The sequence below is a fragment of the Thermobia domestica genome, chromosome 5 (genome assembly GCF_964235325.1).
Source record: "Thermobia domestica chromosome 5, izTheDome1.hap1.1, whole genome shotgun sequence".
Lineage (NCBI taxonomy): Eukaryota > Metazoa > Arthropoda > Insecta > Zygentoma > Lepismatidae > Thermobia > Thermobia domestica.
In genome coordinates, this window is record NC_137458.1 from 298,053,711 (window position 1) to 298,125,799 (window position 72,089).

The 72,089-nt window shown below is 36.5% G+C and overlaps 2 protein-coding genes across 2 annotated transcripts; both read left to right on the forward strand.

Annotated features, from left to right (window-relative positions):
• Positions 1-16,430: 16,430 nt before the first annotated feature.
• Positions 16,431-34,152, forward strand: LOC145684926 (uncharacterized). Its single transcript, XM_081757281.1, has 5 exons — positions 16,431-17,291; positions 19,508-19,636; positions 22,111-22,325; positions 29,213-29,362; positions 33,540-34,152. Exons 1-5 carry the CDS (start codon positions 16,510-16,512, stop codon positions 33,980-33,982), a joined length of 1,719 nt encoding a protein of 572 aa, XP_081613407.1. The 5' UTR covers positions 16,431-16,509; the 3' UTR covers positions 33,983-34,152.
• Positions 34,153-34,485: 333 nt separating this feature from the next.
• LOC145684927 (uncharacterized) lies at positions 34,486-43,396 on the forward strand. Its single transcript, XM_081757282.1, has 4 exons — positions 34,486-34,997; positions 38,164-38,323; positions 39,715-39,833; positions 43,250-43,396. Exons 1-4 carry the CDS (start codon positions 34,995-34,997, stop codon positions 43,280-43,282), a joined length of 315 nt encoding a protein of 104 aa, XP_081613408.1. The 5' UTR covers positions 34,486-34,994; the 3' UTR covers positions 43,283-43,396.
• Positions 43,397-72,089: the final 28,693 nt, after the last annotated feature.

The window sequence follows — 72,089 nt, forward strand, 5'->3', positions numbered from 1 at the left end:
CACGTCCCTCATGAGACAGTTCCTTCTTAGCCAATGTCCTAACCAGTTTCTCTTCCTCTTCCTAATAATGTTTCAAATTGTTCTCTTTTCCCCACCGTTTCTAACACCCGGTTGTTCGTTTTCCGCTCGATCCAGCTACCTCTCTTCATTCTTCTCCACACCCATATTTCGAAACCTTCCAGTCGTTTTTCATCATTTGTGCGTAATGTCCATGTTTCTGACCTATATAGTACAATACTGTAAACGAAGCATTTTATGCGTCTTTTTCTCAAGTCTTTATTCAAGATCCCACAAAGTAGTATTTTCTTCCTCCTAAAGGCTTCTTTCTCCATTTCTTTCCTTGCTTTTATTTTACATTCACACTTCATATCGTTACTAATAATACTACCTAGGTATCGAAAATTAGTCATCTGTTCTATTTTCTTCTCCTCGTACTTCTTTATTTGACACCGACCCCTTCGTTCCAATCACCATGGCTTTTGTCTTTCTAACATTTATTTTCATCCCACATTGATCACGAGATTCCTGAAATTTCTTTGTCTCGTCTTGAATTTAAGAATGTGCTTCTCATCTCATTTTCGAGACGAGACGATAGATTTCTCGTCCCATGTACAACACTGCTTGTATAGATAGCACAGTTTGGAAACTTAAGAGTCTTCGTCCCGGCGAAATTAAAATACCGCTAATTTTACATTTATTATGTGATATCTTCAAATAGATAAAAGATAATCGAAATGTGGAACAAGAGCGCCCTAGACAATATCATGTTACATGAGAAACCGTTATCACGACTCACTTATCTGCTTTCGATTTTCGAGCCATTTTGAAAATCGGCATTTATTTACGCGTTTCTAAACAGCTGAAAACATAAAGCCACTAGGTGACTTGTGATGACGGTACCTCACGCAAAATAGTATTGTCTAGGGTGCTCTTGTTTCACATTTCAATTATCTTTTATCTATTTGAAGATATCACATAAATACTGTAAAATTAGCGGTATTTTAATTTCGCCGGGATGAAGACTCTTAAAAGGCAAGAAAATGTGCCATGATGTGTCACAATGTCAAATGAATCTTCGTATGATATACCAAATACTAAATAATGTATGGTTCATGTGACAACGATGAGTTCCTGAAATATGGTACATCCATCTCAGAACATAAATTGTGACACGGCGTTAAGATTAGGGAGGAAAATAAATACCATTGATTGAAGTAAGTCAATATTATGAGTAACTAAATACATAAACTGCCTGTAACTTCTTCTTTCATAAGAGTTTATATAGCTTGACAAATGACTAACCGTAATAACGCAAAGAAAACATTCCACTCTCTCTCCCGTGTGATTACCGATAAATTATTCATATAATCTGAACAACGGCGTGTGATGAAGAATACATTGCGCAAGAAAAATCGTTGTTCATTTGTCTTTTTAGTTAAAAGCAGTCATTATCTAGTTTTGATGTGTATGTTTCCTCTTCACAAATCATTTGTAATCGTTGATTGTCTTTTCTTTCCTTTCTTTCTCGTATTTGTGTGACATAAAAGGAATATGCAAATGTTGGCTATTTACTAGTAGTTACAGATATTGTACGTTACTTGTAACAATTCATGAATATTACGATTGGCAGACTTCTTTTTTTTTTTTTAAAAAAAAAAAAAGATAAATGACAAACTTAATTGAATATCAGAAGACAGTTGTCCTATTGGCTTTTATTTCACTAAGGCTTTTTTCAATCATGGTTACTGCTTGGGTTTAAGATCAGTCGATAAAATCTATTTGTTTAACGTCCCACGTTTATGCCTGTTAAGTTAAGAGAGACGCTTACCTTTGAGGCCCTTTTCGATCTTGGGGAATAGCCAGAAATCCGCTGGTGCTAAATCCGGTGAATAGAGAGGCTGGTAGAGAAGCCTTTCTGGATCTTACCCAAGATCAAAAAGGATCTCAAAGATAACCCGTTTTGCCACCATAGAAGACATCCAAACCAACGCGACGGATGAACTTCGAAACATGCCAGAACAGGACTTTCAGCATTGTTTCCAATAATGGCAGAAGCGGCGGAACAATTGTGTGCGTTCTCAAATAGCCTATTTTCAAGGCGATTAAGTGAATCTATGCCTATAATGTGGTAATAAATGAATCTATGCCTATAATGTGGTAATAAATGAATCTATGCCTATAATGTGGTAATAAATGAATCTATGCCTATAATGTGGTAATAAATGAATCTATGCCTATAATGTGGTAATAAATGAATCTATGCCTATAATGTGGTAATAAATGAATCTATGCCTATAATGTGGTAATAAATGAATCTATGCCTATAATGTGGTAATAAATGAATCTATGCCTATAATGTGGTAATGAATGAATCTATGCCTATAATGTGGTAATAAATGAATCTATGCCTATAATGTGGTAATAAATGAATCTATGCCTATAATGTGTATTTCTAATAAATGAATGAAAACGAAATCTTTAGTTTTACGTCCCAGAGTTATGCTGGTTAGGCTAATGGAGACGGTGATGATGAGAAATGAATAAAATGGTGGAATGAAGAAAGAGGGAAGAAACGGGAGAACTCCGAGAAAACCCACGAGCACGGTATTTGTTCACCACAAAGTCCACACGGCGCGAGCTGGGATCGAACCGGGGACCCCATATGGTAATAAGCAAGGGCGCCCATCAGGGGCGGAGTACAATTTGCCCCTCTAGAGGAAGTTGTACTTCAGAATATCGAAAATCCAATAGAATTTTTACATTAGTTACAGCAAAATTTGAAACTATTTTTGAAACGTCGCTTATACTTGGTCCCCCTTGGAAACCTCAACATGAACGTCCTTGGTAATAAATAGTTACAACAAAATACCAGGAATTTTTTGACTTCATCTCGTACATGTCTTATCTTTGGACAATATTTTAGATAACAGGAATTAAAATTTAGAAGTTAAAGATAATTTTATCTATATCTCATAACCATACAATGTACTGTCGTTTCTCTATTTTCATAATGAAGAGCTTAATGAAGATACATTTCAACATCAGCTTCATCTCCAAGTGACATGATTCTCTTACAGCAATATATATATATATATATATATATATATATATATATATATATATATATATATATATATATATATATATATATATATATATATATATATATATATATATATATTATGTTTACACATCGTCGCATGAGAACAAAAGAACGTAACTCTATTTTTGTAGGTTTACAAGCGAGAGGACAAAACTATTATTTTCTTAGAAAGATGTGAATTCAATAACATGGTATAATCAAGTTACATTACAACAGATGATAGACAAGGAGAACCGATGGCGTTACGTTGCACCGTTTTGGGGTTTTCAAAATTATCTCCAAACATGAAAATCATGAAAACAGCATCTTTGGAGTTACGTTCCTCTAGTTCTCATGCGACGACATGATTTTTTTTTTCTTTTTAAGAAGTTTATTAAAGAAAGGAATATACAACAACTTACATTATCACTCCAGATTTCCAATTAGATAATATTCATTCGACTGATAGTAGAAATTAACAATGCTGTAATATTACACAATTTTAAGTACATTACTAGGTTAAAATAGTATGTAATGAAAAAAGAGAGGGAGATAAGGGAGGCGAAACTACACAACGGAAATGGGAAATCCAAATTTCCTACATTTTATTTAATGATAAGTATTTAAAGCTAAGCGGTTAGCGTACGCGCCTTTGGCGCGGGAGACCAGGGTTCGATTCCCGGCGGGAGCTCATGTGGTTCGGATTCCACGTTAATCAGTAGGTCCACGTCTCATATAGCCTCGCTGCTGAACGGGACGATAAACTCAAAATCTACTCTACTCTACTCACAATCAAAAAGCAAATAGCAGCGAACACCAATAGAAATTATTACAGCTTTATTTGCGATCATTTCTCCTTACCAATTATGGCGTGGGAGACCTGGGTTCGATCCCCGCTGGGAGCTCATGTGGTTCAAATTCCTCGTTAATCAGCAGGTCCCTCTCTCATATAGCCTCGCTGCTGAAAGGGACGTTAAACTCAAAATCAACTCAACTCCTTACCAACTAGAAGTCTGCTAAATCCATCCTCTTGAACAACCTGGTTGCTGAATCTTCGACTCCGTCATACGTCATATCTTTTGTCTCCAGCAAGAGAATATTTTTCGCACAACTTCACCGAAGTCGTATGTACACACTAATAATACGCGTATCGCAGATAGAGAAACCGTGCTTTATAACCAACCTGATCCACGCTATGTCATTTATCTTCAAAGTACCAATGGTATTGATCCTTTACCCTTTCAATTCTTAATAAAAGAGTTATTCTTTCGATATGTTGAAGGAGTGTAGCTCGAATTTCCGGTTCTTTTATGTCACATAGAAGGATTTTTTTAAGGACTAGATATGGTTCTTTTGAAATATGAGTAGAATGATATATACCCATAATTCCTTATCAACTTTTACAACTCTATTCAGACACCTAACTCAAGGCGTTATGCAAGAGGCAAAAAAAGCAAATGCGCGAGTATTTTTTTTTTTTTTTTTTGTAACGCATTCTTTATGCCTTTCATAGACGGAAGAAAGACAGAACAAAAAAGGAAGAACTTTGACTGACATGTTGCATGCTGGACTATCTTTTACACTGCGGACTTCTGGAAGTTTCTTAGAATTGACTTGTTTTTTATCTCAATAAAGCTACGCCGGCGACCTTTTATCTATCAGCTATTATGTATTTATGTGCGAGAAGAAACTTATGCAACAGTACGTACCAATCGTTTCACACTAAAAAGAAATGCATGCATACATACATAATATAACTTCAATCCATTATAAATTACGTACGATCACGCTAAGTCGTATATTTTTTTTTCTACATCGTCACAAAATGTTTACCAACTTTTTATTTGTAAATACAATTTTATTCCAAAGAAGAGAAATAGGTTAAAATTTGAATTCATTTGATTTATATATTATCTACTCAAAACAACGTAAACAATCTTTAAAAAAAAACACTTTCGTAGTGTTCAGCAATATCCTAATATGTTCCCTATATGTATCTTCTTCATCATAACTGTTTGTATGTTACGGTATGTCACAAAGAGATACATTACTTTCCAGTTAGAGCTATATCAAAAGGTAAAATTAATGACAGGAGGAATCGTCAGCTGCAAATAAAAAGACATAACCTATCCTGAGCACAAAAATATTGGAGCACGTAAGTTATTATTATTAGGGTTTAATTTGATCACGCAAATTTGTGTCTTCAAAGCGTATAGCTGAATATCAGCTTCATTAAATTGGAAACTGATAAAAAACAAATTAAATTATAATAAATTCTTTAACGAAAGAAAATTTCACACATTTGCCGAAACTAGAACACAGATAAATGCTGTTTGCCTTAGTCAGATTTTACGAGTAGACAGAGATTGATTCATTTATATTGAACCAAATTTGAATATGGCACTTACCTAGGAAATGTGTTTCCACCACCGATTGTATTTGATCTGTTAGTAACGTTTACTGATTATTGCCCGACATCGGAGTTTCCATTGCAGCTGGAGCGCGAGTATTGCACCCCACTCCTCTTTAGAGCTTTTCCACAGGCTGGAAACGATGTGGACTTGACGATGGGACAAGTGCCACTTGAAAAAGACTGAAACCACAATAATCCATTGAGCTATCATCTGGACTCATGACAGGGATATCAGAGAATGGAATCGCCGAAATTCCAGTTTTCTGTTCCATACGGCGATAGAATTCCAGCGATGTTTTCGCCATGTGGCTGGATGCCTTGTCTTGATACTGTTCAATCTGATTCACGTTTTGTACGTACGTCGCTGGGATTTCATGTTGATACATTTCAGTCAGAACATGAGTCTGGGAGTACACAGCATTAATTTAAACGTTTCGCTCTACCTTTTGGAGACGCAGTTTGCCCCTGTATGAGAAACTGGGCACAATCATGAACTCTTTTGGGAAACTCTCAGTGCACTGGCAGAGGATCATGGTTCGATTCTTGACGTCAACAGATCTGAAGGTTATGTCACGAATTTTATCACAGTCTGTGAGGTAAATCAACGCCTTCAAGGGGAATAATAAACTTCTACCGATAACCCGTGAGATGACGTTCATACTGGTTCCTGCCGTTCCCTTTTCGCTCGGCCACACTGTTTCAGGAAGTGCACGCTGCTTTTGCGAGCAACCGTGCGGAATAAATCCCTGTGAATTGTGTGGTTGATTGTCACCTGAGATATGGAAATTTGATGGCCACCACACAATGTGCTGATGAATTTTCGAAGGTCACCATACGCCGAACCACAGCTTCGGGATCCTCTTCATAGGAGGCCAGTTTCTAGCTGCTCGCGTCGGTGTGTTGGATCCAGGACCCCGTAAAGCATATTTTCGTATATGGTTGAAAGTGGCACAATCTAAACGAAAATTTAAGCACTTAAGACGATACACGATGCCATGAACTTTGCGAGGAAATGGCCAAATGACCCTCTCCCACAATCTATTCACCTGTGGTGACATCAGACTACCCTCGACCACACTGCTCTACCGTGTGATCTAATGACAGATACTGTTGCTTGCCTCGTGGCAATCTCACGACGATGTGCTGCGAATGCGCTGAACAGTTGCGCATTGAGTTCGACTCAATTTAAATGAATCAACCTCTGTAGTAAGTGCGTAAAGAAGTAAATGTGTCACGGTTAGTAAAACATAAACAACAATAGGTACTTTCTTCTACTTAACAGAGTATATTGCGACACACATAGCACAAAATAAGTAACAATTTGTTCGACATAAAAACTGTCAACTATTACTGGCCACGAATGAAATATAGTACTTCTTATCACCACAAAAGTACCTTTACCCTGCCCCCAAAAGCATTTACTTTCTACAGTTTGAAATGACATATTGATTGATTTATGCCTTATATTTTGATAATATTTTAGTTAAATTAAAATTAAAATATAAGAGTGAATAATTTTAAGCCGTATCTCATTACCCATACAATCCATTGTCCTCATAATAAAGATTTTAATAAGGATATATTTCATTATAAGTTTCACCTTAATAGGTAGCATGTTTATCATACAGTATCAATTTTTTGGTTCAGAAAGAAATGGATTTTTCTCCGTTTTCTCCAAAACTACGCATGAGATTTTAAATTCACCTGCATAATTATGTTCAGTTCAATGGTATATCTCTCATATTTGCATATTCCTTTTTCCATTAACGCTAATAATGTTGTGGAAAGCAGGGAATTCCTGTTATTATTCAATTCAAAGTCTTTTGTCGTCACAAATTCTGTCGAGGAATTTGAAGCTTAAAATATATAAATCGCATGCCTATTGAAGTATATGGTTGCGAAACATGGTCACTTAGTATGAGGAAAGAACGCAATCCTCACTCTGGTTTTCTCATACTGTAAAAAGGACGCTCATACCTCATACATTGATGAGTTGGAAATAATAACTGACCGATATAATACAATCTTCAGGCAGCCTACCGTGCTTACCCCTCGCGCACTTCTATGGTTGCGCACCAGGAGCTAACACACTGCCTTCACTTTCGTATACTGTGCACGTAATGGTCCTTATGGACAATCCGTGCCTGACACTTTCCATTTTCCTTCTTCTGTTATTCCAGAATAATCACAATAGTCCTGGAACAGAAGAAGTGAAAAAGATGTAAGTTCCAGAATAGCGTAGGCTAAACATGCATTCAATAGGAAAAGAAGACTACTAATATCAAGAAATATGTCTTTGGACGTTAGTAAACAATTTATTAAGACACTGGTATGGAGCGTGGGGCTTTACGGATCTGAGACGTGGACATTGAGAAAAACTGAAATATCCAAGCTGGAAGCATTTGAGATGTGGTGTTGGCGCAGAATGCTACGCATATCATGGACCGAAAGAAAAAGGAATGAAGACGTACTAAAGAAAGCTAATAAAGGCCGACACATCATGAAGGTAATAGGAAAAAGAAAAAAAAAGCATGTTTGGCCAACTTATTCGGCACTCCGATTGGATCATCGTGTTGATAGAGGAAAAGACAGAATGAAAATCAGGAAGAGGAAGACCAAGGATCGAATATCTAGATGTAGTTGCGAAAAAGAAACCATATCAAAATATAAAACAGCTCTCCCAAGAAAGGGAAAAGTTTTAAAATTTCCATGTTAGTCACCAACCTATGGTTGAGGAAAGAAAGTAGAAGACGCAGCACACAGGTATGATTATCACGCATTTATATTATTTACACACTGCTCTATCAAGGTGACATTACATATTTCTCCGTAAAGAATTTTATTTAAAAAAAAAAACAAGTGATTGCTTTGTCATGTCAATAAAAATAGTACTGTATTTATTTTGCTCAGAGGAGAGATCCCGGAGCAATTTTAGACAGCGGCTTCTTTATAAATTTTCCTCAGCATGCGAAGAAGAAGAAATACTATTCTTAATCTGTGGTCTAAACGATACGTCGTACTTATTAATTATTGGATTATCTTTCAAATACTGATAAATTTACCTAATTTAAAGGTAATGTAAACAGTACTTAATATGATATAATGTTAATATTATCTATAAAAAGTTATACAATTTTATTTAGGTTACATAATTGAGCAGTGAATATTATAGTTTTTGTTTCGTTTGACATTTTTTAAACTAAAATTTTCAAGTCTTATAAATAATTAATATAACGTTGCAGCTTTAATGGACATCGTCAAAAAGTTGTAGTTTATATTTAAGATAAGTGACTGCACTGCAAAGGGGAGTTGAAATCTTGCAGGATATAGAAAACTGCATTTATCATTAGATCTCATTATTCTATGGTCACCATATTCTAAAAAGCGAAAATCTGGACACACTTTCATTGGCTTATCACATTATATAAAGAAACACTTAATAAGAGAGAGACTCACGTTGTAACTAGATTTGGATTGAGTATAGCCCGCTCCCCCCAGTGATTTTTAACGAATCATAGTGATTCTAACGATTCGTATTAGTTCATAATGAATCGGAATCGCATGTTACAAAGATTTAAGATGTAAATCTTGTGGTAAGGAAGCTTTAGTATAAGTAGTAGTAGTAGTAGTAGTAGTAGTAGTAGTAGTAGTAGTAGTAGTAGTGGCCTATGTTTAGCAGAAGGGGTCCAGCTCTTTTCTGTAAAAAATGTTACAATTTTGGTAATTTCTGCTCACATTTGGTTAGTTTGGGGTAGGGTTGGTTAGTTTAAGTTAGGTTAAGTTACGTTAGGTTAGTTTAGTTTATGTCATATTAGTGTAGGAGTCCCGCATAATTTTCCAAAAAAAATGATAGAATTTCGCATATTTCTACTAATATTACGTTAGTTTAGGTTAGTTCAGGTTAGCTTACGTTAGTTTATATTAGGTTAGGTTAGATTTGGTTACGTTATGTTACGTCTAAGTACTTGTATCACTCATTTCTCCTGTAAATTTTGCTTTTTTATGTGCTTCTGGACCCCTTGTACTAAACATACCCCGTAATAGTGGTAGTTAGTAGCAATAGTAGCAGTAGGCCTAGTACTAGTAGTAGTAGTAGTAGGAACGGATTAGAAGCCCCGCAGGGATTGTTTGAGTTCTCTCGATATAAATAGTAGTCAGTGGCGGCGATTGGACGTTAAAAGTGGGGGGGGGGCAAAATATGATCTGAATATGTGTATATCAATGTTAGTGTTCCTCGTTGTTTCTAACACTTTGACGAAAGGTTGTATAACTAATAGGATACTATGTTTTTCAGTTAAAATACCGTATATCGTGTTTCATATTTAATTAAGTAAATTGACAAGAGTAATTTACTTAATTGCTCATGATTCCTTGCTCATGAACATCTTAAAATTCTGTCTGGAAAATTGTGTGATCAGATTATTTAATAACATTTGTAAAACAATAAATAGAAAGGATATTATTAATCATACTGATGAATAATAAGGCTTGTTTTGTAGAAGTTATATTGAAACTGGGGATTAATGAACAACTTACATTTTTAACTCCACACTTGCCATTAAATGTATGTTATTACTCTTAGAAAATGAAAGACAGTAAATACTACATGCATATGCTACGACGCAATTGTAATATTAATTCCTTTGAATTGCAATTAAAAGGCAATTCCTTGAACTGTTCTTAACTACACGGGAAGACAAATAACCAATACACTCTTACGCAACGACAAATATTATATGGTACCATTTTTTCAGTATGAACCAGTAATAAATGCAACAACTTTACATTTCCAAATGCAACTATATACATTAACCATTTTAAATTATGGCTTTTTAAAGGTAAATTATTGAATTTCAGTCAATCAGCTACAGCATCATCCCTATCTATCCTAAGATCATGGTTAGTACCTCATTCTCTTCAGAATAAAACAACCTTTCAAACGGTTTCATTTACGTTTTCCTATCATGTCGCTAAGGCGGGAAAGTTTGAGGAAAATCTGGATTTTTTTCTGATTTTTTCATACTTTGATTCCCTCTGTACCCCCTTTGTTAACACACAGATCTCAAAATCAACCGAAAAATACGAAGGGATGTACTAAATGTATATAAAAAATTCAAGCTTCTATCTTGAAAACTAAGTGCGAAAAAATGTTTACCAATGAGCTAAGAACATTCCCACAATGCCCCAGATGACCCGTATGTAATATAAAATTTTCCTGAGACATCCCTATTTATACTATGATCATTGTTCGTACATCATTCCCTTCAGAATAGAACATACTTTCAAACGGTACCACTCATATGTCTCCATTATATACCTGAGGTGGGAAAATCATGAAAAAACGGATTATTTGTTTAAAAAAATATTCCTTTGTACTTTTTTTTTGCCCCTATGTACCCCCTGTTTTAACGCAGAGATCTGAAACAAATCTGAAAAATACTAAAGGGTGTACTAAATATGTGTGCAAAATTTAAATCTAGGTGCAAAAGTAAGCCCGCCAAAAATAATTTTTCTACAATAATACAGATTCCCGTATAAAAAAGGGTCTCAGGTAGAAATTCCCTGAGACATCCCTCTTTACACTCATGTATCTGAGGAGGAAAATCGCGAAAAAAGTGATTTGTTAAAAATATATCCTTTTTTTACTTTTTTGCCCCTCTGGGCCCCACTGTTTTATCGCAGAAATCTGAAAATAATCTGGAAAATATTAAGGGGTGCACTGAATGTGTGTGCAAAATTTCAATCTTCTAAGTGCAAAAGTAAACCCTGCAAAAAGTAATTACAAAAAAGTCATAAAAATATTTTTTAGTTATGACGTCATCACACAACGTCTCGACGCAGAAAGGCGTGAAAGCATGTATAACATGTTCTACAATGCCTCCAGGCTTCAGAAAAAAACAAGTAAAAAACTTTTTTGGTACTTTTTTAAATCGAATAACGAAAATTCTATCCTATCACCGAAAAATAGATGATATAATTTAAAAGAGTTAAGTGGTCACTTCAAAAAAGTGGTGGGCAACTGCCCTCTCTTGCCCCCCTAATCACCGCCCATGGTAGTAGTGGTAGTAGTAGTAGCGGTAGTAGTAGTAGTAATAGTAGTAGTAATAGTAATAGTAGTAGTAGTAGCAGTAGCGGTAGTAGTACTAGTAATAGTAGTAGCAGTAGTAGTAGTAGTAGTAGTAGCAGTAGTAGTAGTAGTAATAGCAGTAGTAGTAGTAGTAGTAGTAGTAGTAGTAGTAGTAGTAGTGACTCTTCCAGTTCCGGTGACAAAGAACTGGAGAAACGGGCTATACACAAGCCCTAGATTTAACCATTTAAGTATTTAAACGTGCAGGTTAAGTTTAGGCATACCGCTCGAAAGATTAGTTTAAGAATCATAATTCTTGTACTAATTTTCTTCCTATTGTCCCCAAAATATTTTCACTGGGCGCAGGTGCGTTATTTGGAAAAGGCAGGGGTAGCGATTGCTTCCCCTGAGTTTGGGAATAACATACTTTTTTTTTAAAAAAAAATTATGGAGTTATGTTTAGCAGAAGAGATCCAGAAGCACGTAAAAAAAGCACAAAATTTACAGGAGAAATGAATAATGCAAGTACTTAGGCCTAAACTAACCTCTTGTAAACACAAATTATCAAAATTGTAACATTTCTAAAAACAATTTCTGGACTCCTTCTGCTAAACATTAGTCAAATTATGTACTGATATACTAATAAAAAAACAAGACTCTTATATCAGTGAACAACTTTGTCCCCTCTTGGCAAAATCTGAAAATTGTGCGGCCGGCTGGGCGACAATGCAATTTCCCATTTAGTATAAATGAAATTCAAAACGACCATCAGAAATTGTGTGCTATCCCACTTTGTGGGGGCATACTAACATTCATGAAATATGAACTTTTCTTAGTAGCAAATGTATTTTTACTTTCTTAGGAAGTTGTTGTTTGAGGGAGGAGTTGCATTAATGTGTGCAGAATGACTTTAGGAAGGCTGAGTATAAATAAAACGTGTGCACACATAGCATGAAAACCGCAGTGCGGATTAATTTAAAAATACAGATTAACTTGTACTAGATAGCTACTAAAAACACGAATGCTATCTAATCGAGTCAGGGCAGGAGAAAGGGCCCAAAGCATGACGATGGGGTGTGTCCGTAGGGAGCAGGCACGTCAGCGACGGTTGGTATACGCATAAACGAGGATAGAAGAAAACGTATAGCGCAGAAATACATCCTTTGCATGTAGCACAGTTTTGCTGCATTTCTATAATCAATTTATACACTGCCTTCACGTAGCACTTCACCTCATGATAGCTTTCGTATAGATCACAGTTTGCATTTCGTATTTTTACGTTATTATACATGTGAGAGATTCTTTGAAATCCTAATGTTTTATGCTTTCCAATGTCCAGTAATACAAACTTCTACTTCAAATTTCTCTTATGTTTGAATACGATGTCACTGAATTCCGATATTCTCTTACACTGTTTTCGAACAATATCATCACTGCCAGTTCGTTATACTTCCGACCGCTCACTGAACCTGGTCGCACACTTTGGAAACTTTTTTGATACCTCGATCATTACATGTATCATGTATCACGATCTAAAACACTGTTTGGTATGGCCTTAATGTTTAACAGTATATTCTTATGTCCTTACAAGTGTAGAATTTGCATTAGGCCTATTTATTCTTGCATTTTACGCCTTTTACTGTAAACAACAATACGTCACAAGTAAGATCCACATATATTCCGTTCTCTTATATTTTCCTCTTTCGAAATCAGAATCCATATTTATTCGGTAGATTTTACAAAATATTGTGCCCCCATAAAATTGGATAGCACCAGAAATTGTTGCCACAAATTACTAACCAACTTGCGCTAGATTGAGATTTAAAAGTACAAATGCAACCAGTTTACTGCAGTGGAACCCCAAATGGGCGATATGTTATTATTAGACTTTGGATCGACATGCAGTAGAAAGATCAAAATATGTACTAAAATTCACTAAAACAAGCACTAAAAATAAGCGAATATGCACTAAAAGGGTAAATATGCACCAATCAAAAGCTGATATTATATGAAAAATTTTATTACATCTTCAGAGGGAAAAAAGTTGTATTAATTGAACTACATAAACTTGGTGTATAGCTATGATGTATCCATGTTATAATATACAGCTACGTAGTTTTCGATATTTTCTGCGTTTGTCAGTATTAGTCAAAACGTTTCTGTACATCAAAAATGTTCTTTCGGTGTCACAGGTCGTTAAGGAACAGTATTTCAAAGACTTACCGATAAATCTGGAAATTCGTGCATCATTGTTCCCAGGAACACTTTATTTACATCAGACAAGAATTTTAGACCAGGATTTTTTTTTGCGACTATTGACTGTGCTTTTCTAACAAATGCTTGTCCGAATGGTCCCGGAGAACTCTGTTTTGTTATTGACTCAAACATTCAATTTTTGACTCAACAGCTCAGTTTGGAATTCGGTTTGTTTCTACGTTAGCTATAGGATTATCTAACAAAATTACGAAAGATAAAAGTTTCCACCTTTAGAGTGGTTTTATGGGGAACTGAAAAATCTTCCTTATGTCATTGATATGGGACATCTCATTCAAAAACTATTGGGGATTTCCTGTAGAGCTACAATGATTTAATTTGGCACGAATTAATTTGGTTTAAATTTGGCAAGCTTCTTGAGACTAACCCACAGGAAAATTGCCAAAAATTAATATTTTTAATTTTTAGGGGTCTAAATTGAAATGAAGAAATAACCCATGTTATGTAAGTGTATCTATTTTTTAAAAAATAATCTCATATTTTAGGTACTTCGAATTGATATAAAAACTTGAAATTGGGTATGATTTACGTTTTCGTTAGCTTTACCTAAGTAAATCACCAAAAATAAAAATTTCCAATTTTGGAGTGATTTTTATTGGGAATTGAAAAATTTTTCCCATGTTATTTATATGGGGCATCTTCTACATCTCAAAATGTTTAGGCACTTCCAACAGTAATAGAATGATGAAATTTGGCATGGTTTTATCCTTCCGGGACTAACCCACAGGAAAATTGCCAAAATATTTTTTAGGTAGTTGAAATACGAAGAGAAACTTGAAATTCGATAGAATTGTAAGTTTAAGTGGTACAAGACCTTAGACCAAGCAAACTCAGGGATCTGGAAGTGGAACCCCAGCTATCCAGAGGCTAGTTTCTTTATAGGATGTCCTTAAAATTTGGCCAGCGGGCAATATAAGGAAGCAGCAGCTGAGAGAAGTATAAGGAACTTATCTTCCCTTTTACAATCTGGTCACAGAATACCTCATAAATAGAAAGAATATAGATTTTTCCACCAAGACTGAAGAAAGACCAGGTTTTTCCTAGTACTGAAATAAAGAATTCATGTGATCCTTTCTCTAACTTGAAACATAAGAACTAAACTATAGATTTATTTTCAAGTTTGTTTAAGTTAGTTATTGCTAGTTTCTAGTTCAAATCTTCATGTTGCCTTGGGCCACCTTGTATATACAGAATGTTTCAGTCAATTAGTCTCTTTTTTCATTTTATTACTGTGACCAAATGAATTAACGTATACAAATAACCAAAGCATCGCTGTAAAGAGTACAGTTCTAAGTTTCATTGCTGGCGAACAATGCATGGCATGTTCAATGTGTCTCTTACGCTTTTTGCGAGCCTCCCACACGCGAATCGTTGAGTTCTGGAAAACCCTTCTCCATATATCTCTATCGACAAGTGTGTAACAATTAATGATTGCCGTCCGCAAATCTTGCAGTGTACGAGGAGCCCTACCGAACACTCTCTTCATTAGGAATCCCCATAGGAAAAAATCACAGTGGTCCAAGTCAGGGCTAGTGGGTGGCCAGGAAAATCCGCAATCAAAGAGTGCCAGAAATCGATTTGACACCACTCGATCCTGGAATTTGGAATGGACATAACTGTAATCGTGTGAGGTCTAGCCTCGTCATGTTGGAACCACTGTTGATATAATGGAAACCTTTTCCGTCGCAATTCAGGAAGAAAGAAGTCACCAACATTTACTGGAAATTTTCCGCAGTGACGTGCCCATCGAAGAAGAAGGGACCAATCAACCCACTCGTTGACAGTGCACACCACTCTAACAGTTTGGATGGGTGAAGGCTGGTCTTCTTGATCACGTGTGGGACATTTTGTCTGTTTACGTCTTCCGTGAGGTGGGAGTATGCTTCATCACTTATCCACAGTTTATCCAACACATCAGAATTTTCTTCCATGTGATCACCGAATACCTGTGTCCACGTCTTCCTCATAACACGGTTAGCGTTCGTTAGCCCCTGGAATACATTAATTTTGTAGGAAAAAATCTGCAGATCTTGACCAACGATACATTATTTTTCATGGACAAACGTCTCAGCAATTTCTTCATTGGAGAGTCCACAACACTGCGACAAATGGCCTTGATGTTTTCAGATGTTCTTACACGAGGCCTGCCCCCACCTTTTTATTTCCCTGTCACGTTTCGCGTTTCACTGAATTGCTTCTCAAACTTTTTGATTGCGTATTTATTCGGAGCGCATGAACACTTATACTGATTGCTTTCTCAAAATTCTCTGCACAGTGTGGGCGATTTCGTTTCAAGACACCACTGAACAACACGCGATTTCTGTTTCGTTGTTAAGGGGAGCGCCATTTTGAGGTACGTATGGGTTTCAAATGTTGCCATATGTCAAAACAAACTTTGAACTCCAGTGTACACGGTAACATCAGTAACAACGCTTCATCATATTTCGTTTGGTCACAGTAGTAATGTTGACTGAAACATCCCTGTAATATTACTCACTGTAAAATGATATATTTAATTCTTAATCAATTATAAGTACAATATTTTTTTCTTCATTTTCATCAGCAGGTGTTTGAAATTACCAGAAAGATTTGAAATTAGAAGAAAGTTTCTAAAAATATTTATACAAGGACGGACTGATTTATTTGCAAATAATAAAGTCAGTGAAGAACAGTATGGAAAAGTCTTTCTTACGCTCAAGCAGCGATCCATGCATTGCGATTCATAGAGAAACTGAAGCAATTCCAGTGCACAAAAGTCCAGGGTCTCATAGTTGTAAATTGGAGAAAGATGAGTCGTTGCATTACAAAATTAAAGAAAATACAAGTGCTTGTGAAATAAATATTATTTCACCGTTTTTAGACATATGTCAAGGTCCATCTTTGAAGTTGTCAGGTAGCCTCTCAAAGAATGATCTGCAAGTAGGTTCCAAGCTGGAACCTACGAAGTTTGAAGGAGAATTAAGTTTAAATATAGTTTCTAATAAATCTTGTGAGCCTCATAATATGGACAAATCTTCAGAAATAAATTTTGTCCCAGAGCAGCAGAAGAAACATGAGGAAGTGGTGCCTGTCATTGGCTCTGAAAAGGGCCATGGAGATGTAGCGCTAATCGTAGATAAAATTATAACAAAATTGGTAGAGAAAGTAGAAGAAGAAGAAATCGCTGCTCTACCTGAAGAACTTGTGATTGATAATGTACCTACTGTAGAAGTAGTAACAGCATGTGCTGAGGAAACACAAACAGCCAAGACGATAGAGTCATCGGGGAATCGGCAAGTAATCGTGCATGCACTTCTGCCTATAACTGAAGCTTTGCGATGTGCTTGTTTGTTCGCAACCTTTTATTATGCCGTCAAATCCTTTTCTCAGAACTTGGTAGCTAATTGTTGGATTGCTTTTGGAGGCTTAGTGGTATCTCTCGTAACAATTCATCTTTTAACGTACTATGGTACAAGGTAAGGTTGTTTACTATGTTTTTATTGTGTAGTTACAAGGAGATGTCTGAAAACAAATTTCCCCAGGCGACTGTAGACAGAGGTGGGGATGCAAGACCAAAAATAGCATGTGACATTAAAGATCAGACGTATCTTTATTTTCCCACTCAAGTACCACACGTTGATACGTTTGCCATACCGGTCTATAAACTTCGAAAACCCTTCCAGGAAAAGGTTAGGGCTCTGCATACGAAAGAAGCGTCGACCAGCTTCTGTGACTAAAGCACTGTTTTTAAAGCGTCTGCCACCGAGAGTCTTCTTAATAGTCAGAAACAGATGGAAGTCACTAGTGCGAGATCAGATTGTATGGCGGATGAGCAAGGTGGTCGCACCCAAGAGTTGCGATATGGTTTTGCGTTGCCCATCACATCAGGCCCATAGACTTCCACGAGGTGGTTATTGATTTCTGCTCCCGATATGCCATGTGCCCATTCATAGCGGACAATCGCTCGCACTTCCTCCTTTGACCACGACCTCAAAACGCGCCTTCGCTCTATAGCTATCAGGCTCAGACTGAGAGTCTCGTCTCCGCTTTGCGCTGCGACGTTGCCATCTGCAGGATCGCGGGCAAATAATACTTATATCTGGGTGTATTGCGCGGCCAACCGCTGTCTTTCCCCCTCCCAATGCTGTTCGCTTTCCTGGGGAAAACGACAGGGGAAACTTATTTTCGGACTCCCCCTCGTATCTAGAGAATGATCTACGTGCTGTCCTGGACAGTATTTTACGCCCATCTTTCTTCTTTTCATATGTTGGATTGTATAAGTGAGATTTAGATTCTCTGAAGCAACAAACATGATGGTTTATGCCCTAAATTATATATAACAGGAATTTGTACTTGTTATATTGCTGTTTCCTCTACATCTCTGTTCGCAATATGCATAATCAACTGTATGTCATTCTAAATTTATATAGATCAGGAATTTCTATTTAGCACATTACTGTTTTCTTTACATCTTTGTTAGCAATATATATTGTCTCTATCTCATTCGAAAATTATATCTAACAGGAATTTCTACTTGCTGTTTCCTCTACATCTCTGCTAGCAATATATATCATAATCTCTATCTCTTCCTAAATTTCTTAGAAGAAGAATTTCTATTTGGCATATTACTGTCTCTTTTACGTGTTTGTTGGCAAAATATATCATAATCTCTAACTCATCCTAAATTTATATAAAACAGGAATTTCTATTTGGTACATTACTGTTTCTTTTACATCTATGTTGGCAATATATATTATTTCTATCTCATCTTAAATTTATGTAAAACAGGAATTTTTACTTGGTATATTGATGTTTCATCTACATCTTTGTTAGTAATATATTTCATCATCTCTGTCTCTTCGTAAGTTTCTATAAAACAGACATTTCTATTTGAAACATTACTGTTTCCTTTACAGCTTTGTTGTCAATATATATATAATCCCTATGTCATTGTAAATTAAGTGAAACAGGAATTTCTATTTCTCACATTAGTGTTCCTTACAGCTATACTGGCAATATATATCATTGTTTCTATCTCATCTTAGATTAAAGTGAAACAGAAATTACTATTTGACACATTACTATTTTTTTACAACTCTACTGGCAATTCATATATCTTTATCATATCTTAGATTCATGTGAAATAGGAATTCCTATTTGGTATATTATTGTCTCCTTTACTTCTCTGCTGGGAAATCATATATATTGATGTATATATCTATCTGTGTCTATTTTAGATTTAGGTGAAGCAGGAATTTCTATTTAGTACATCACTGTTTCCTTTATAGATCTGCTGGCAATAATATTGTCTATCTCAGATGAAGGTGAAACAGGAATTCCTATTTGATATATTACTGTTTCCTGTACATCTCCGCTATCAATATATTCAATTATTTGTATCTTTCTTAGATTTAGATGCATCAGAACTTTCTAAATGGCACTCTCCTGTTTCCTTTATAGTTCTGTTGGCAATATAGATATCATTATTTCTATCTCACTTTAGATGTGAGAGAAACAGGTATTTCTATTTGACTTATTCCAGTTTCATCTATTCTATATAATACACAGTTTATTACATATATGCTGTATATTCTAACAGTCGTTCTTGTATACTGCTGTTGTAAATAAATTTGAGACTGTTCATTTTTAAATTATATTACGCGTTCTTTCTAATACAGTTACACTTTTACAGGTTATTTAGTCGTCCAAAAGTGGTAACTGAGGACTTAGTAGAAGAAGAGAAAGATGAATTTCGTCCATCAAAGATTGGAATTACTACCAGAGCTATAGGGTACATGATTGGTGTTGAACCCATGATAAGGTAGATGATCTCAGTTGATAGATAACTGTAGTTTTATAATTCCTAATTAATTCTTATCTTTCAGCAGAACATGAAACTCTTGTAAGGAATAGTTAGAGCAATTTTTCGAATTGTCATCAATGAGAAGGTATTGGTATACTTTTGGTCTAAAATGTTATGGCTGCCACACATGGTTGTGAACTAGACAACAACGTTGGATGCCCAAAGCAGTGCCGATTAAGCATGACAGGAAAAAATCGTCTTATTTTAAAGCCGGTTAGACGTTATTATCGCCATTTTTTATAAAACAATTATAAGGTTAAAAGTTACAGTAGAGAATATTGAAATAATCTTAGGTATAGCCAATAATGTGCACGGAATTTTTAGCCCTACACCTTTTTATTAGAAAAAATATTGTACTGTACAAAATTTCTATAAGCTTTGGTATAAGTCTATATACACTCTAAATAAATGTTTTCAGTGTAGGATAGGAATAATCCCATTCGTTTTACGATGTTGCCTCGTGTAGATAGAATGTTGTCTCAGCCCAAATCAGCTTCAGACGAGATAGGTATCTCTGTAGCCCATAGTAGCATCGGGAGCATGTATTAAAGGTAATTTTTTCGGTAGAGATCTCGGAAGAAGGTTTTGAAGGTTAATGATTAGTACAAGACACTGATGATTTCTTGGTTCCTACGTCTCCTTTTATAGTCATCCTTTGGAAGGAGAACCTGTAGAGGGGTTGTCGGATTTCTTCGTGATTCTACGTGTCATCTTCGTTTCTTTCTGAAAGTGTAGTTTCCTTCTGTCATCTGTCACTATTTTTTTTTTACAAATTGTGAAAACACGTGTATAGTAAGAACACGTGGCTTATAGTATGTGTGGGTAAATGGGTCTTTGCAATATGCAAACGTTTTTTCAATGCCATGACAAAGTTCCCTTGAAACAATCGATTGAAATTTAGATTTAAAACGTTCAAGAAACTGGATTTGCTGTGAAGAAACCAACAGGATAGTGCTTGTTCTCCTTAGAATGTCAAGCAACGACGAAACTTAGCGCCAGATTAAGAGAATGCAGAGCAAGAAAAGAATACCATATAAAAGACCTTATTTTCTAAAATTTAACGTTATGGATTACTGTATCCCAAGGCCAAGATGTAATAGCTTAGTTTTTTCCATGACGATATGTTTTCTACCCTGTATAAACTCAAATAATATATGTAACATATGGGACCCTACACCCACATTCTTAGCATGAAGTACACTTATACTCTGAGACGATGGATGTGTGCTATGCAATTTCGATACGACGATTCCTTAGATACTTTTAACAACACATCGAACACAGAGCGGTACAAACGCATTTTTCAGAAATTGATTGAGTAGTAGGGCGACATAAAACTGACTCAAGGATATTTTCAACAAGATGGGGCATCATTTCACACTTGAGTTGAGTCTCACGCTCTGAACAGCAATTTCTTTAACTAGTCATTTTATTATATTTGTGCCCATCCCGGTTATCAGTGAAAGATTATATATGGTGGAACTCGTTGCAGATAGTTGATGGTTGAAAGAACAGTATCTTTACCAAAATCAACAGCATTAACCCGTATGTGTTACCGGTCAAAACATGATGCAAAGAGTATGTACCTGTACAGGGTGGAAGGTAACAGCACCGAAAGACTTTGGGAGGTGATTCCTTACATGAAATAAAAGAAAAAATTCTAATAAACATGGGTCGAAAAACGTGTCCTTTTAGAGTTATGAGCCGCCGAAAATTCGAAAAATCACGTTTCAAAACGCCCTGGCTTAGAAACTATAGGACCTACCCCAAGCGGTTAAAGGAGTTACACATGAACTAGTATGCGCTCTATCTAGATATCCATGTTTCACTATCCTCCGTTATCGGCGAAACGAACTGTAATAGGAAAGTTGAGGTATAGGGATACTCCTTTAAGTATTAATGGTGCGTTCGTTTCCCTGGTACTGATGAATTCTGAATCATTGATATTTATACAGAGCGCATACTAGTTCCTGTGTAATTCCTTAAACCGCTTGGGATAGGCTCTATAGTTTCTAAGCCAGGGCGTTTTGAAACGTGATTTTTCGAATATTCGGCGGTTCATAACTCTGAATGGAAACGTTTTTCGACTCATGTTTATTAGAATTCTTCTCTTTCATTTCATATAAGGAAAAAAACAAAGTTTTTCGGTGTTGTTATCTTCCACCCTGTATAAAGTAATCAGGAGGTCACGTTCACCACCTTATATGATGATTACTTATATATATTGTATACAGAGTACTTTACATAGTATCTTTGTAGCTTATATCAAACAGAAGTTCGAATATTTTTAAAAACTATCCATCTATATGTATCATCTCATACGAAATAGGTATCTATTTGTGAAATCAAAAGGTTTGTGTAAACATTATATAATGTTATACAGAGCACTATTGAAGAGAGCGATATACTAATATTTTCTTTTTCTTTTTCAGATGTATAAAGGGAATATCTTTACATGTGAAGCACAAAACTGCAACGAGAAAGAATAAAGTTGAAGTTCAAGATGTCTTGGCCAGGAAAATCACCTTCCTGTGGAAATATTCGAGATTATATGTAATCTCAGAGGCTTCAGTGCTGAGTACTCCGCAATTGATTCTCCATATTTACAGCTTAACAAGCCAAGCTCAATGGACAAGCATTGCATCATGTAAGAATCCTTTTAGTTTTCTTAATGGGTAACAGAAAAAAAGCATATTTCTATTTTCAATAATACTGTCTGTGTGGTTGCATAACTTTTATTCATTTTATGTGTGAAATAGTCTTTTTTCTCACCTTAGTTTCTAGACAGAATGTTCTTTATTATTTTTATTTCTTTCTCTAAAGCATTGGTGCTTAAAACATTTTTGAATGGTAATTCACATATACTATATGATATATTTACGTATGCTATATGAGGTACATTCAAGTATTATCTCCATTTTTTTTCTCATGACTGGTAAGAGATGGAAACATGCTATTTGTTTTAAAATACGCGAACACTCGTTATCAATGCGTGAAAGAAATGGCAACACCGTACGTCACACAAAACTCTAGCGACAACGGGGCAAGTGATGACTGTTTTTGATTTTACGATACTCGTAAAATGATGAGGTTTTCATTACAAGAACAGCATGTAATCATTCGTTTTCTACATTTTCGTGGTGTAACAGTACATGAAATTCATCGCCAGTTGAGTGAGAAATGTGATGATTGTGTCATGAATGTGTCTAATTTGTGTTCATATGGATGCCACAGTTCAAAGAAGGCAGTACGTCGTGTGAGAACAAACCAAGAGATTCTCAGCCCCGCACAAGCCGGTCTGACGATAGTGTGCACAAATTCCACAGAAATGTCACGGAGGCGATGTGTTCCACACTCATTCGGAACTTCCAAAACAACTTTCTCCACTCGTTCAATCATGTCGTCAGACCGACTTGTGCTAGGTCGAGATTGTCTTGGTTTGTTCTCACACGACGTTCTGTTTTCTTTGAACTGTCGCACCTACAAACGCACATTAAATACATTCATGACACCATCATCACGTGTCTAACTCAACTGGCGATGAATTTCTAGCGGTGTCACACCATGCAAATAGAGAAAACGACAAGTATCGTAAGTATCAAAAACACTCATCACTCTCACCGCTGCCGTTAGAGTTGTTTGTGCTGTACGGCATTGCCATTTCTACCACGCAATGACAACGAGTGCTAGCGTATTTTAAATTAAACAGCAATTTCTATATGTTATTAGTCCTGAGAAAAGACTTAGAGGTGTTATAACTTGAATACACTTCGTAATTCGATCAAAAAAATCCCAAATAAAGTCTTAATAAAATTCAGTTCAACTTGGTTATAGCAACACCAGTTTCTGGAACATTTCGTCTATTATGTCAAATATTCAATGACACCAACTAATACTTCTTAAGGTAAATGATTTTATATCATGCTTAGAAAGATATTCATTAATATATCAAAGTAGTATCTGTACTATAGACTTGATTGAGTGTCCAAATACTTAATCATTCCAAGCCTTTGATGACTGATACTGATATTACACCTCCCGGTTACAAAAACACTCGTTTATAGCACACTATACTTCCTCCACTATTACTTCCGCCCTAGCTCAAACCACTTGTTTACCCTCGCTGACCTGGAAGCACGTGGACGTAATGCTGTGTTGTAATTTAACACAAAACCCCTCAACTTCCTTAGCTGTACAAGTTTTTGCATATTACCTTGACGTTTAAACAGTACTGTACATTCAATGACATGAACTCATCAGAAGCCAACGGCAGGCATGTTGGCTTTTGCTTTAGATCGTAGTGTGACGTGATTGGAGGACGGTTCATACAACAACACAACTATAACATGATTATAACATATTACAGGGGGCACGGTAACTGGATGGTGGGACGCTTATATATTTCACTTGTTAAATCATATTGTTGACATTTGAAACAATCAGACAATTATTATTGTTATACTTCCTCCGCTCTTACTCCTAGCATGGCCCAACTTATTGCTTACAGATGTTGACCTTGAAGCACGTAGAGTTAATACTGTGTTGCAATTTAACGAATACCCCATAACTTTTCCAATCAGTTACGGTTGAACGACTCTTGTTTATTGGTGTGTTGTGGCAATGCTTTCAAGGATATGAAATCAGCAGCAGCCAATGACAAGCGAGCTGTCTTCTGCTTTATACGATAGCTATTTGATTGTAGGACGGTTCGTGCAGTGTCACGACTATAGTTTTTAAGGCCCATTTGGTGTAGTTATAACTGAGCTCAATTGTATAATTGGGTATAATTAATAATTTTGCACACAAGTTGACAGAAAAATATAGATTACAAAATAAATATTAAATTAATATCAAACTTTCACATGCTAATTAATGTCACGTTTTACACAGTACGTAGGGCAGAATTAGCTTTTATACAGACGCTTGGCAAAATGTGCGAAATCAAGTTTTCGTCAAGTCATATTGGAGCAAACAAATATTGGTTCGTCACATGTTTTTTCACAGTTTAGTTGTTTTTCTGTGATCACTGTACAAAAATGTAACCCTCGTCACCTTCTATTTAAAAATGACTCATAACTTTTTGAAAGCATATATTTTTTAAATCGATATTATCATTGGTATTCTGCCAGTATTGGCAGGTCACTTCCCTTAACCGAGAAACTTTCATATTCCACGATCTTCAGCTAACCTTTCATTTTGACGCAGCATTTTTATAATATAACATCCATCAACTGCGTACTTTTTCGGTTTTCTCTCTTTTGTCCTTCCACCGCACATTCTAGTATGTCCTCATGATGTCATTCCTTGTCACTCATAATCACAATCACTTTCTCTTTGTCTTTCTAAATATATATAAAATTGTTATTTTCTCTTCTACCATTTCTAACGCATTCTCATTAGTTTTTCGTCTGATCCAGATAATTCCCTCCATTCTTCTTCACACTTAAATTTTGAAAGATCCAGTCTTTTTTTATTATTATTATTATTTTGAATAATGTCCACATGTCTGCTTCATATAGTACAATAGTCCACATAAAACATTTTATGAGCCTCTTTCTTTATCTTTCTGTAATGAGAAAAAATTCTCGAATTACTACTTTTAACAATTATTTTACTTTAATTGTAAACATTACACTAGTATTAAAAACTTACTCGGAATTATTTACCATCCCCTCTCAGATTTCAACTAGGACCAATGAATTTAAAATGAGTACCCGATGTCCTATAGAACAACTGATAAACAAACTGAACATTCAATATTTATCAATTTTTTTTAGAACTTCCAAATTTTCAGTGGGCCAAGTACGTAGTACTTCTGCTAAATTTCAAAAAGATGTACCATGGTACTCTTTTCTTATGAACGTAAATGAACCTAAAACATTTTTCAAGTTTTTACTTTGGACAATTTCCAAATTTAGGGTGGGCAAAAGACAGTACCTTGCTGAATTTTGAGATGAGTGTACCGTAATAACTGTTCTATGAAATAGTATGAGCCTCAAGATTTATCAATATTTATTTTTGACAATTCTATAATTTAGAAATGAGTTAAATACGTACACGTGTCAAATGGTTTGAAGAGGTGTATCATGAAACCATATCCTATGTCTCTTAACATTTACCAACTTACTTTTTAGATAATTCCCAAATTAAGGGTAAGTCATGTACATTCATGTCCAAAATTATTGTCGCATGTCTATAAATATGTTGTTGTAGGAATATAATTTGATAACGAATCCGCCCGGTATATCTTATAATGTTAGTATGTGTAGAATCGGCAAAGATATGTATGCGGTAAATTTCATGTCAAAAGAATAGTAAATAAGAACAATAAAACGAAAATATGTAAAACTTTCTTGTCAATTTAGCAACATTTTGTTTTACTAATTCTAATTTTCGCATTTATAATTCTTTTCCTATGAAATTTACCACAAATATACATTTCCCGATTATACACATAGTATCAGTATTGAAAGTTCCGTGCAAAATCATTATCAAATTATATTCTTACAAGAAGACAGTTATAGACATGCGACAATCATTTTGGATATGAGTGTACGTACCTGTGTCGAATTAAAGAGATGCATCAAAATACCCATGTCTTACCAATGTTTATTTTTAGCAGTTGACAATTTTAAAGATGGGTCATGTAAGTACACTCTTCAAATTTAAGAGTGATTCATCAATGTACTCATATCCCTTAGGAGTGAATGAGCCATCAACATTTACAAATTTTTATTTTGGCAATTCGTAAATTTAGGAGTGAGCTTGTAAGAACCATTTTTAAATTCCATCAAGACACTCATGACATTTTAAAATATTGAACATTTACTGATTTTTATTTTAACAATTCCCAAATTAAGGGTGGGCCACATAGAGGAGTACATCAACGTTCCCATGTTCTCTCTCTCAAAATTTACTAAAGTTTATTTTTGGACAACTCCCATATTTAGAGCGAGCTGTGTATGTAGCCTTATCAAACTAAGAGATTTCTCATCTTTCAATTGAAGAGTAAGGGGAAGAAACAAGGAATGTCCATGTATGTGTTTTATCGGGTGCTTTTTCCTATCTGTTGGTGACTCTTGGTACTATTTGACTGTATATGCCATGCATGTGTAGACGTACAAATGTCCATGTAAATAGGGGCAAAAGATTTAATTAACCTTGTTCTTTTTATGTGGTTTTCAATACTAAAATACCGTTTTCTCAAAAATGTAGTTTTGTGACATTTCTTCTTTTTCCTCCTTACCTTTCAACTATGGTCCAAATGAAATCGGAATGGAATTACACTAATAAATTAGACGTATACAAAATAAAATCTCGAGTTTACGAACTGTAATTTAAATCTTTTAGTAACATGGAATCAAACCTACAAAAAAATAATAATAATAATAATTAATGTGTGTCAATTTTCAACTAAGGATTAGACACTTATTCTCGAACCAGATTCAAGGATCTATACATTAAAAAAACACAAACTAATAATAATTAAAATTTGTTTGTTAGATTTCAAGAATTTAACATGCAAGAACCTCTGAGAGTGCTCTTCCACCAGCAATCGAACCGGTTCAAAGTGCATTAAACAGGAAGTCATTAGATCAACTAGAAGTGCTAATTTTGAAAGTTTGAAGAACACCTTTGAGAAGTTGAACTCATAAAACTCGAATAGAAAGCGAACACAAAATAGTATTTCAATACTAATCACTTAAAAAAAAAAAGTTGAATTCTTAAAAGTCGAACTTAAAATTCAGGAACAATCTTCGACATGCACTATTTGAAACTGAAAACTTTTTATGAAAATTAAGATTATAATACCTCAAGTAACATGACAATATTCAATGGTCTATGTTTGAGTTAATGTTTCGTCATAGTTTCAAAAATAATACCATAATGTTACCATGTTTAATTATCCATGACGTCATATCATTAAACGTTTATAGTTGGTTCAAAGTTTTCGTCATAGTCCCAAAAGTAGTAACATGACGTTATTCTGTTCAATTATCCATGTTATATTTAATAACAAATAAAAATAACAGTTCATCAAGTCAGGGGCGGATCCAGGAAGGACTTCTGGGGGGTCGGTGGGTTTTAATACTGCTACTTAGAACTACTTTTATGAGCTCCAAACTCTGGGATGGGTTTTATTTAAATATATAAAATAAGAAAGTTTTCCCTTTTGGGGAGGGACAATCGCCCCCCCCCCATGGATGTGCCACTGCATCAAATTGGTACACGTGGATGTCAGAGGGGCGAGGGGAGATGTTACGATGTGACGTCATAAATGGCATGAAATCATAATTAATTTCATGAAATAAGTACATTCTTTGTCACAATTTATCTAAAATACGTCATTAATTGTAAATCTAACTTTGGTAAACTGAAAATAAATTCTTTTATTGCGACGTCATAGCTAATGAAGTAATTGTCACCTTTAAGTAGCTGATTTGTTTTATAGGAATGTCATAAACTGCAAAATACTTATGTGAATTCAATGAAATTTGCATTTTAATTTACCATGTGTTAAATAAACAATAAGAAAAGAATGTTAATGTTTACTATATTCTTCTAATGAATGATGCTGAGAAAGGAAACCAATATGTACTATGGCCTATGCGACTGCAGTACTGTAAACAATATCGAACAGCAAATCTAGCAGTTGATTTCTTTTAAAAAGCACTCACTGCTTTAAAACATATTATCATAATTTAATGTAGAAAGAAGAATGTTTAAATACTTTTGAACATTTTTATTTATTCATAAATAGAAACGATATGAATATATGTGGATATTTAAGAAGTACTATCCGGGTCCTGGATCCCCCACACTCGCTCCTCCTCTTTTCAGAGTATCAATATCTCCTGTCAAACTGAAATAATATACCCTACATATTTTTGGACAATTAGATTCCCTGGTCCAACTCTATGAACTCCAGGGTCAAAATCCACTTATCAAAATTTAACCTTGACCTTTTGACTCTCAAAATTACTATAAATAGGCACCTTTCCTAAATATTGTAGTTTTAGTACCTAGGTAATGTAAAACCTATCTAAGGGAACAAAAGGTGACCAAATACTTAAACTTGTTAAAGGAGTTAGTCCTGGACCATGGCCGTGGTCCAACATCTTTCTACCAAAATTTGACCTTAACTTTTCACCTCTCAAAATCAGGTGCCCCTCCCGAAATTTCGCTTGAACTATGGCACCTCTCCTTTTTTTCTCACTCAGAAAGCTATACATCGACCAGTACTACTCTTTATAAATTCTTAGCTGCTCCATTAGCTATGTGCCGATCTTACATGGTAATAATAAATTCTGATTAATTCGTAACGAAAATGCTATTGTAAACAGCATCAAAATGAAAATAAAAGCTTTAAGCTTTACGTCTCACGATTATACAGGTTAGGCTAGAGGAGACGGTGATGGTTAGAAATGAATCAAATGGTGGAATAAAGAAAAGAAAAGAAAATGTTTCAAGCATACAGACTTCAACTCGCTTCACATTTTTTAATGACAGGTCTTTTTCTCTTTACTTTTAAAGATTTGGACAATTACTGTCTCATAATTCTATACTCGTTGCTGATTGTTTGGGCGATGTCTCTCGTCCTGCCTTACACAGAAAAGAAGGTGGTGACCAAACGGGATGTTATTAAGCATGTATTTGTGTTTATTTGGCTTGCAACTTCTGTGGGTAAGCAATTACAAATAATTGCTATTCTGTCTATTTTATATAATTGTAACAAGGTAAATTTAAAGATAAATTTAGACACTCTCTTTTGTCACTTTTAGCACAGAACAGAGACACGAAACTCCATGTAGATATATACGTATTATATATAAATCCTTAGAGAAAAAACCTGAGAAGAAGGTGTCAAACTAAAACAGTTCTAGTAGAAACCCTAATATAAGTACCCAGTGACGCAAGTAGTTAACATTCAGAGAAATGGTACGGAAAAAAGTTACGTTTCTCTACTGAACGGGTGGTAAATTACGAATCTAAACATCACTTTCCAATTATCATTATATTGCGAGTGGTGATAATGATTAGAAATAATGTAAGTAAAAGACTGATAGTCACCGCAGGGAAGGCTAATTGGTTTCCTGCAGTGACTATTAGCCTTTTACTTACATTATCCCTAATCACTTTCCAATATCTATTATAGTTTTTGGGGTGAAACTGAAAACCCTCCAAATAGATTCTTTGGAACTTCATGGACAGACAAGGCGTCAAGGTATAGATTGTATCATAGAGATGCTTATATCAAATCTGAAGTTAGCTTTTCGATATGTCTTTTTGTTCTAAAATACATACTTCTGACACAAGGGCGGATCCAGGACGGGCTTCTGGGGGGGCCGGTGGGTTGTAATACTGCTACTTAGAGCTACTTTTAAGAGCTCCAAACTTTGAGATGGGTTTCATTCAGTGGCGTATTTACGATTTTGTTTCGGGAGGGCTTTGCTAACTTTCGGAGGGGGGCTTTGCCTGAAAATGTGAAAATTCTGCAAGATATTTCATATACTTTACTATGGTAAGTAAGATTTCGGGGGGGACTTAAGCCCGGAAGCCCCCTAAATACGCCACTGGTTTAATTTATATATGATATAAAATTTTTTAAAAAATCCTCTTCTGGTGGGCAATCGTCCCGATGGGCCCCCTGGATCCGCCACTGTTCTGACGACTTCACTAACAGACAAACCATTATATCGAAAAAGAGTCATGTAAATCTAGAGTATTTATTCCGAGATCGTATGTTAATAGTTCGTTTTGACCTCGAGATAAAGAGTATTACAACTACCATGAGGACACACAAAGCAACTAAAATTGTCTTTATAACGTTGATAATGAGCAGGCAAACTGAGCCTTCTGATGTCAAACCTGAAGATCGTTTATCGGCAGCTCGTTTTATTTTTAAGATACAGGGCGTTACAGACACTGTGAGAACAAAGAAATCAAGTGTAAAAGCTACTTTGTGAAATTGATAACGACCGAATAAATCGAGGGTGCTGTTTCCGAAGTCTGTTTGTCAAAAAGCACTTTCGTTCTCGAGATACAAGGCGTTACAGGTAAAATTACATATATTGCCACAGTTCGTATATTTGGTTAATGTATTGTGTACTTATTACGTATATGACATAGTTACACTGAAACATACACCAATCTCAAAGTCTAAATCATTATATTTAATGACAAGTGACTGATTCTACATCACAGTTCAAAATCTTACATTTTACTGTCATGGAGACTCTCATATTTGTTATGAAACGTCCCCCGTCACTATAGCAACGTACAAGGAGAAATATATTTAGATCAATCGACAGATATTGCTTACATTCTTCTTCTTCTTCTTCTTCTTCTTCTTCTTCTTTTTCTTCTTCTTCTTCTTTTTCTTCTTCTTCTTCTTTTTTTCTTCTTCTCCTACAAAATGCTCGAGCACTTCTGCCCTGATTACGAAGGAATACATCAAATATTCAACGTTGTTGTTGTACAGACACTATTAGGACAGATAAAGTGTTTTAAAAACTGCATTATAGTATTGATAATGGGCAAGTAAATCGATGATGCTAATTTCAAACCTTATGTCTGTTTTCGATATCTGTTTTAGTTCTCAAGACATAAGACGTTACACGGACAGACATCAAGGACTCCAAGGTACTAGGCAGAGACTAAACAACCTAAAGTACGAGGTCGGGGTGAAAAGTTCTCGGCCTGACAATGAAAGACTGCGAGTTTCAGTTCAAAAATGATTTTATCTTTCGACATAATCTCCCTTAACTTCAATACACTTGGTCCAGGGTTTCTCCAACATCAGTATTCCTTTCCGGAAGTGAGAGTCTGGGAGGTTGTAAAAATAGTCATCCACGATCCTCTCAACTTCTTCATTCGATGTGAAGCGCTTCCCAGAAAGAAATTTCCTGAAGTTTGGGAACAGATACAAGTCCGATGGTGCCAAATCAGGAGAATATCGGGGATGGGCGAGCAAATCACACCTCAAATCCTGCAGTTTTCCCATCGCTAACGCATCCTTGTGCACAGTTGCGTTGTCCTGGTGAAAGATGATTTTCCTCTTCTTCAAGCCAGGCCTCTCCTCGCGAATTTTGGCATCCAGCTGTTCATGAAAGTTCTAGTAATATTTGTCTGTAATTGTTCTCCCTTTTGCAAGGTAATCAATTAACATGATTCCTTTCGCATCCCAAAACACACTGGCCATGACCCTTCCGCCCTGTACGATATTCAAGTTTATCCATTTTTACAACGAACACGCAAGACGTCTAACTGTAACAATGTTTGCACACAAACTACTTGAGAGAACAGTTCACAATTATTATACGGACAACAGAAAAGCGCGCCCAGGTAAGAAAAATAAAATTCACCTTATCCTTCCTTCCGATGCATCCTTTGTTCGGTTCCAACTCGCGCCAAGTGAGCCTTGTGATGGACAAACACCGTGTGCGTGGATTTTCTAGGGGTTCTTCCGTTTCCTCCCACTGTTCGTTCCACCGTTTCATTCACTTCTTATCATCTATCTCCTTTAGTCTAGCCGGCGTAAGTGTGGGACTTAAAACTTAACGATTGCATTTCATTTCTCATTTTCAAGCTTTTTCTTCAGTTTCCTCAGGCGAATATGCCAGAATGTTACTTTTAAACATCGGTCCTTTTCTATTATTGTGGCTGTCATTAATACTGTGATTATAGTGTAAACTGTTCTCTCAAGCAGTACCAGAATGTTTCTTAATAAACTAAATATTAACTGTGATGTTCACAATAATAGAAAACACCCAATGCCTTGTTTATTTTTCTAATACAAATTATAAATAACAATATTAATATTACAACTGTTAATTACAATTTACATTAGTCGAAATTGCAGCTATTTTTATTATTATTTTAGTTGAATTGTTAGAAATAGTAGACCAGATGGTTTAGTCTAAAATTAAATTTTTTACTGCTAAAATGTTGTTTTATGAAACGCATTTAATCTGATAATATGATTTTAGTTTTAAAATCCACAACGCTCTCGCGGTGGTAAAAATATAAGTGAGTCGTTCAAATGAATTGTCTCTTTTTAATGAGCGAACCATTGAGTGGCCCTTTGAAAGTGATAAGGTTAAATTTACATCGAAGTTGCACCCCCTGCTCGTGACGTAATGTCACGTGGTATTATTATGGCGGCGCGTGTTAGCTGTGAAGGGAAAGGTGGTTTCCTGTGAATTGTAATAAAGGTGGAATAAAACGAGCCTCCCGGTGCTGTAACCCCCTTCTCAAGCTGACGCTCGCTCAGCTATGTTTCGTAGCGTAAGAAATAAATTTTTATCAATAAAATTGTGTGTGCAAACTGGACTAGTACCTCGTGACATTACGTCACGATCGAATGATGTAACTTAAATGTAAATTTAACCTCACCTCTTTGAAAGGTGAAGCATTTTGCTCATCCCTAACATTAACGGGTGTAGTTAAATTTACATTGAAGTTACACCATCCGGTCTTGACGTAATGTCACGTGGTAATTAGTCCACTTTGCACACACAACTTCAGTGATAAAAAAAAAGTGATTTATTTACGTTACGAAACATAGCTGAGCGAGCGTCGGCGAACCAAGGAAGTTACAACCCCCGCAGGGCTCGTTTAATTCTACCTTTGCCCGCATGATATTACCACGTGACATTACGTCACGCTTGGGTGTTGCAACTTCGATGTAAATCTAATCTTACCCATTCTTCGAACTTTTGGAACACCCGTCGTAGTTTGGAAGTCTAAAATTAAGGTTTAGTAATTATTATTTGAATTGAGTGATATCTTTTGTAGATTTATTTTACTATGTGATAATTAATTACGATGATTAACCCATTCATTCTTCTTGAATTTTTAGCCACAAGACTACTAGTTTTCCTATCATTTGCTGCAGTTTTTGGAATGGCAATAATATTTGTAATATTGGGCCATTTGATAATAATGCTTGTGTGGCTATGCTTGGATTCTGGTATGAATATGACAGATACCGGTACTCGCTTGGGAAATATGTTATCTAAAATTGGCCTTTCTTCTCTTTACACATTTACATACATTCAACCACAGGAAACCGTCTCCAACTATGATGGCGTGCGATATATCACATATTATCTGTTTACTTTCCTCGAGAACATGATTATGATATTTTTAGCTGGGAACGAGATTAAATACATTGATGTAACAGATGCCACGATTGATGGGACATTTCTCAAGTACGTGATTACAGCATATATAGCTACCTATTGTTTGATGTTTATACCAATATTGCTAATACTGATGCGAAAGCTTAATCTAGGAGAATAAGGGTTCTTAATGGAAAGACTTAAAGATTTGTTTTGTTGCATGTATTGTTGAAGAATATTAATTTATTTTATTCATTGTTACTTCAGAGATTTGTATTATCATCTATGTTTCCAGAATATATTGTAGAAAAGAGGCAAATAAAGTTCCTTAATTTGTTATGTGCATTGGCATTTTTCAAGTTTTTCTTTGTCGTGTCGTTGAGCTTAACTACAAACAACTGGATGCCTTACGCAGCAATCGCCGTCAAGGATGACTAACTCGTACCGTCATTACGTCCGGGGGGTAAAGGTGAAGAGATTCTCTACCGATATATTGTCAAGTTACCTCTATAAATTGCCTAAAATTACTGTCTAATTTAAATCGTTTTGAGATACTTATCACATCTCATTCAACTCATTAATTCAACTTCAACAACTTTTTTTTTTTTAATCTTTTTGGATCAAAAGATCCAATCAGGCAAAAAGTTTGTTGTAGGCCTTATATCTGAAGAGCTACATACCCCATGCCGTAAGAGTCGCTGAAAACCAGTGGGCCACTGGCAGGGAAATGGTCGATTCGTCGCCACAGCGACGTATCGAAGAGTATCGCCAGTGGGCCGCTGGCGGCGGATCTCCGACAAGTCGGATAGAGATATGAAGCAGCGGCATAGTGACGGTGCCACCACGTAACAGCGTGTACTTCGTTGCAGTCCGCGCTTCTTCGATTCGCCGAGGAAGGAACGCGTCAACATCGCCGCGTGCATGCGGAAGGAGGACTTCATTTGTTGTTTACATGCGGGTCTCAAGTGTGGCGGGCAAGTGGCAAGATGTGCAGATTATTTTGTGTTGTTTTATTTATAAGGAAGAAGATACATTAGCTACTATACCAAAGTGTTGGATATCTGAACACGAAGGAAAAGAAATTGCAAGATGGCCATCATATGAATGAACAAAACGACGAAGACATATTATATTCCATGAAGAACCAGATGAGGGAACATGGGACACCTAGGAAGTGGCAGTAAAATACACTGATGGTAAGATTTTTAAATTTACTTGCTATACTCGCTAGAGCAAATCGAGGAAAAATGTAAACTTTGCGTAGAATAGGGTTTAGAAATGTACTAAATTGTTTGCAACGTACTAGTAAGACACTTAAAAAAGTTATAGCCTCGAAATAAAAATATGCACATACCTCCTGTATATTGTGAATCAAATAAAGGCGAAGGGTGTAGATGCCCGACCCCCATATAGGCTACATAGTAGGCCTACTGGCTTTAGGTTAGGTAAATTTTAAAAAGTTTGGTTTACAAATGATAAAATGAACTCCTTTATGGTGTGAAGATCATTACCGTAACACATTTAGGCCCTTGTACTTCGAAAACTAATAGAATTCGTACTCGTGCATATATGGGGTCAGTTTATTTTACACCCTTGTCAAATAAAAGTGGTCAATGTTCCGTTAAGGGGGTCCAGTGCCTTTGACACTACTTCTTTCTATTGATTTTCGTTTGATTATATAATATAACGTTATATTAGGTTAGGTTAAGTTAGGTTAGCTTAGCTTAGCTTAGTTTAAGGGGGTCCAGTGTAGTTCTGGACCCCCTTAACGGAACATGGACCATAAAAGTTAGTTAAAGCTGCTCTAGAACGCAGACCACTTATTATAAACTCATGAAAAGGTTATAATTGTGGTTCGCTTGTCTTACGCAGGAGCGTTGACCAATTGGACCTGTGTCTTTCTGTATGCAAGGACTATGAGAGTTCCGAAAAAGGTGCTAAACCAAGTGAAACGTGAGTGAAAGGAGAGGATGGAGAGTGTAATTCCCTCCTGTTGCAGCAACCCTTAAAGGGAAGGGGTGTTACTCGAGCAGACGCCTCTACCAAATTTTCACACTTTTATTGCATTTTCCGATTTCTTCTTGCAGAACATGCACTAAATGAGGAGCTAATGCTTAAACCATGAACAAACTTGTACTAGGTGGCCACTAAAAGTACGAATGCCATCTAACCGAGTCAGTGCAGGAGCGCAGCAGGGCGGCCCGATGGGTACGTCTGCAGGGAGCAGGCGCGTCAGCGAAGGGGGCATACGCATAAACAAGAATGGAAAAATACATAAAATGTCCGCAATAATTTTCACCTTCAAAAACACTTAAATAATCGAAAGAACTCTTACTTTCAAAACGGCTTCATTGGTTTCCAGGGTACAAATGGCCCCCTGCGAGGAGAAATTCTTATAATATAGTGCTTTTCTTATAATAATAGAAAACTTTATAATTTGGTGCTCTTTATCACACAATTCTTTGTAATAAAATAGTATCTTTGCATTATATTCATCGCAAATTGACCATTGCTAATACGAACAGAACATTCCCGCCCTTTATTTCCACCTTTTTCGCATTCTTGTGTTCTTCCGCTTCAGTAAATAGTTACACTTATAATACGTTCACTCCCATTCAAAATGTATTTCAATATGATATCTAATGGCAGAAATTACTTATATTCACACTCTACTTCGTTTACGAAAAGTGTTTGACATCGTATTTTACCTCTAAATTTTGTTTTTGGTAGAACCGTCTGCTCGAGTGAACCCAGGGAATGTTCTAGATCACTGGTCCGCAACACCGTCACAAAATTGCAATCCGTGCAGTCTTCGTTGAAACTGCTTAAAGTTACCTTTTGGACCTGTAATTTCTACTGTTTTGTTTTGAGTTTTTTTTTTTTTTTTTTTTGCTTCTTCTTGGAACTCCTAATTTTGAATTTCAACATAATGGTGAGTTGCCACAATGTTGTATCTTCATTAATAACCGATACATTTTTAAAAAATACGTTAGCGCCATTTCCTTAACTTATGTCCGGAGACAGGTGATATCCTCGGATCGTTCTGTAAGAATTCTAGCTTGAAAACAGTTAAAATTAGGTTCGTTTGCTTTAGTAATCGTAAAATACAGTTCCTTATAATGCGAATAATGGGATTTATGCCCTTGTACTTAAAAATGCAAAGACTTACAAAATATAGGTGATGGTAAACGCTGACACTAAGCTGCAAACTTAACGTTCAAAAAATTATATCTTATTTGTTAATAAAGGTACAACATAATGGCAACTCACACGTTATGTGAGGGTGCAAATTAAGATTTCCAAGTAAAAAAAAAAAAAAACTCAAAACAAAACAGTAAAAATTACAGGTCCAAAAGGTCCCCTTGAAACTCTCAGAGCCCTGGTAAAACTCTAGAAGAATTCCTCTACTTCTACCATGAAGAAAATGCATGAAATACCATATTTTCAAAATGTAGGTTCCTTCCCACTACCATCAGGTTTAAAAATTAGGGTTCAGTTTACCAGACGGTCTACTAAATAGAAAATTTGGTACAACTTTAATTACACTTGCATATGTACACAGATAGGGACTCATTCGGACACGAGTGCAGATTTTGTTTAGCCATGATAATGTTATCAGACAAGAATGATTTTTATTACTGGATTGGCCTTGAAAAGTGCAATTCACAGCAGTCAATACCGGACAGCAATTGTTCGGAATACAGACATGCGTATCGGGCTAATAATATATATATATATTTTTTTTCGTCAGCAGGCAACAGTGTCCAAATGATGGATATTAGTTTTTAACATACGTTGTATATACATCAGTGGATGTATTGTAAAGTGGGTTTCCTCGTAGTCTGATACTTAGCGCGATTGCCTTCAGTGCGCGTGGTCGCAAGTTGGATTCCCGCTGGGAGCTCACCGTGAATGGAGTGGTTCGAAACCCACTTTAAACTGTAGGTTCACGTATTATATGGCTCTCGCTGCGAAAAAGGGGCGAAATTTTTAGCGTTGCACTTGCGTAGCTGATTCCACTATAAGAAGTACACATTCCTCAAATACGAAACTTCATTAATATTTTTGTTCCAGATTTTTGCAAGTAAAATGTCATTATTTGCATATCTCGTTTATAGAGTTAAAACTTTTTTTTTTTTTTTTTTGCGTTTGCGCAGTCTATTTAGTTATTAAGGATTTGGAATTGATACATTAAGTACTCAATAAGTCTTCCTTGTTCTAGGATTAAAAAAAATAATGTTTCTCGGCTACTTGCTGAGTTAAATTTGTGTTTATAACCTTTCTCTAACATAAGTCAGAAAGTTGATCTGTACCTTACCAGTTTGAATACTTACAGAAAAACGTTGTTCGCTTGTGCTTCAGATTCGGTTGTTGACCGCAGTGGGTGGAGAAAATGTGGAACAGTGTGCAAGAAATGCTCTGGGGAAATTGATGACAGACGAAGCAGCTCTGAGAGTTAACATAACTGGCAGTAACGCCAAGTTTTCCTTTGGAAAATCTTTGTTGGCTGAAATTCTTCGAGGTAAGCAAAAAAAAAAAAAAAAAAAAAAGTCTTAAACCATTGTCACATTTTAGTATTAATTACGTCTAGTGTCTGTTAGCAGGTCCTACTGTTGATGGAAGGTAACAAAGAGATTTTTAACTAGCTTCTGCTCTGTCGTACAACAGTTGGGGGATGAAACTCCCTGTAGAGGGTAAAAATATAGAAAAACGAGCATTTTTATTAAAAACTACTTTAATGGATTGTTCTCTGTTATAAGAGCCTTATAAATGTGCAAATATAAATTGAAGATTCCGGGATATTGGTTGGGAAGGGGGGGGGGTATCGGACAAGATAAAGGCAGAAAATGAAAGGGAGTTGCTCGAACAATGGATTTTGATGAATCTGAACGACACTTTCAAAGGTTTATCGCGAGGTCTACTTTTCGAAGAACCTTAATACTAGTAATAGTAACTCGTGTAACGGAATGAGCTTAGAAGCCTGCTTTAATGCCAGCTGTTAGCAACTATAAGGTCAACACTGCGTGTCACTGTCTGATGGCAAGCGAGCGTACCCATGATAGTGTTTACAGTCGGGGGAAAATGGGAATTCTCTGAATATACAAGAAAGTTTGGGAGAATGGTTTATTACTGGTTTAGGCTATGAAAAATTACTTTTTGATGTTGAATGAAGAGTTCGTGGTTGGCAATATATAAATTATTTCCAGAAAAGGTGCATTGCATTTCCTAACACAATACCTGTAGATTGGTACCAATTCTCTTTCTTGTACGTTGTGTTTCGGATACCCTTTATTAGAATACATGGATGAAAGTTTGTAATTGTTTGTGTGTTTTCACATAAGACATAAAATAACTACTATAAAGGTTCTTCGAACAATAGACCTCATGATAAACCTCTTATGACATTAAAAAAAATCCATTTAAATCGTTTTTAATATTTTTTTCTTTTTTTTTTACCCCCTTCTCCTTGTCCGATTTTCTTCTCCAACGAACTTGTACCTAACATAGTTTTGTGAGCATTGATGAAAATATCCTGCAGTATTTTCGAGATTTTACTTTAGCTTTAGTTCCCTTTCAGGGACATTTTCGAGGAGAAAAATAGTAATTGATTTCTCGAGTTCAAGAAGTACAGCATGGGTAAAAGCATTAAAAGAGCTTTGAAATATGCTTCATCTACCTATTGTACCTATATTAAATCTCTCCTTGATAATCGTCGGTAAGTTCTTTGGACCACTTTTAGCCAATTGCATTTCTGGTGTTATTTTGTCTGAAAAGCTCACTGGAAAGAGAACGAAAATAAATATGAATACTAGAAAATGATTATCTTTTATTGTTAGTCAATACTAATATTTTACAGTGCGCCATTTTTGCTCCACTTTTGTACTTCTAAATCAAATTCTCTGCATTTTCCAGATGTTGTCGCCGCAAACTTCCCAGGATATAATGTCACAACACACCGAATTATACACATTACCCAAAGGTGGTTAAAAGGTGCGGTGGACAGGAACGGAGGAAGGGAAAGAAAACGTCAGGTATACTTAAGCAGTATATTTTCTAACTCTTTAGGCTGTAAAACATGCATAGCTCAGAGCAGTAAAATTAGTTACTGGCCTAGTATTTTTAAAACTAGTAACATTTGTTTTATTTTATTCACCGTTTGGCTCTAAGCTTAGAGTTCTTGTTCACGCTGCATTACATTTAAGCTCTCTGTTCAAATGTTTGTATATAGACAAACAGTACTTACGAATATACACACGAAGATATTGGAGCAAGCTTTCGGTATAAGAAACCAGAATCATGCAGACGAAAACCCTTAGGACGTAGAGCCTCAGTTCAGAAGTTCCTTGTACTCTCACCGGGAATGGAACACATGTCGCTCGATTAGCAGTCGGTCACTTTACCGACTAGATTACATGTTAACCCAAGGTCAGAAAACAGAGATTATAAATTGCTTTATTATTATTATTTTAAAATAAAGAAGCTTTTTTGGGGAAGAATTTAAATGTTGGTAACTTAATTTTTTCCTTTGCAAATTTACTGGCTTATAATGTCAATCTTTTTTTTTCAAAAACTGCTTTATTCAAAGAAAAGAAAACAGCTTATGGCACAAGGCCGCAAAGAATAGGTAGATTTCTTTCTAGCATGTATTTTATTGATGCGCGATCTATTGCACGGACTTCTCTTGATAGATTGAAATATACAAATACTGAGAAAATATCTTCTTCCCTCGCGTCACAGTTTCCCGAGTGGAGAAACCTCGGTGGTCGTGTGGTTAGACGCGTTCGGTTGCTGTCCCCTGGCTGTGGGGCTCGTGGGTTCGATTCTCGCCTTGGGCTTGGGTGTTGCCTAGTGTCGTGGTTGTTCTTGTGGAATGTATTAAGCGGAAATCAGTAATCGGTAATCACAAATCAATATATGTGGTATGAGTGTGTAAGAAAGGTCGGCGTGAATAAAAAAAAAAAAAAAAAAAAAAAAAAAGTGGTCTAAGGCATAGGTTGAGTAATGCAAGGGTCACTAGTTCGATCCTCGTTCACGGGAAGATCGCTTTTTCTTTTTTTTTTATTTTGCTTCTTTGAACGGCCACTTTGAAATTTTCTAACGGTTCGTTCTGATTTTCACACACATCTAGTATATTGTTAACCTCGACATTTTGTTCAAATATGGTGCAGATCGGTTCATAATTGTAAAAATTATGAATTTTTCGAAAGTTCAAATGGCCGCCGTTTTCAAATGTTTCAACAGATCATTGTGGCTAACGAACTCATTAATACGACCAATTTTTGTGCCAAGTTTGGTTTCAATCCATGAAAAATTACGGCAGCTAGAGCATTTACAATAAACGTTATATATATATATACATTGGAACTAAGGGTGGTTTTAGTGTCACGGAGTCATGATCGGCAAAATATATAGAAATTTTCCGGAAGTGCCGACATGAGAGTCTCTGCAATAGGCAATTTATAAGAAACCACCTAAAAATCAGGGGGAGGGGAGGGGGGTACAAAGTAAACTTTCCCTAGTACAAACTAAGAAAGTCTTCAAATATCTTTGTTCATGTGTCTCAGACTTTCTAGAACATGCTTAAGGAAGCTCATGTGCACAATTTCTCCTAGTGTGTAGTAAGAAAAGCTTTCTTTTCATCTTCCTGAAAAGTTTCGTTTTTGGGCAATGGTTATTACTATTATTATTATTATTTTAATGCTACGCCCTGGAGGAAGGAGTTACGTAAAGGATTAAAATATTATGATAGTGATATGATGCTGATACCGAAAGGTAGCTACATTTTCTTTGCGAGCATATTCATAAAAGCTATTTCCCCTATTTGATTTACCAATTTGCCTTTAGATACCTTTCGTTTTTCTGTATGTACATATATGCAATTTTAGAAACAGTTTAAAATTTTCCTATGGTAATAATTGTCCAGCAGTTAGTAAGCGCAGACAACAAAGAAGTATGTATTAAATGAGTCAAGGAGACAGATGCACGGGTTTGTATCCTTTTTTCACAGAATACCTTCTAATTTTTCAATACCGTAGGGATAGTCTGAATCCTGGTTAGCCCTCTGTAGTTCAATGTATTGTTGGTGTTCGTGACCTATCATGCAGGATGTAGAAGAAAGATAGATTAACTCTGTATCTGTCATCACTATTTATATGTACTGGGATATTTTCCTAAGAATAACATAATTTTAATGTAATTTTAATTCGGTGTATAATAATAAATCACTACTGGATGATTCCTCCCATATTCGATCCACTACTGGATGAGGCCTCTCCCCAGAGGGAGGAATTGGTTTACTGCTCCCACGCTGACCAGACGGGTTGGGAGAGGAGAGCCGAAGCTTTCACTGTGATCGTCACTATCTTCATTCATAACAGCTCCCCAATTGCGTTACAATGCTGGGTGGGCACCGTTCCAGACCCACGCCTTGGAAACCATCGCAGCGCCTGGTATCGAACCCGGGAACCTTAAGTCCGTAGTCAGCGACGCTAACCACTAGACCACCGGGACGGTCTCTCTCTCTCTCTCTTTCTGAGAGAAAAAGAGAGATTCTCACCATTCGGTTTATTTGATAATATATTTTTAGTAGTTTTACTGCTTAAGCACCAGGTTGTAATTGAAAACTAAAAATGTACTGTTTCCTGAGAAAATGGCTTCTAATCTTGCTAAATGTCTAAGTTTCTCAGAGCTTTACTTAGTTTCACCAAATCAGTGTTGAAACACTATCTTTACAATTTTTTTCTTAATACTACATTCTTAATCATTGCAGAGCAAAAATAGCCTTTTCTGAAGTTCCCATGCACGATAGAACTGTACAAACCTCAGTCGTGTTCTTAAAGGTTGTAAAGCAATTTCAGAAATATCCAACAAACATTTAATAATACTATTTTAGCCCTAACTACTTTCCAACACTTAAAATTGTAACAATACATTTCTGATACAAAAATGACAATTTGATTGCGTAAATAAGACAAGTAAATTCAGCATTGTTAATAAAATTAACTTTTGCAGCAACTCCAGTAAAATCTTATGATTTAGCACCAGTGACACCATCATTTGAAAGGGCCCATGGTGTAACAAATGAGGGCACTTATCCAATTTGCCAACCCTTTTTAACATTATTTTTCATTTCTTCGTGATTGAGATTTTACAAGTGTTAGTTTTTATCCCGATGTGGACTCCCATCTTTCCGTATACGTATACGTCCATGTAACGGCATTCTATCCTATTTGTTCTAGAGTCTGCAGCACTTGCTGCCAGTGCTGCTGGCTTAAGTGTGGGTTTCAGACTTGTTTGGATCAACTTTTATTCCCTTAGATGATTTAAAGAAAAAGTTCTAAAACACAGAAATTACAAATAACTGGTCTTGCACGAAATTTGTTGCTAAACTATCCTTAATGAAATCTAGAGCTAATGTGTAATAGAAGCATTTATATTTCTTTTACAGAAAAAAAAACTCCTATTGAGTACAGATGCCTAAAAGTCACCACCGTGTTTTATCTTCAACTGCATACAAAAGAATAAAGAGAGAGGTCAACCGACAGTTTGAAGATATAGTGGCAAATGTTGAACTCTCTAGGAATAATGAATCAGACAGTACCATTGTTTGTGACAGAGATGATTTTCATTCCGTACAAGAAAACAGCACATGCACATCAGCACGTGAAAGTCAGTGTTAGTGACATCGTGAAGTCGTCTTATTTTGGCATATTTAAAGTAAGAGAGCTTTCAAAACTTTCAGTGTTTCAGGTTGAGAATAATTTAAAGAAATGTGTTCTTTTGCCTACAGACTGCAACAGCTTTGTATGCATTCCAATGTGTCATGAAATGTAAATGTAAAGGTATTATTGACAATTGGACTTTAAGGTGTTGTCATCATTGCGTAACGCACACAAAAATAGCTTAATTGTACTGAAATACTATAGTGGATGGATGTACTTTGCTCACAATATGTACAGATTTACGTGTCTAGAATGCGCATTTTTTTTCTAAGATAGCGAGATGCGTGCTATATACAGAGTGATTCGAACAGCGTTGTCCAAACGCGTTTTTTTTTTCTACATTCCATATGTTTAACATGCAGATTTCGACATGTTTCACTACAGATGACATGTACCATTGGTTTAGATCTGCTTTTGTCTCGACGTTTGCTTAAAATTATGTTTAATTCCGGTTAATACTATTTGGTCTAGGAATTAATTCGTGCGGGTGGACAAGAGATGGAGCAACGAACGGAGCGTCCCACAGTTCCATGTATCCACACATGTGTTGCAAACCCCTGTCATCGCGTATCGTTCGTAGTATAGGGCAGTGGATTAAAGCGTCAACAACACCAGTTTGTAGTTAAGTGAACATGGCGCAATTTGTGCCTGATAAAGTGTTTTTGCGGGGTGTCCTGCTGCATTACTTTAACATGCAGAAAAGTGCGACTGAAAGTCATCGTATTTTGGTGGAAGTGTATGGTGACCATGCTCTAGCTGAGCGAACGTGTCAGAAGTGGTTTGCACGGTTTAGAAGTGGTGATTTCGGCTTGGCAGACCAAGAGCGCGCTGGACAGCCAAAAAAATTTCAAGACGAAGAATTGACAGCATTGCTCGAGCAGGATTCGTGTCAAACGCAGGAACAACTTGCAGCAGCATTAGGCGTTGATCAAACAACAGTCTCCAAACGCTTGAAAGCCATGGGAATGATTCAAAAGATGTCACATTGGGTTCCACATGAATTGAAAGACAGAGACGTTGAAAGACGAAAAACCATTTGCGAATTGCTGCTTCAACGACAGAGCAGAAAGGGGTTTCTGCATCGAATTATTACGGGTGATGAGAAGTGGATCCATTACGAGAACCCTAAACGAAAAAAGGCCTGGGTGAAACCAGGTGAACCAGGTCCATAACAACCAAAACGAGATATTCACTGTGCAAAGGTTATGCTGTGCATATGGTGGGATATGAAAGGTGTGGTGTACTATGAGCTGCTGCAACCGGTTGAAACTATGAATGGAGAACGTTATCGACGACAATTAATGCGTTTGAAGCAAGCTCTGGCCAGAACACGACCAGAATGGGAGAACAGACATGATAAACTTATTGTTCAACATGATAACGCTCGCCCACATGTCGCAAAACCGGTCAAAACCTATTTAGAAAATGTCGGATGGGAAGTTTTACCCCACCCGCCGTATTCACCAGACGTTGCTCCTTCGGACTACTACTTGTTCGATTGCATGAACAACGATTTGATTGGACAGCGGTTTACTTCTTCAGAAGATATCGAAACATGGGTCTCTGACTGGATCGCTTCCAAGGATGAGGACTTCTTTCGCCACGGAATCCGTACATTGCCTGACAGATGGGCGAAAGTGGTGGCTAGCGATGGACAATATTTTTCTTAAGGTATTTATGTATTTTGTGTTTGTACTACAGCTTCAATGTGTGCGTACCAACCGCACGAATTAATTCCTAGACCAAATAAATCTTAACATTATTCAATTTCGTGTGGGGTTATTTCTCTTTCTCGCATTCATACACTACTCTGAACATCGTTTTTAACATTTGGACTATAGTTTTGAATTTTGGCATTACACAGGAAATTACAAAAAGCATTATACGTTCTTAAAACAAATGGAAAGCACTGGTATTTTAAACAATGCTGCGCGATATATATTCAAGATACAATTTGTTTTTCCGACTTTACCGTAGCACAGCCAGATAGGCATATGCATGCATATGCACGTTCTACACCCGTAAATCTTGTATTATTTTTTCAGTCGTAAAGGGCCCTGCCCTTTTCTTATGGAAAATGGATCTCGGTCAATTTATTATTTCTAACTGTGCCACTGTTCCCACCCACCGGGAAAAGTCAGGGAATTCACCTTATTCGTAAAAAGTCCTGGAAAAGTCAGGGAATTCCATGAAAATCTGACAAAACCTGAAAGAGTCAGGGAATTTCAATATGAGTTTATAACTTTCAAATCTAATTTTTAACGTTTTATAATGCTAAGCAGGAATTCCTTCTGGTTCATCGCAAGACGAGCCAGTAGTTTAACATTTTTTTAAATGATGTTACGGCGTTTAAACGACGAATGTAAATGTACATGCATAGTATACCTCTGGTCCGAAGAAATAAAGTTGCTTTTTTACATTATCTGTAACCCTGGAAATTTATAAATTGTGTCCTGGAAAACCTGCAAAAGTCAGGGAATTCGTGCTTGCCAAATCAGTGGAAACCCTGTATGCACAAACGAAAGGTCTTGATGTGTAGGTAAAAAGTCTCTTTGGGCACAAATCTCTAACAATTATATTTCTCGAGTTATGTGGGTTTAAAGCCACGCGATGTCATGAAAACCGCGTGATACATTATTCGTCAGAAAACTACTTCGGAGGATACAGAGCCAGTTAGTCAATGACATCAAAGCTAGCAGAAACTCATAATGGCATTGGCTAACTGGCTTTCGATCCCCTCGAAACTGCATTTTCGCGAATAATGCATCACGCGGATTGTCGAAGTAGCTTGTAGTTCACGATGCGATCACAGACGTTGCGCAGTCCCTCGTCTGTGGCCGTATTGTGAACTACAAGCACTTAGACAATGGTCAGTCCACTCATGGACACATTACAGTTTTATTTCACGCGGTTTTCATGACATCACGTAACTGTAAACCCATATAACTCGAGAAATATAATATTTGGAAATTCGTGCCCATGGAGTCTTTTTATCTACACTTCAAGGCCTTTCGTTTGCGCATAGTTAGAAATAATTTGACCGAGAGCCATTTTCCATAAGAAAAGGGCGGGATCCTTAGAATTATATTTTTCTTGTGATATAGCTTGAAAATATTGACCATTTGCACTTTTCTTTAGATTTCCTCTTGTTTTTGTGTTTATAAATAAGCGTTTGTTTGAATAAAGTGAGATTTTAGTTTTAATTACTTTCTTTGGTTCTTTCCAGATTTTATGCCTTCGTATATTTAATTTAAAATTCATTATTAACTTCTGTAACACTCGTAGTGATGCACAATCAATGCATTATTTTCTAATAAGGCTAGTTCAATTTGCCACACAAATGGAGGTGAGAACTCGTGGTTCGTAAGTGCAGGATCTCTCATAATTTATATTTACAGTTTGTGCACTTTAGTCTCTACAGTCAAACATTCCAGCAAGTAATAGCTTACCAACATGTATATCTTAAATCTAAAATCGAATGATGTGTCACGATTGAAAAGGGTTTATTTTTTAACTCTGCTTGGCAACACGTCTTAATTCTTATCTCCTTGATGTATTTTTTACACATATTTGTTGCTTCAACCAAGATCAGTTCAAGAAGTTTAATTGTTGAAACTTTGCATTCAAAAATAAGAGAGCAGAAGTAAAAATAAATAAATAAATAAATAAATAAATAAATGAAACGTCAGACAATAAAAGCAAAATATAACCTTGTGGAATTCACCATGTCTGACAATTTTAGCATTCTCGGTTGACATTTTTATTGACAGCGACGAATTATATTTTAGAGTAAAAAATACATTCGGGAGATAGAAAGATGCAGGAGCGACGGAGGAACGCCTATATAGGTTCATTTTTGTCTTTATTGGATCTTTTTAATTGGTGTCCAACAATTCCCCAATATCCTGAATAGTATAAACAATAATTGAATTATATTTTGCTTCAAATTATGTGAAATTCTTTGTTTATCGTTAATAATTGTCAAAACTCCTTCGTCAGTTTGTTTCCACGTCCCACTTGCCATTTGTCCGCCTCCTTAATTTTCCACCAATTAGCAGATCCTTTTTCTGCCAACATGGAACACCGTATTTAGTAGCCCAAAAATTGCCTGATGTGATTGAATTATTGTAACCATAGCTTAGAATAAAAAGAAGTAATTGCTTGTTCTTGAAGTAGCGGGTATTCAAATGCACTTTCTCCCATTTTTATTTATAGAGATTTTGACTCAAAATCTGCAGAAACGGAATAAAGCAATTGATATTCCTGCAGATTTTGAGCCAAGGCTGTGAAACCTCTATAAATAAAAATGAGAGAAAGTGCATTTGAATACCCATTACTTCAAGAACAAGCAATTACTTCTTTTTATTCTAAGCTATGGTTACAATAATTCAATCACATCAGGCAATTTTTGGGCTACTAAATACGGTGTTCCATGTTGGCAGAAAAAGGATCTGCTAATTGGTGGAACACAGACGTTTCGTCGCGGCGGGACCGCCGATTTCTGTCACTGATGGGCCACCCAACAGTAAAATTGGAAAAACGGAAACCGGGCCGCCCGCGAGCGTCGCCACTGACCCACCAATTTCTAGCGACGCGTCGCTGGTGGGCCATCCAACTGTAACATAACAAAAATATATAAGCGGGCCGCTGGCGATTATCGCGGCGGGACCACCGATTTCTGTCGCTGGTGGGCCACCCACCAGTAAAATTGGAAAAACGGCCACTGGGTCGTACGCGAGCGTCGCTTCCGGGCCACCACTTCTTAGCGGCGTGTCGCAGGCAGCCCATCAGTGGCCCACCGGCGTTTACGGCATGGGGTATAGTGTAGCCAAACGCAAATGATCACTTAATTCAGTATGATGTACTTATTCTGTATTTAAAAAAAAAAAAAACAAACGAAAACTCGATTTAGTGAGCGTTCAAAAATTTTGTGGCCCTTGATCCAAAAACTCCAATATATTTATATATATATATAAAAAAAAATACGCGTTATATCTAGAGAACTACATCTAGTGTAGCCAGACTCAAACTATCACTTAACTCAGTATGATGTGCTTATTCCGAAAAAAAAAAAAAAGAAAAAGAGAAAAGAAAACTCGATTTAGAGGCCATTGAAAAATGTTGTAGATCTTGATCCAAACACTAATTATTAGCTAAAATTGTAATCTTCTGATGCGTTTTTTGGATCATTCCTAAAATTCTTGGCCCAGATCTAATCTTTTGATCCATTTTTTTATCACTTCTAAAATTCTTGCATAAACATTTGCCAAACAAAGTACTGTATTTGTAAAATAAATTAATTCGTCATCTTGTAAAAAAAAGAGCTAATAAATAACGCACTAAAATTTCTTTAATCATCACCCCCCCATTCCTTTTAATTTATCCAAGCACAAAACTCTAAATAATACACAATTAAACACATCATTCTTCTCCGCATACATAACAGTTAAAGCAGACTTCTTTAAATAAATTGTGACAGTAAACACAAAGTTAAATGCACCGACCACATCAAGGCAAAAAAAAAAGTCTCCAAGCCAAATCGTCAGTCAAAACCTGTAAAATAAAACTATCACCGTAAAAACCATCCATCAAACAAGGCCCAGGCCAAGCCCGTATCCAGAGGGGTCTAGGGAGCCGCACCCCCTAAATTTTCACGGTAGGCTTACAAATGAACTATAATATGGTGATGAACTATAATGTGATTGGATCAGGCCCCCCTAAACTTTGACCGGACCCCCCCCTAAATTTTTGGGCTGGCTGCGGGCCTGGCCCAGGCTATTATTAATCTTTCTACGGCCGCCAGAGATTTGAACGAAATCGTAAACTCTCACGTTGGCGGCCCTGGTGACACCGTAAATAAGACGGAGTTATGATTGATACATCGTTGGAAAGGTTATAAAGCACAGATTCCAACGAGATATATGTACAATTTCCGAGAGAAGAAGATGAAACATATTCGTAGGAGAAGAAGAAGAAACAAAAAAATCCTAATAAATGTAATTTACGTCAAAAACCTGAGTCACAAAAAATTGGCAAACTTTCCGCCCCCTCCTCCATAGAAGCAACAAATACACATACAGGGTATTACCATGTAGTGAACTACTTCATTGTTTCACATATCAGTTTTTATGAGTGTAGTTTCAAGGGGGGAAATGGCTACCAAAAACCTGATGAAAAGAAGCAATAAACAGGAACCTTACCTAGGGGTGTTCGATAAGGATGAGGACCTATCGAACTTCGAGAGTGAAAATTTATCGAGTTGTCATCGGTTACTCGAAACCGTTCGAGTATTTGAAATTATCGAAGTTTCGGGTATTATCGAAATTTCGAGTATTATCGAAGTTTCGGGTATTATCGAAATTTCGAGTATTGTCGAAGTTTCGGGTATTATCGAAATTTCGAATATTATCGAAGTTTCGGGTATTATCGAAATTTCGAGTATTATCGAAGTTTCGGGTATTATCAATATTTCGAGTATTATCGAAGTTTCGGGTATTATCAACATTTCGAGTATTATCGAAGTTTCGGGTATTATCGAAATTTCGAGTATTATCGAAGTTTCGGGTATTATCAACATCTCGAGTATTATCGAAGTTTCGGGTATTATCAACATCTCGAGTATTATCGAAGTTTCGGATATTATCAACATTTCGAGTATTATCGAAGTTTTGGGTATTATCAACATTTTGAGTATCATCGAAGTTTCGGGTATTATCGACATTTTGAGTGTTATCGAAGTTTCGGGTATTATCAAAAGTAGTGATGAACAGTTCGGTTCCTTCACCTCTCAATGATTTCTTCTTGCAGCCAAACTAGTCAAACAACTTTTTTCATCTGATAAGTTATTGCAAAGTTATATTTGTCGAAATCATATGTAAAATTATTTTTCTGCCTGCCCCGTTATTGGCGCAATCGGCAAAGTGACTATTAATAGACTAATTTTGTCTTGGATTCCAATTCCATTCGGGTGATGAATGTTTTCTCTTCCTCTTTCTCTCTTCTGACAGACTGCTTAAACCTTGTACAGATCTGTGGGGAAAAAACTTTTCCTTCACTTCATTGCTAAGGAGAGAAGTTTTAAAATGAACACCCTGCATATATGTAATACATATTATATACAATTATGATGACCTCGAATACATCGTTTCTTTCGAACGCCCCGATAATCCCGAACTTTTCTAAATATTCAAGCGACTCGACAAATGCGATCATATTGATATATTTCTGTATTTGCTGCTTTCAAACAATTCGAGATTCTCGAACAGTTTGAGTGTCTCGAAGTTATCTAATATTTCTTACATTTCGAGTGCCTCGAACACTTCGAGAGTCCCGAACATTTCGGGAGCCTCGATCATTTCGAGAGTCTCGAACATTTCGGGAGTCCCGAACATTTCGGGAGTCTCGATCACTTCGAGAGTCTCGAACATTTCGAGAGTCTCAAACATTTCGAGAGTCTCGAAAGTTCGATAAAATTAAAATTCTTTATCGATGAAACGGTTTTGAAATTTTATCGAATTATTATCGATTACTCGATTATCGGAACATGCATATCCGCAGAAAGCTTCATACTTCAGAAATACATTGATACCTGCAAAATTATCTTTCTAGATTGATTATGGTCTGAGCTATAGAGGTTTAAAGCCTTAACGCAGCAGTTGCGTGAATGGATGTTTAAAGCCCTGGCAGTTTAACAAAAAAAAAAAATCATACTTGCCCAAATGTCCTATGTATTTCTTCTTCACAGCCTTGACGGCTTTTTTGACATTATCCGTGTCCCATGATCTTTTCAGCCCAGACATCTACAGGAGGGATACAATGCTATAGTTTTTTTTTTTTTTAAAAAAAAAAAAGATGCTCAATATCGGATAGTCGAAATTAGGCACCCCATTCTGTATCTGAAATTGGGAAACCCTCGTCAAATTCGAAAGATGGCTGGTGTATGTTGTTACCGAAAAGTCGACTTGACAAACAACATAACTTTCGCAGCAATATTTATTCTAACTACAAGCATGCGCACAACTCAGTCCCTACTAACCTGCAGATTTGATGTGCAAAGTTACGCTGGGAAAAGTATACAGAGAGTGTGGAAAACAAACTTTCATTGAAATCTTTACGCAGTTTCCACGTCCAGATGCTTTTAGACAACATAACATCGACAGGGCGCACTAGTTTCCATACTTGCCGCGTATGTGGTGTTGTATTACGGCGAGATATTAACATATTCAAAAATACAGACCTATCCAAAATATGAGTACCATACCTATATTTTTAAATAGTAAAACTATTACTTTTAATTTATTTATACACAGTTGTAAATTTGTGGTCCATGCAATTGTGAAAGTTCGGAATTGTATCAGTCTTGTACTTGAATGACAAGACTAATAAGGTTTGAGGAGGGGGGCCTAGGAGCCTATTTCTCAATTTACTAGTCTTGTAATACTAGTGTGAAACTTTTCAAAATCAAACATGTCACAATTGCATAAACTATTAAATCATGACAAATTTAAGTATTAGTGTTAGTATTTAAAAATTACTTTTACTATTCTGACGTTTCTGGTGCTCCTTCGTGGCTAAGCCGTTAGCGTACGCGCCTTTGGAGTGGGAGACCCGCATTCGATTCCCGGCGGAATCTCATCGGGTTTAGATTCCACGTTAATCAGTAGGTCCCGTCTCATATCGCCTCGCTGCTGAAAGGAACGTTAAACTCAAAATCAACTCAATTCTAATGTTTCTGTTTCATGTTATTGTATATCTTGTGTAAGGCATATTTCAAGCCTAATGGCTTTGAGAAATAGGCCTCTCGCCGTAAAAATAGTATGAATTATTGTTAAGTATATTTAACGTGATAATAAACGTTTTAGATCAGTGGTTCTCTCCCCATCAGGAAGTCGCTGTCGGCGGCGGCACTACGATCTACTTGTTCGAAGTTGCCGACCTTTTGCCGAGACGGCAAGCGGTCGAAAAATCGTAAAATGCTCTTTGCCGACTGTTGCCGACCGTCAGAGTCGGCAAAACAGTCGGAAAGGCCTCTTTCCGACCATCTGCCGACTTCTTATGCCGGCCTCTTTTCGACGGCGGCTCATTTCCGGCTGTTTGCCAACTTCTTGGCAAGGAAATTATTCGTCGCGGTCGAAAATCGCGCGGAGAGGCACCGGTGTCCGGCACCGGCAATCCGACCGCGGCATTTGGTCGGCACGGACAAATTGTCCGACTGTAGGCGGCAGGATCCTGATAGGAATACGTTTTTTAATTGACGACACACTTTACTGAGGGTTCCAAGGCATCACGGCACACTAGTTTGATATTATTATTATTATTATTATTATTATTATTATTATTATTATTATTATTATTATTATTATTATTATTATTATTATTATTATTATTGTTGTTCTAGTCAAATCTATTAGTTTTTAAAATAACTCTATGTAGCACTGAGCATTATTGCTGCCGTGGAAGTGTCGACAGGTGCAGTCTGTCTCGATTTTAACTATTATTATTAAATTCTTCATGATTTTTAAATTCTAAAATTTCGGGACACACCAGTGTGTCGCGACACCTCGCTTGAGAACCAGTTTTAGGTTACAATAAAAAGAACTACTTGATTCTATTTTGTGTATACAGTATCGTACTTGTACGTAAATATTGGATGACATGAATTGTTTAATGCAGCTTTATATTTTATCTAATTTTGCTACAGTGCATGCGCGTTAGAATTATCCGTGTCAACACAGCAGTGTGCGATACAGGCTATCTAATAGCATTACAGTTTTTATCTTTCTTTTTGCTTTTGGATAAGCAGTGATAATCGCTACGAGAAATAGGTAAACAATGTATGAACATTCTCTCTCTCATAAGTACTTTGTTTAACGTTATCTTGGTAGAAAGGTTTTACTCACAAACTCAAACATTTAAAATATATGTAAACGTATTTACATTAGTGCAGCAAAGAAGTCACTAAAATTACGCATTTTTAAAATTAAGGCTTTTCTAAATCCTTAAATCTACATACATTTTCGCTCTGTCCTTTCCGCAGAGCTGTGCAGCACTTGTCACAGCGAATCGAGTGTTGGTAGAAATGAACAGTGCAAGAACTTTCTTATGTGCTTGTTACTTTCGGTGTCCCGGAAAAATCGGTGTATATATAGAAAGAATAATGTAGGTAGCAATGGTGTTTGGCTAGCAGAAACGTAGTTTAGCTATTAGCTGTAATTATGGCCAATTCTACGTTCAAAGTTGCCGCTTTTTAGCCATTCGTGTTCTGCTCCAGTTTAATATAATTTCCATTCAAAATTTCCGGTTTGAGTGTAGATTTTGGGTTTACGTTTGAAAGCAGACATATACATGATATACGTATATATCATTGAATTTATCTTGAACAGTTGAATCCATTGCAGTCACTTCCGGACACGTCAAGATTACTGACACACATAACGGTGACACATATACTCCTAACAATGAAATATACTCCTGACAGTGACACATTACTCTTAACAGTGACGCATTACTTTTTAACGGTGTATATACAATGCGTTTCACGAATAACACTAAGGCCCGTCTCCTGAAGAAACCAGAGCAAATAGAAACATGAAATCTTCTGTAACCTTCAAGGGACATAAAAGACAACATTATGCTGATAAGGAGAATCCCCCATGAACGGGGCCCAAGGGGGTTACAGGGAGTAACTCCAAAATTATAAATGCAACCCCACTGTGTGTTACCTCGTTAAAAATGTAATCACGTGTAGAGACCAGATTGCATGTCGCTAGCGTATCTCTAGCAAACATGGCTGCCATCCGTAAAGTACGGTTAAAGAAACATCGCAAAGCTGAAAGCAGAAACATTGTATCGTTTAGGACATACCACATTAATGCAGGAGATGCTCGAAGTGTGCATCGCCCATCTCCTGGCAGTAATGTAAACGTTGAACATACTCCTCTTGAACACGGGTAAAAGTCTTACTGGTATGGAATGACATGCATCAACTATGCGTTGGCGAAACTCTGCAATGCTGTTAAGCTGTGTAAGGAACATCATAGTCTTCAAATAGCTCCAGAAAAAAGTCAGTGGAGCAAGATCTGGTGAACGTGCTGGCCATTCAATACTGCCGCGACGACCAATCCATCGTCACTGAAATACACCGTCTGAACAGTCACGTACAACGCTGTGAAAATGGGCAGAACAGCCGTCATGCTGAAAACTAAGCGAAATCTCTCCAAATTCTTGAGGATTCTCTTCTACTGCCTCCACAATCAACAGTAAAATCAAGTCTTACAGGATCGCCAGGTACTTCTCGCCTGTTAATATTCCATCGATGAAGAGGGCCTCGATTATGTGATTACCGAAGATACCCGTCCAGACATTCAACGACTGTGGGTGTTGCGTGTTGCCTTCACGAAATACATGAAGATTTGAATCACACCAGTATTGGCTTTTATGCCTGTTTACCTTGCCATTCAAATAAAACGTACTCACATAGCTAAAACACACGTTTGTCAGTACAATGGTCCCACTCATCAACGCCTCACACATGTGCTTACAAAATTCGATACGCATATCGGGATTATGTTCACTTAACTCCTGGACCATACGTAGTTTGTATGGATGGATTTTTTTTTTTAAGATTCTGAGTGTCGGTGTGCGTGACACACCCCACGTGTGAGCCACCGTTGTTATGGACTGTTGAGGTAAGGATGCACAGTCAGCACCGTCAACACTTGTATCTGTGTCTCCTCAGTAGCAACACTAGAGTTTCGAGGCTTTGGGGCATTTGTCACACTGCCTGTCGTAAAGAATTTAAGTAATAAATGGCTATAGAAGAAACACTTATTGGGTTGCAACGTTTTGTTCATTGAACAACCGTGCTGTTGCACTGTACGAACGATTCATAGCACCAAAGACTAACACAATATCAATTCTCTGTTCAAGAGGCCATATTATGTCTGCAATGTAGGAGGGTCAAACGCACCACCACAAACACACGTGTACGACCTTTAGACCTACTGCTTGGATTGTAATGTAGCGCACTGTTGGTCGGGAAACCACATCTGACAGTGGTGCAATAGTAAACAGAATGACGTTGCTCAAGTACTTGTGTCCAACACCAAAAAGTGCCACCACTGGCTCGTTCACATGGACTACATCTCCTAGCCCGCAAGAGAAGCAGTTCGACAGTAGCGCAGTGGTAACGTATGCGTTCAGTACACATGAGATCCGGGGTTCAAGCCTCGGAGGGTTCATTTTTTTGTGAATAGTATGGTATTCTCTTTTCTATCCGTTTCAGTGCAATTTGCATGTTTTGTATTTGAAATAATGTTCCAGTGCTAAACGTATGATACATGTATTGTGCGTTGGTTCCCGAATTAGGGCTACATTAGACTTTAGAGTTGGTTGTGAACAGTCTCTACATGTGATTACCTTTCAAACGAGGTACCACACGATGGGCCCCCTCTAAAATTTTTGAGTTACACACGTAACCCCCTTGGACCATCCTTATGGGAGATTCTCCTTATCAACATAATGTTGTCTTTTATGTCCCTTGAAGATTACAAATGGTTTCATATTTCTATCTACCTGTTTTTTTTTTTTTTTTTTTTTTTCAGGAGATAGGTCTTAGTGTTATTCGTGGAAGGCACTGTATATTAATAACAGTGACACATATACTTGTAACAGTCATATGTACTGTATATATAGATATACTCCTGACCATGGCACACTTCTAGCTGTGACATTAAGACTCCTAGCAGTGACATAGATAGTCTTAACAGTGACATAAAGCTGGCTCATGGAAGACACTTGCTCCTATTGCGTAGGGTTCCTGATTCAATTCCTAGCCAAATAAGTTAATGGTGGACAACATCGTGACCGTGAATTTTCTCGGAGTATTCCTGTTTTCTCCCAGATTTTCATTCCACCAAATTTTCCAACATAATTCACTTGTCTTAATCAATCCCTCTCCCTTAGTCTACAGTGCACAATCGTTGGGCGTCAAACTCCTCAAAGATTTGGTTTCATTTCGTTTCTCGCTCTTCCCATCACGACTTCTGGAAAGTTTGTCTTCTGTTATGGGAATACTTTTTTAAGTTTATAACAGAGCTTCCTTCTGAAAAAATGAAGCTCATGGAACAAGATACTCAAGTAAATCTAAATTAATACCAGAGAATGCATTGCAACAAAATGTAAATGACTACATCATTTTGCTGTTGAAAGTCATATTAAACTCCAAGGCAAATCAATAGCCCAATCAACCCTTTGATTACCAATTTGTTTACTAAATGTTTTTGTTTTTTCGAAATGATATTAACAGATTTTAAAACCCGTTTAATGGGTATTTAGTAGCATACCTGGAGAACCTACGTACCCTAATGGTGGACATGGTTGAAGCTGACCCACTGTAGTTCAAACTGTATGTTGGCAAAGCAAGAATTTACAGCCATTTTTCCAATAGATTTAATCTTACACTACTTGTTTCCTTGTGGCTTCATTGAATATTTTTTTGGTTAGCAAATATTCATCAAAGTGGACAATGAGAACGTTGACAGTTAGCTGGTTTTATTGTTGCTTACTTTTGAGCCTAGTGTCTGTGCTTCTACGGACATTGGTTGAGATGAGTTGGAGGCAAATGCTCGGTAAAGTGTCCTAATATAATGAACGGCCAACGTTGGCAGTTGGCTAGCCTACCGTTGTTCACTGTTGAGTCTAGTGTCATGCTACTAGGAAGATTGGTTGAGATGAGTTAGTTGATAAATGCTCGGTAAAGAGGCCAGTTACAACGTAAGGCCAACGTTGACAGTTAGCTAGCCCACCGTTGTTCACTGTTGGGCTCCTGTCTATGCTGCTAGGTACGTTGATCGAAATGAGTTCTTTGGTAAATGTTTCGTAAAGCGGATAGTTACAACGAAGGGCCAACGTTGGCAGTTGGCTAGCCTACAGTTGTTCACTGTTGGCCAAGTACCTGTGCTGCTAGGGACGTTGATTCAGTTGAGTTGGTTGGTAAATGCTTGGTAAAACGGCCAGTTACAACGACGCACAGTGCGTCGACCAATGGACAAAAATGAGAAAAGAAACAATTTTCTTTGGACTTGCAAATAGCACGGAATGAAGCACAAATGATTCACAAGACAGAAATACCTAGCCAAAAACTGATGACAACCCGTCAGCCTACAGAGGGCGTGCGCAAAGTTACCACATTAGACCGACCCGAGTCGAGATGACACTCTTACAGATAACAATTCGCATGCACAATTATTATACTAGACCGACCTGAGTCATTATCTCCACAGCGATCGCACTGGTGTTTCAGACCAAAGCGAAAGGTGAGACCTTTTGTCACTAATGGACAGTTATAGCACAGGTACGTTCTTTCCTTTACGATGAAGGATTTGTAATAATTTTTACTGGTATATTCGGAATATCTCCAAAAAGCCTAAACATGTCTTGAGATCTCTGCAGGAATATTTTCCTTTAATGATTTCCGTTGGATTCAGCAATAGTGCGTGTGCAAGTGTCCGCAATATTGACTGTAATTAGTGAAATTGCGAAAGAAAACGCAATGAAAAACAAGAACATTTTTGAAAGGTGGATAACAACCACTAGCGGTAGTCCGAAGAAAGCGGAAACTATGCAGGCTATTTGTAGTCGTTATAAACCTGAAGACGCCACGGAAGATCTGTAAAACAATTTAGAGAAATTTAGTAAGTTATTAATATGACCAAATTAAATATATGGAGGATGTCTCACAGAGTTTCGTCGGTTTTCCTAGCTAAAAATAAAAAGAGTGGTTTGATCGTGCATATACCCTTCCGAACTAGGTCTCAACAGTGATAACTGCTCGGTATCACAGCAACGTGAAGACCGATGTAGCTTGCTCTACTCGCGGTAGAAACAGTAAACAGTTCGCAGAGTGTTCAGTAAAAACAAAGAAAAGAGGCTTAGAACCTCTTGTGGCGACTAAATCGGCAGAGGAGCTTGCCTTTCCTGCCAAAGAAGCTTCAGTGAAATTAAATACACCAAGAAATGACGAATAGTCCAAAGGATTGTCGGTTATGCGGAAAAAGCTTTAGAAACCCTCCACAAAGTCTTCCGTCACACTAGGCTACATCTTATAACTTCTCTCTTCAATACTTATTTAGACCTAATGAAGCATATGCTTATTCTATCTGACCCTATTGTCTCCTCCGAGATACAGATTCACGCAAAGAGAAGGAGGGCAGATACGGATCTGCAAAGTTATTTCAAATCTGATGCTGCTAATGCTGCCCAGCTTCATAATTCTGTCGCTATGGAATTTGATAACTTAGTGATGGTACTGGCTGATCTTAAAAAAAAAAAAAACTCTAGAACTATATCAGTCATTTCATGCACTGCTTTTCATTATATTTTAGTATTATGAAGTATGAGTTCGTGTTTTTGAGTACCGTAAACAGTAAGGGCCTTATGCAAGTCGTCTTGACGTATATTTAGCGTCATACTAAAGGGCTGACTACTGCAGGAAACATATGTTAGTCGAACTCTTTAGTATGACACTAATCACGCGTCAGAACTACTCTGCATAAGGCCTTAAATGTCTAACTTAGTTTTTTTACGTCCTTGAACAGGATATTATTTTCTATATCAGTACAGTTGTCAAGTTCGATAACTTCAAGAACAACTTTACTTCAGTCTAAGTGAGCAAAGAACGCCTTTGGACACAATAAACATGTAATAAAAGCTTCAATATGATTTGTTTTATTTTTGTCCATTACTCCCATATGCTCGACGCACTGTGCGACGGGCCAACTTTGGCAGCTGCCTTACGTACCATTATTCATTGTTGAGCCTATTCTCTGTGCTTTGAGAGTGGTTGAACGTCTCGTTCAGTACAATGGACTATATTAGATGCAGGTCTACCTCATCGTGAAAATCCGAACTAGATTATCTCGCACCTGGAAGTCTGCCGCTGGAATAAGTACCTATCAAAGCAGGAGGATATTGCGCTGAAAAATATATTATCTTGTTGCTTCTCCAATACGCTCGCTAGAAGTTATGCTTACAAAGATATATATATTGACTTGTCCTTATATATGCGTCTAAATCCATAAAGGCATCGAAATAGAATGTAATACAAGTTGTATTTTCGAGCAGCAGTAAATTGCTAGAAAACTGGCTTCTAAAAGTGAGCACCTGTCTACCACAGCAGAAACAAACGTTGCGGAAAAAAAGAGGAAAATCCATTCTGGCTTGATAAAGAAAAAAAAAAGAATAAAATAAAAATACGTAATAGGTGAAAGCGAACTAAATCAGGCAAAGGAGAGAAGAAAGAAAGACTTATTTTTAAGAGCAGAAAGGGAAACACCGTGGCTGTGTTTTCAAAATAAAAATAAAAATAGTTCAAGGCTAGAACGTAATGGTTTAGTCACCTAGTTGAAGCTCGGAAGTGGTATCAATGTCTCTCGTAGTGAGTGAGCTGAGGCTTTGGTCTATAGTGTTTTGAGTGGGAAAAATTTCGAGTAGCACTTGGGGTAAAAAGAAGAAAGAAAGAAAGAAAAACAAGAAACGTTGTGTAAGGTAGATAGAAAACGAATGCAATTTGGCAGTCTGCCACCACACTAACATATACATAGTACCCCAGTCATACACACACACACACATTCACGGCACGCGGAACGACTATACAACGTTGCAGCGAAGATAAATCGATATTTCCGTAGCCGTACAGTGACGTCACGTTCTCTCGCACAATTTTCCGCCTATCTACGGAATTTCAGTTTTCTTTTTCCCTTGTTTTTTTTTTTCACTTACGTTACTCTAGTTCGTACAGATACACACAGTTCGTGTGAGTATTCTCATTCACTCATATATACTTCATACACATGTTCGTATGGCAATGAGAACGAAGTAACTGGGTAATTATTATTATTATTACTTATTTCTGTATTCAGACGGAAAATCCAGGTAAATAGGTACTTAGGAAATTAAACTAAAGAGCTTAATCTATGAACACCATTCTTTCTTGTTTGTAATATGTAAAAGAAAAACTTTCGTAATATTATACTCTTACGTAATATATAAAAAATTAATATATTTCTATATTTATATTTATTTTATTGAAATTTTTCGTAATGATTTCCACATTCTTAATGTTTGTTCTTACTCGTATATTCGTCTGGGTGAAGTGTACGAGATACAGGGTTACTAGTAAGAAGTAGGATTCAGGGCCAGCCCTAGGCAATTTTTGACGTCCTGTGCAATGGCATAATTTGCCGCCCCCTTTCTCCAGAAAGAACAATCCTTAAAAGCCACGATTTTAAATATGCTACTCCATCATAAACAACTAAGGGGAGGAAAAGCCAACTCGCACTCAGAAATTCCTAAACACTACAAATACAGTCTCGTTGTGTCTGTTTCTGTTTTCTCTAAATAATATCCTATTGAAAGATTAAGCAAACACGTGCAGAGGAAAGATGGTAATACTTTTTATGTAATTTAATATCGAGCTTCAATCTCAATAGGTGAGTTTGTAATTCCAGTGCAACTGACTCTTTTATCTTTATTTCTTGATTTTCCTTCTACATCTGTTAAAAAATTGTTTAGAAAACTTGTTTCCATATTCAATGATAAGGCACTTGTTTGTGACAAAGACAAGACTAATTTTCATATTAAACTATGATAACTAACTAAATGGAACAGGTGTTCCCTACTGTTCGAGAATTGAGTTCTTGTATTTGACAAGAATGAAGCAATTCATGCAGTGAGCACTGTCCATGTGACCTTAAATTAATGCGCCCTAAATAGCATTTATGAATGTAGTATTCAAATAGAAGGTCAGTTTAGTAAATTTATCTACCATCATCTATTTTATAGTGCCTTGAATAAAGAGTAAAGGAGAACACACATAAAGTGCTTTGTATGGAGTACTGTACTGTATGGGTCAGAAACATGAACATCACGCAAAAATGATGAAAAATTACTGGAAGCTTTCGAAATGTGGGTGTGAAGAAAAATAAAGAAAATTAATTGTGTTGAGCGTAAAACGAATGAAAATGTATAGAAATAGTGGTGAAGAAAAGAACGGTTTTGGATATTATTGAGAAGAGGAGGAGAAATTGGTTGAGACATTGGCTGAGAAGGGTGTGTTACATGGTATGGTGGAGGAAAGAGAAGGAGGAGACGAAAGAGGCTATAATTGGCGGACGATATCAAAACAGAAAAATCGTAAGTGAAGACAAAGAGGTTAGCAGAGAGCATGGAGCGCGAAATCTTCTGAGTTGCTGCTAGTGACCCGCCAACAATGGCAGAATACCTATGATGATGAATACTAAAGTGTAGGCACATATCAAGTTTTTCCTTATGATACCAACATGATGACTATGGTTAATGAGATGTATGCGATAACAAAGAGATTCATTTTTCAACTTTAATTTTCGTTCAAATATAATATATTGTCTAAAAATGATGTATATATACTGACCAACCAAGACATTATGTCCACCTACGTAAACCTGGTATGTGTACATTTGGTTCCAAAGGCAGCAGCTACGCGCTTTAGAATAGAAGCAATGAATACTTGGTAGGTTTCTACAGGGATGGCGCACTACATCTGCACATACAACCCACTTAATTCCTGTACATTCCGCGGAAGGCGTCGATGAGCTGACGTTGATGCTCAACTGGGTTAAGATCAGGTTACTACAGCAATTAAACTTAACCACTGTGCTCCTCGAACCACTGCAGCACATTGTTGGTCTTGTGACAAGGAGCGTTGTCCTTCTGGAAATATGGTCGACACGAATTGGTGTACGTGATCAGCAATGACCTGCCAATAGCTAAGAGCCGACAGGTTCCGTCAACACGCGCTATCGGGCCCATGTATAACCTGGTGAAGATTCACCAAGTAATATTGCGACATCAAGGCTTGTCGTCATCCTATTGTGCACATCTCGAGCAGTTGTGTTCCTGCAAGGCGACGGATTCTGACTCGGCCATCGATATGGTGAGGGTAGTATCAAGATGCATCAAATCATACAACGTTGTGCCATTGATCAACATGCAATGACGATGAGCGAGTGCCAACTCAAGTCGTTATCCATAATTCTGTGCGGCTAACATTGGTGCACATATGGGATATCAGAAGTGGAGGACATATCCATTAGTGAACGATGAACTGTTTACTAAAACACACTTGAGCTCTGTTCACTATTAAAGTACTGTTAATTGTGCCAGTTTGCGCCCTATACTGTTGTACCATTATAAAAAATCTGCGAAGTCTGACATTTTAATAAAATGGAAAGCCCCAAATATTAGAAAAGACTGTTGAATTCAGTATATACTACTTATTTTCTACTGTAGGTCAGTGTGATTCAACTACTTTAAAGATCTAATCTCGAAGCTATGAGTCATTAAATGTAGAACGGCAGTGTGCAGTTAATTGAGAAGACGGTGATAGTGTAAAATGTGTGATATCTCTGATTTCTAAAGAGTGCAAATTATTGGCGCTTAATTATGTAGTGCGAGTATGACGAAAGTGACAGATATGTTGAGTATGTTGCGAGGGATTGTATCAGAGGTGGTGTCGGCCAACAAAATCAGTTCGGCGTAAAGGAACAGTGGTAGGGAGAAAAACCTTAAGTTACAGGTCCTGATAAGTGTTAAGGCGGAGTATTAAACCGCTTTTAAGGAACCATACCACTTTAGTGAGGCGACAATGGTGGCATGAATATGCAACATAAACCGGTGAGTCATCGTTTGTTTTATCTCAAACCGTGACCTGTGTTTATATGTGGCGGACGCCCAACGAAGTGTATGTTCCATATTGTCTTTAGCCAACCTTAGAACATGGCGGCGGATATGTGATGTTGTGGGCTGCCGTATCTTGGTTTTCAGTGGTTCCTGTACTGATGCTTAGCGATCACGTCACTGACCGTGATCATATCACCGTTTTAAGGAACCATTTGCATCATATGGTACAGACGTGGTTTCCAGGCAATGATTCTATATTCCAGGATAATAATACGTCCATTCACACAGCTAGAGCTGTTGCGACGTTACTTGAGAAGTACCGGGATGAACTTGAACACCTACCCTGGCCAACCCAACCCCCAGATCTGAATATAATTGACCATTTCTGATTTGTTCTGGAAATACAAAACACGAATCGCCTCAGCCATTCTCAGGAAACTGATTGTGCACTGCACATGAAATGGTATAATGTTCCACTTGGTACAGTGCAACCTGTCTATGTTGGCCACCATCAGCTCCATTGAAAAGTGACTAGCCTTTAGACAGGTAGCCAACTTACTAAAAAAAATAGGTATGATCAGTGTATTTTTACAGTAGGATTTCTACGATTACATGATTGTAAAATTTTAATAAGAATGGCACGACGCAAGTTTTAAATAATGCATATAGAGTAATCATAACAATATATAGCACAAGAAAAAATACTTCAGTATGTATAATATATGAACAATCTTGTACTCCCATGCGCAAAAAATATTGCGCGTATACTGTAACTCACAATTTTTCGCAATTATTCCATTTTCCATATGTTTATTGGTAAAATTCAGTTATTAGTACGTGGAGATAATAGAAAGCAATCCATCTAAGGAGATATTTCCAAAAAATATAATAAAATAATAAAAATATAAGCAAAAAACAAAATTATGTTCGGTTTTGTGTATACTGGCAATAATGTTTTCGAGGGAATTTTTGGAGTAGCACAGCACGATTGCAGAGGGAATAACAAGATTAGTAGGAGAACAGCTGAATCAAGGAACTGGAAATTGGAGCAACATATTGCATTTATTGGCTTAAATCTAGGGTGTAAATTGTCTGCCAAATATAAATTAGCTTCTGTAAGCAAGATGTTATACGGAAAATATAAACAAAGAGAAAAACTGTTGTCTTAAGTTTGGAAGTGACATGCTCTATAGCCATGAGCATTTATTTCTTAAGAAAAAGATAGGCAACAAAAGAAAATTTGTGTGGTCAAGTGGGTAGAGTGACGGACTAGTAATTCTTATACTGTTTTGACACCAGATCGAATCCCATCCGGTCCTGTTCAATTTTTTTTTTACAAAACATTGTAGAAAGTGTATAATTTTTATGTTAATAAAACTGAAACAATACAATTAGGAAATAACTTTTTGTTTCCTCTGATGACGTATTTATTTAGAATTAGTGTACTATTAGTAATACCGATTGCTTTCAGTTTATGGTGTTGTATAGCTTCCTTTATCATCCTCTTTTCTTGAAAAAGAAAAATTCTCCAATAAAGTATGAAAAATATATATAGTCAGAAACAGGGGCGGATCCAGGGGGGGCGATCGGGGCGATCGCCCCCCCCCAGAAGAGGAAACATTTTTATTTTTTATATATAAATTAAATCCATCCCAGAGTTTGGAGCCCTTAAAAGTAGCATTATGACAACCCACCGCCCCCCCCCCAGAAGTCGGTCCTGGATCCGCCCCTGGTCAGAAACAGACATCTTAGTATCAAACATGATTTATCGTGATGAAATAAACAAGTTTCCCGTTATTAAAAAATAAAACTATAGATAATCATTGAATTTGGTCTTTAGGTTTTTATTATGCTATATATATTCTTTATAAGACTATACTTTATAAGGCAAGATGAGCGATCATACCCTCAAATTTAGCTAGTGAGTGAAAGATGTTTTCGGCACAAATATTTTACAGGTTTAGGTGCATGAAACACCAATACGCCATGGTCTTGACCTTCGTTTATTTCACATTATTATCCGACATATCATAGCAGGTAAAAAGCAGCATCAATCGGCAAGAAGAACTGCAAGTTGTGGTCTTAGTCTGTTTCTGATGCTCCGGACTCGATCGCCTAGCACGCTCGTCTATACCTTGACTCATACGTCTATCATTCAGTGCAGGCACATATCCAGCTTTTCTTTTCGGAGGGGACCCGACACGAATCCTCGTAAGCACGTAATTCTAATGTTTCCAAAATATCAATAATAATAATAATAATAATAATAATAATAATAATAATAATAATAATAATAATAATAATAATAATAATAATAATAATAATAATAATAATAATAATGCAACAGTTCTGTATTTCTCTTAAACGTTTCTTACTTGTCATTTATGAACCGGTCAAACTTAATTCTAACTCTCACGAAATCAAAAAATATTTTCTAGAGACATGTAAGGAAAACTGTTTGCTACGTATATCACATAAAAAAAATAGCAAATGGCAATGAGTGTATCGTTCTAATACAGTAATGTTATAAACAGAGCGGAAACGAAATTGTAATCCCATTTAAAAGTGTTCTTTAATTCCACCTGGTATCAATGGCATTACGGTATATTCTTACAAGTAACACTTCCCAAGTGTAACACTCCGATTTTGATAAAATTTGACAGGCAGATACTACACATAAAATAAACGAATACATGTTTTTTATTTTCTGCGGAAAAACTGTTTTACGGGGGCAAAAACACTCACCCAAAATTTTGAAAGTTGACGCCCGAAAGACAAAAACAAGTGGACCAAAGTGTACGAAATTGTGCACAGATATGGCAGACGTAAAATGAAGGAATACGTGTTTTGTATTTTCCTGGAAAAAACGGTTAGGTGGGACGCAGACCCCTCCAAACCTTTGATCATGAAATATCAAAAGTGCTAGTAACAATATGTCTGATGTGTGTAAAGGACGAAGAATTCCGATGACACTTTGTGTATGGACAATACGCAAAAACTAAACGAATGCCTGTTTTAAGGGACAAAATCCCCCATCCAAAATGATGAAAGTTGACGCCCGGAAGGCAAGAAGAAGTGAACCGAAATGAATGAAATTGTGCACAGATATTGTAGACGAAAAATGAGGGAATATGGGTTCCGTATTTTCCTGAAAAAAAAAAAAAAAAAAAAAAAAGTTTCGGTGGGACACAGACCCCTCCAAAACTTTGATCGTGAAATATCAAAAGTGCTAATAACAGTATGTAAGAAGTGCTTAAAGGACATGAAGAATTGGAACGACACATTGTGTAGGGACAATACGCAAAAAAAAAAAAAAAAAAAAAAAAAAAAAAGAACGGGGTTATTTTCTGCGAAAAATTGGTTTTAGGGGGCAGAATTCCCCACCCAAAATTTTGAAATCGTGCACAGATATTCTAGACGTAAATTGAGGTAATTGTGTTTCGTATTTTCCTGAAAAAAAGCGATTGAGTGGGGCACGGACCTTCTAAGCTGTTGATTAGGAAATATCAAAAGTGCAAATAAGTATGTATACGTCAGAAGTTCCTAAAGAGTATGGAGAATTGCAACGAAACTTCGTATAGGGACAATTTGCAAAACAATAAATGGAATGCATTTTAATTTGTATGAAAAAACAGTGTTGGGGCCTAGAGCCCCTCCAAAAAAAGTTAATATTACCGTAAAAGTGCAGGAAGGAGTGGACCGAAGCAAATGAAATTGTGTGTAGATATTGTATAGACTGTATGTAAAATAAGGACTTTCGTGTTTTAAAGATGTCCCTATCAATTTTGGCACATCAACAGCAAACAGGAAATTAATCGGCACGTGTTTTTGTTTATGCGGAAAACATTGTAAGGGTTAAAGTTGCCTCGTAAAATACTACAAAATACGCTATACTGTTTGTGCTTGTTGTTGATCTGCCAAATTTGAAGAAATCTGATGGAGACACTTGTGAAACACGAGAGGCTTTATTTTTCATATCCAATATCTACAGACAATTTCATTCGCTTCGGTCCAATCCTTCCGACACTCAACGCCTCGGTCCACTCAAAAGTTTTTTTTCTCTTTTCAGGAAAATACGAAGCACGTATTTCCTCATCTTACCTCTACAACATTTGTGAACAATTTCATTCAGTTCGGTACATTTTTTCTTCCCTTTCTTGCGTCAAATTTCAAAATTCATGCGGGGGACCTTTTGTCCTCTAAAACCGTTTTTTCGCAGGAAATAAAAAAGCCGAATTTGTTTATTTTTTGCATATTGTCCTAACACAAAGTTTTGTTCCAATTCTTCATGTAAATTTAGGCACTTCTGACATACTGTTATTAGCACTTTTGATATTTCATGATCAAAGGTTTGGAGGGATCTGTGCCCCACCTAACCGTTTTTTCCAGGAAAATACAAAACACGTATTCTCTAATTTTATGTCCGCAATATCTGTTCACGATTTCGTTCACTTTGGTCCACTTGTTTTTGCCTTTCGAGCGTCAACTTTCAAATTTTGGGTGAGGGCTTTTGCCCCCTAAAACCCTTTTTTCAGCAAAAAAAAATAAAAAAGCACTTATTTGTTTATTTTATGTATAGTATCTACCTGCCAAATTTTATCAAAATCGGAGTGTTACACTTGGGAAGTGTTACTTGTTAGAATTATAACAACAACGCATTGTCCACAGTTTGGACACTGACTCAAAGTAATCTGACATAAATAAAAAAAAAACTCAAAAGGGAAAAAGTAGGTTTATTAAAAAGTGCTTGAGGTTTGGTAAGGGACAGCTTCCAGGACCTCACGCTGGATACGTCACTGAGTCAATGCATTATATTTGTTTCTTGCAAAGATGATAATTAGATGCGTAATGTGTAAAATTATATCATAGTTTGACTTTTTATAGGTCTTTCCTTAACACATCCATATTATCCGGCGTTCTGCCTGCCTGTTTTATGTCGGATAAGCGAAACTCTACTGTATTTTCAGATAGCATATACACAGGAGCTAGAGGTCTGCACGGGCCGGAATTTTTAGAACGGACCCGGCCCGTCCCCTTTAATTTATAATCTATAGGCATTAGCGGATTAAGGGCGGAGCCAATGGAGCCCAGGGCCCCCAGCTCAGGGGGCCCTTTAAAATCCCTCTGTTTAATACTTACGCTCGCGGTATCGCTAGATTTAAGTCTTTGCATCAGCAGCATTACGCTCGCGGTATCGCTAGATTTAAGTCTTTGCATCAGCAGCATTTACCTGTTAATAATGAATGAAATTATTTAATTGTTAATAATGAATTTAACTAAACTAATTATTGTAAACTTGAAGCACATTCAAATATTACAGCATAGTTCTCGGTAGTTCCATAAGTAATTTCAGAGACCACGGTGTTTCAGTGGTAGAGCGTTCACCTTTGGTGCATGGAGTCCTTGGTTCGATCTATGCTCGCGCCAAGTGAACCTTGTGCTGGACAAACACTGTGTGTGTGGGTTTTCTCGAGGTTCTCCCGTTTTATCCCACTTTTTTCATTCCACCATTTCATTCATTTCTTATCATCACTGTCTCCTTTAGCCTATCCGGCATAATCGTGGGACGTAAAACTTAAAAATTTCATTTCAAATCATTTCAATCAAAAAACAGTTGCAGGAAGTATGTAATTTCGAATAAAACAAATTACTATATACAATTCTGAGTATATTATTCTTTTATGAAATTCTCGCGAACCTTATTTCTAAATTGAAGGGTAAGAAGACTAAATTCATTCTCTTATTATTATAGACCCATTTCAATTGCAGCAGTTGGAATAGTTGAAAAAAAAAAAAAAAACATACCCTATATTCCAGTGTGCCACAATCGGTATAACGCGCCACACTGGTGTGTCCAGCAAAGTGAACAGTGTGACGCAAACTTTTTCCTATTATTTGCAAGAATATTTGTCGAGTTCCTGTTATTTATTATTATTATTATTATTAACGATTTTTCCATGGATCAGCTGTCTGTATACGGTTAAGCAACCACAAGTATCACATTGAAGGAATGAGTGTAATTATTTACTTTAATAGTAATACAAAAGTCTATTTGCTTGTATATTCTACCGGTAATAACTGCATCCGTCTAGAAAGCTAGGACTAACAACAAAGGGATACCAAGTTGTGACCACACACCGCCCCAAATCGTGGGTGCCACAAGTTCTCTTCTACGCCTTAGAACAATAAGGGCTGTAGCGTTCAGGGAGAGAGGAAAACAACTTAATTCCATTGCAGTTATATGCTTATTAAATGTTAACTTATATTTATAAATTATGTAAGTGATCGTATCGTTTTCTGTTTATTATTATTATTATTATTATTATTATTATTATTATTATTATTATTATTATTATTAATAATAATAATAATAATAATAATAATAATAATAATAATAATAATAATAATAATAATAATAATAATAATAATAATTCTTATTATTATACATTTCTTAATACGTTGATTGCCATGTGTATGGAATTCCATACACACGGCTGTCCTGTACAGTAGAGCGTGATTATTTTCCATACGCAAACAATGTAGATATTCCAAGTTTGTTGTGTTCGTTCTATAGGTGTGTATGTAATTAGATACATATGGCGTAGAAATCAAAATTTAATGTCCATGCCACGTATATGAAAAACCATACACAAAGACATTTATGAATAAAGACATTGAGTTTGAGTTTAACGTCTCGTTCAGCAACGAAGCTATATGAGACGTCGGCCTACTGATTAACTTGGACTCCGAACCACGTGAGCTCTCGCCGGGAATCGAAGCCGGGTCTTCCACACCAAATGCGCGTACGCTAACCACTAAGGAGCTTATGAACAGAGACATTTATGAGCTAAAACAAAGGCGAAAACAAAGATGTGTGATGTGATTTTGAGTTTATCGTCCCTTTCAGCAGCAAGGCTATATGAGACGTGGACCTACTGATTAACGTGAAATCCGAACCACATGAGCTCCCGCCGGACGAAAACAAAGACCTTTGGAATTGACAATTGTTTGGGCATTCCAGTCGAACCTACCTAATATTAACAACGTTTCTACGATAATTTCGTAACATTGTATTATTTCTTTTGTTGATTAGCTTGGTTAGGCTTATTTAAACACTTTCTTCTTTGCACTGACGTGTCACATCTCTTGGATGAAGATACACTAGCTCTCACTGGAAATCTAATCCAGAACCAATGCACTTGAACCATTTGACCACAACAAGGCACATTTAAAAAGAAGTTTCGATTTTGTTCGGAAAATTGTGATTAGGTGTAACATTTAAAAATATATTTAAGAAAGGGTACGGAGTAAACGCACTGTACTTTCTCGCTCGAATATTTTACACTGACTTATGTTAGGCTGCAACTGTTATTGATACATTTATTTGGGAAATTGCGAATACAATAATGTTTTGGAAAACTTTGCTAGAAGAAACTTCAGACCCAAAAGTAAAGTACCCATTGGTCATATTTCCGTTAGAAATAACTTGATCCATATATTAGAATTATAAAGGATATAATTGTATGTAAACTATAAGCAAAAGCGTCTGAGTAATTTCTGAGAAAATTATGCAAAAAGTCACCCCCAAGAATAAATTATCCCTTGTGCATCTTTTCAGTATAAACGAGCTATGCTATATTGTTAGTGTTTTCATAAAACATTTATTTATGAAATACGAACACAATCACCTGAGTCGTTCTTGAGAAAATCGCAGGGTAAAACTTACTGTCAAAAGTAATATAACATTTCTAGATTTTCCGGATGAGGGAATTATACCATATAGCTAGGTTATTTATGTAATACGTATTTATAAAATATGAACAACAAACATCTCCTGAGTTGTTTTTAGGAAGGTCATCGGGAAAAGCTTACCCCCAAAGGTAAACTCTTCTATCTGTAATTTTGACAGTATATCAAGTAATTTTTAAGCAAATCGTCGGGAAAAATTTCACTATCAAAGTAAACTATCTCTTTTGGATTTTTCTTTTCGGAACAAGCGAGTTATACCATATTGTAAGATTATTACAGAAAATATTTTTACTGAAATTAGAACAAATTTCAGTAAAAATACAAATTTCAGTAATAACTGAGACAATTGTCCAAAAAAAATCAACCCTTGAGAAAACCACTTCTTCTGTATGTTATCGGAATAAACTATTTATGCTCTATGTTAGTTTATTAATGAAATTTTTTTTACGAAATATGAACAAAATTGCCCGAGGCGTTAATGGGAAAACCATCGGGGGAAAGCTCACCCTAAGATTAAGCTACTCCTCCCAACGAGTTGACATATTGTTAGGTAATTAATGATACGTTTATTTATGAAATGTGGTTGAGAAAATTGTGCAAAAAGAACGCATACCATACAGTAAATTACACCATATATATTTTTTCAGAAAAATTATTCATATGTGGTGGAGATTTGTTAATAAAATATATATTTATCAAAAGTAAATAAAATCGTCACAGCTTTTTTTTATTTGAGAAAATAGAATTATTTTAAATTTTAATCCTTCAATAAATTACCCTTGCTTTTAAGTGTCGAAGGACATAAAATTCGAAAGATATTATGTTACTAAAACGTTATGTCTAGAATTCGGTGCAGATACGTTGAACAGTATGGCCTCTATTTGAGTGCGTGTAAAAGCGTGACGAACCGAGAGACAAATAGATGGACAGACATCGAAAAATCATTTTTTTCGCTATGTAGGAGCCATGTAACTTGAATTTATTGAAATCTGGTATTCGGTTTTTATAACTATCACCACACTTTCTTTTTTCGTCGCTCGAATGTGAAAACGAATAGGCCTACACCGACACGTAATGTGATATTTCGTAATCCCAAAAATT

Bases quoted from the DNA above. Each gene is read 5' to 3' on its own strand.
- LOC145684926 (XM_081757281.1), top strand. From the start codon at position 16,510: ATGGAAAAGTCTTTCTTACGCTCAAGCAGCGATCCATGCATTGCGATT. The intron at 19,637-22,110 runs GTAGATGATCTC...TTTCTTTTTCAG, and splicing joins GGTGTTGAACCCATGATAAG to ATGTATAAAGGGAATATCTT. The intron at 29,363-33,539 runs GTAAGCAATTAC...TTGAATTTTTAG, and splicing joins TTGGCTTGCAACTTCTGTGG to CCACAAGACTACTAGTTTTC.
- LOC145684927 (XM_081757282.1), top strand. The intron at 38,324-39,714 runs GTAAGCAAAAAA...TGCATTTTCCAG, and splicing joins GTTGGCTGAAATTCTTCGAG to ATGTTGTCGCCGCAAACTTC. The intron at 39,834-43,249 runs GTATACTTAAGC...TTTCTTTTACAG, and splicing joins GAAGGGAAAGAAAACGTCAG to AAAAAAAAACTCCTATTGAG.